General features: G+C 36.7%; 8 protein-coding genes and 3 non-coding genes across 14 annotated transcripts in view; 3 read left to right on the plus strand and 8 right to left on the minus strand.

Annotated features, from left to right (window-relative positions):
• Positions 1–9,025: 9,025 nt before the first annotated feature.
• LOC104215458 (translationally-controlled tumor protein homolog) lies at positions 9,026–11,481 on the minus strand. Its single transcript, XM_009765272.2, has 5 exons — positions 11,345–11,481; positions 9,970–10,043; positions 9,746–9,874; positions 9,504–9,661; positions 9,026–9,382 (listed from the first exon to the last, which is right to left on the minus strand). Exons 1-5 carry the CDS (start codon positions 11,370–11,372, stop codon positions 9,265–9,267), a joined length of 507 nt encoding a protein of 168 aa, XP_009763574.1. The 5' UTR covers positions 11,373–11,481; the 3' UTR covers positions 9,026–9,264.
• An 899-nt stretch (positions 11,482–12,380) lies between these two features.
• LOC138874913 (uncharacterized) lies at positions 12,381–14,219 on the plus strand. Its single transcript, XM_070153709.1, has 3 exons — positions 12,381–12,447; positions 13,668–13,758; positions 13,895–14,219. The coding sequence occupies exons 1-3, from the start codon at positions 12,381–12,383 to the stop codon at positions 14,217–14,219; spliced, it is 483 nt and encodes a 160-aa protein (XP_070009810.1).
• Positions 14,220–21,541: 7,322 nt separating this feature from the next.
• LOC104231214 (26S proteasome regulatory subunit 6A homolog) lies at positions 21,542–27,716 on the minus strand. Its single transcript, XM_009784169.2, has 9 exons — positions 27,517–27,716; positions 27,301–27,417; positions 26,507–26,614; positions 25,478–25,861; positions 24,466–24,584; positions 24,236–24,323; positions 23,899–24,018; positions 23,637–23,777; positions 21,542–22,083 (listed from the first exon to the last, which is right to left on the minus strand). The coding sequence occupies exons 1-9, from the start codon at positions 27,631–27,633 to the stop codon at positions 22,006–22,008; spliced, it is 1,272 nt and encodes a 423-aa protein (XP_009782471.1). The 5' UTR covers positions 27,634–27,716; the 3' UTR covers positions 21,542–22,005.
• Positions 27,717–28,782: 1,066 nt separating this feature from the next.
• On the minus strand, positions 28,783–33,164 carry LOC104231213 (uncharacterized). 2 transcript variants are annotated; one of them, XM_009784166.2, is made up of 13 exons: positions 32,930–33,164; positions 31,883–32,020; positions 31,723–31,804; positions 31,222–31,298; positions 31,026–31,141; positions 30,824–30,941; positions 30,626–30,742; positions 30,411–30,502; positions 30,177–30,243; positions 30,013–30,094; positions 29,822–29,913; positions 29,344–29,487; positions 28,783–29,129 (listed from the first exon to the last, which is right to left on the minus strand). In XM_009784166.2, exons 1-13 carry the CDS (start codon positions 33,074–33,076, stop codon positions 28,983–28,985), a joined length of 1,419 nt encoding a protein of 472 aa, XP_009782468.1. In that variant the 5' UTR covers positions 33,077–33,164; the 3' UTR covers positions 28,783–28,982. The 2 variants fall into 2 exon arrangements, with proteins under 2 accessions (XP_009782468.1, XP_009782469.1); XM_009784167.2 differs by having other exon boundaries at positions 31,723–31,794; positions 32,930–33,142.
• Positions 33,165–33,731: 567 nt separating this feature from the next.
• On the minus strand, positions 33,732–39,530 carry LOC104231212 (probable U6 snRNA-associated Sm-like protein LSm4). Of its 2 annotated transcripts, none has more exons than XM_009784165.2 (8): positions 39,383–39,530; positions 39,097–39,133; positions 38,951–38,992; positions 38,336–38,434; positions 38,170–38,247; positions 35,513–35,552; positions 34,344–34,499; positions 33,732–34,053 (listed from the first exon to the last, which is right to left on the minus strand). In XM_009784165.2, the coding sequence occupies exons 2-8, from the start codon at positions 39,097–39,099 to the stop codon at positions 34,031–34,033; spliced, it is 441 nt and encodes a 146-aa protein (XP_009782467.1). In that variant the 5' UTR covers positions 39,100–39,133; positions 39,383–39,530; the 3' UTR covers positions 33,732–34,030. The 2 variants fall into 2 exon arrangements, with proteins under 2 accessions (XP_009782467.1, XP_009782466.1); XM_009784164.2 differs by having other exon boundaries at positions 39,351–39,488.
• LOC138882034 (small nucleolar RNA snoR127) lies at positions 37,194–37,319 on the minus strand. Its single transcript, XR_011403495.1, has one exon. It is a non-coding gene; the product is annotated as a small nucleolar RNA snoR127 (small nucleolar RNA).
• A 2,073-nt stretch (positions 39,531–41,603) lies between the features above and the next one.
• On the plus strand, positions 41,604–41,675 carry TRNAE-UUC (transfer RNA glutamic acid (anticodon UUC)). The gene has a single exon. It is a non-coding gene; the product is annotated as a tRNA-Glu (tRNA).
• A 511-nt stretch (positions 41,676–42,186) lies between these two features.
• Positions 42,187–49,566, minus strand: LOC104231210 (F-actin-capping protein subunit alpha). Of its 2 annotated transcripts, XM_009784162.2 has the most exons (10): positions 49,312–49,566; positions 49,054–49,169; positions 48,321–48,410; positions 46,611–46,675; positions 45,549–45,710; positions 44,542–44,620; positions 43,975–44,052; positions 42,992–43,066; positions 42,811–42,846; positions 42,187–42,627 (listed from the first exon to the last, which is right to left on the minus strand). In XM_009784162.2, exons 1-10 carry the CDS (start codon positions 49,433–49,435, stop codon positions 42,520–42,522), a joined length of 933 nt encoding a protein of 310 aa, XP_009782464.1. In that variant the 5' UTR covers positions 49,436–49,566; the 3' UTR covers positions 42,187–42,519. The 2 variants fall into 2 exon arrangements, with proteins under 2 accessions (XP_009782464.1, XP_009782465.1); XM_009784163.2 differs by lacking the exons at positions 42,811–42,846; positions 42,992–43,066 and having other exon boundaries at positions 42,332–42,627; positions 49,312–49,556.
• A 782-nt stretch (positions 49,567–50,348) lies between these two features.
• On the minus strand, positions 50,349–53,418 carry LOC104231209 (uncharacterized). The gene is made up of 7 exons (XM_009784161.2): positions 53,045–53,418; positions 52,219–52,337; positions 52,079–52,144; positions 51,786–51,983; positions 51,497–51,615; positions 51,152–51,257; positions 50,349–50,956 (listed from the first exon to the last, which is right to left on the minus strand). Exons 1-7 carry the CDS (start codon positions 53,271–53,273, stop codon positions 50,378–50,380), a joined length of 1,416 nt encoding a protein of 471 aa, XP_009782463.1. The 5' UTR covers positions 53,274–53,418; the 3' UTR covers positions 50,349–50,377.
• Positions 53,419–67,487: 14,069 nt separating this feature from the next.
• Positions 67,488–67,594, minus strand: LOC138882054 (small nucleolar RNA R71). Its single transcript, XR_011403522.1, has one exon. It is a non-coding gene; the product is annotated as a small nucleolar RNA R71 (small nucleolar RNA).
• Positions 67,595–68,228: 634 nt separating this feature from the next.
• The window catches only part of LOC138874918 (uncharacterized), a 1,499-nt gene continuing 1,119 nt past the window's right edge, over positions 68,229–68,608 (plus strand). The window contains exon 1 of the mRNA XM_070153716.1: positions 68,229–68,608. This exon is cut by the window's right edge and continues 128 nt beyond it. Within this exon, the coding sequence (XP_070009817.1) occupies positions 68,229–68,608 (380 nt within the window).

Below are 68,608 nucleotides of genomic sequence, written 5' to 3' on the forward strand. Positions count from 1 at the left end.
GTTGGTTTGCATGTAATTAGATTAAAGGAACCGGAGGTGCATCTCATGTGACCCGGCTCCAATTTGGAACATAGTTAAGTAGAACTTGTCGTGAACCACTAGTGCGTTACGTATAGCATGGCTTGCAATATATTTTAATAACTTTGAATTAACTCTTTAAATAGATAAAGTAAAAATGTAGTAACTTTAAGTTTACCCTTTTTTAAAAAAAAAATATAAAAAAAAATAATAAAAATAAAAATGAGACGAGCCTCGTCAAATGAAAACGCACAGATTGCGGGGCCCTCACAAAATATATGTATTAAACACTTAGATTCCGGGACGGGCCGTTTAGCAAATTTCACGGCCTTACCCAATATAATAATGCGCTAGTTGCTTTAGGCGCGCAGTTAATAATAGTATCTCCCCATACTCGGGTGCACATTTATGTGACCCAAATCCAAATCTCAACGGAGTCGAAATATGTCTCTAGTCACAGGCGCATTGATTGTAGCGTGGCCCGAGATGCATTTCCATGACGTTGCAAATTCTTTAAAAAATAATGAATGAGACGAGCCTCGACAAACAAAAATGCACAAGCTGCGGGGCCCTCTAGATGTATATATTAAAATACTTAGAATTCAGGAGGGCCGCTTAGCGAACTTCGTGGCCTTCCCAAAATAATAACGCAATAGTCTCTTTGGGCGCGTATTTAATAATCTACTTTCTTAAACTCGGGTGCACATTTATGTGACCCAAATCCAAATCTCAAAACATCAAATAAAATGCGTTCCGGATTGTGGGTGCATTTCATGTGACGCAGTCCAAAGACGTGTTTTAAGCGATGTTCACATTCTTGTAAAAACAATAATAATAAAGCGGTTAAAAGTTAAAATTTGCACATAAGTTCATACTTGTATAAAATCAGATAATCAAGCCGAATATAACAATTGAGCGACCGTGCTAGAACCACGGAACTCGGGAATGCCTAACACCTTCTCCCGGGTTAACAGAATTCCTTATCCGGATTTCTGGTACGCAGACCATAATATAGAGTCATTCTTTTCCTCGATTCGGGATTAAAATTGGTGACTTGGGACACCCTAAATCTCCCAAGTGGCGACTCTGAAATAAATAAGCAAACCCCGTTTCGATTGTCCTTTAATTGGAAAAAACTCCCCTGCGCCCCTCGGGTACGGAAAAAGGAGGTGTGACAATGCTTTCCTCGGGGCTCGAGATATGAATCACAACCTCATCTCCCCAGCCACACTCCCTCTTCACATCCTTGAGGTGTTTCTTCGATATCAAGCTAAGATATCGAGATGCATGCTCGCATCGGCCTGGACGTCGGGGGGATTTTCAATACTAAAGTCCTTCTTAATTATACAAGGGCCGAGGGTGATTTCCTCAAGAGTTAGCGGCGCCACAGGTTTGGCCGTCCGGGAGGTAGAATAAGACGATGCTTTATCCTTTTTAGGGACCATTTTTGATGTTTTAGCCATGATTTTAAGCTAAAGAATATGGGTTGCACGTGGATGTGGTGTTTCTTACAAGAGCTTGGCATTTTTCGGCGCTTAAAGAGGTGGTGGAAACGGGTGATTAGAGAAAGAGATGAAGAAGGGAAAGATGTAAAGAAAGAGTAAAGTTCTTTACTCAAAGGAATTGCCTCATATTTATAGAAGGGCAACAACGGTTCAGTGGAACTAGTGACCGACCAATACTGGTGTGCATTCGATGTTTTGGGAAGTGGACCGACGGGACGTTTCGGTCACTTCGAACGCCTGCATCACGGAAATGACGTCATCACTAAAAACTTCGGGAAAATGAGGATCAAGTCGTTTCTTTTCATCTTACTCTAAGAAACACGAGGACTATCTGTATACGTTCAAAATCGTATGCCTCCGACTTATAGGCTCGAAGGCCCGTCCTAAGTCCGAGTTCGGGCAAGATCAAGTTCAAGCTCAAGGGACCAGGCCCGAGTTCGAAGGCGAAGCACGATGCATACCGAGGTCGAGTGTGCTCGACCCCGAAATAGTACCGTTATGGATTTGTACCAGAAGGAGTTAGATTCCTTCCACGTCCCCAAAGTCATGGCGTAAATCCTGGAATATGTTTATACTATTTCCTACTAGGCGGTTAGACTGTTGTACCAAGAATATTCCTTACTGTAAATAGAAATATTCTTTATTTAGGGTTCCCCTATTATATAAAGGGAGCCCCAATCATTTGTAAGATCATCTTATTATTGAGCAAAGAATATACTCTCTACTTTTTGCCTACTGTTCATCAGAATTATCCTTTAGCTTTATTGTTCTTACTTTGCTTTTCCTACTTAATTGTTCTTACTGCCCTAAGTCACCTCGAGGTCACTGCTGCTAAGTAACTTTGGTTTGATTCACTTCTATCGTTCAATTCACTTCATATTTCTTGATTATTAATTGGCATTGAACTAAATCACATATCTTTAAAATTACTAATCAAATTTAATTGCTACTCGTATTTTCGAGGTAAACAATACATGCATATAATTTTTTGGTAAATTTATTAGTTGGATTCCATGTCTTTTATTAACAACAGAGCAAGGAAAAACAAGAACCCATGTCTGAGATTTTTGGCCATTCAAATGAATCCAAAATTAGGGGTTTGAATGAACTAAGATTCGAGTTGATATCTCAAAATCCAAGGTTTGTCATGTTGAGCCAAATATGTGTGAAGCATGTAAATATATATGAATTTGAAACCCAATCTCTCTGTTCAAATGTGCCTTGAGTTGTATAGCTCTAAAATTGTCAAACTAATTAGTAGCAAGATAGTATACTAGAGCAACTTTAGGATTCAAGTCTATGGATGGACCAATATTCTAACTCTTCGGGGTGTCGAAACTCTAATGGTAGAACAAAATTCTAAGGAGCTCAATTCTGAAGTTTGGGGGTGGGGGGTGTGTTCTTTAAAAAGACTCTATTTGTGACATTTTATGTACTCTGCTGTTTCGGAAAACCAAAAAGAAAGATAAAGAATAAAAGAGTAACGTGTCATTTCATGTTGTAAAGTCAATACGATTTATTCGTTTTTTCTTTATCGTAAATTTGAATTGTATTTCAAAGAAAAAAATGCCAAATATAGTAGTTACACTAGTAAATTCATCTGCGCTTCGCGCGTTTAGAAAGAAAATAAAAATATGTCTAATATTATAATTTATTCAAAAAAAATCAATCTTTGCTGATTCATTAAGTGTACTTTTATGCGAAGTGGAGAACAATTTCTTTTACATAAATAATTAAAGAAAGAGAATACAACTTATAGAGTCATAGTCCAGAGATAGTCCATGCAACAAAATATTTTGAAGAAATTTCAATCTAAACTTGCTATACAAACAGCATTTCTCAAGACAAAGGATAGCTTTGTACCATTAAAATCTACAAATAATAAAGTTATTTTTCTTGTAAGTTCATTGAAGTTACATCTATATTTGAACCTCCACCTTTCCTAAAATAATAAAGCACATTACACAGCAGACACCATGTACTCCCCCTCTGCAATTGAAAATGCAATGAATATACACAGAAGCTCAAGCCCTTACAATGAAAGAATAAACAATAAAATGGAAGCTATTTTAGATGCATTTTGTCTCACTTGAACTACAAAATATATATAAGCTTTATCAAAGAATAAGAGGTGTAGATGCCTGTAGTTCACAAGGAATATGGCAACTTTATGTTCGGGCACCTCAGACCCCATTCCCCTCCAAAAATGAAGCTTCAACAGAAATGTTGTTAAGGTAGTAATACTTGTTTCTTGGCTTGGTCTTCAACATCAAGCATAATTTGTAGCAAGTAACTGGAGTTGTTTTCACCATTTTGTCGACCTTGATCCTTCATCGGGTGATCATGCACCAATATTAGTTAACTACCAAATTGATCCCCATTCCAAACATTTGCCTCCTTTCACATGCTCCTGAAGATAAAATATATGCTAAGTCCTGTAAAACTTTTGCAGAAAAAAACAGGAAATCATTTTACTGCTATGATGGAGGCTAATAATATACAATGACAATAGATCAATAAGATACATATTAGTAGGGCTTAGACTATAGATTCATATGGATATTAAAGGTCTAACAACTGCTGGTTTCCCATGCATCTCACAAGCAATTGAATATAAGGAAATGACATCAGCTAGTTTCTCATCAGAATTTCCTTCTTGAACACATATTTACACATAATTATTTAGCAAATAAAAAACCACCAGGATACGCAACAAAAATAAGACAGTTCTTGCGATTTGGCTACTTAAAAGAGCTTGTTGAATAATTCTTATTATCCATTGTGGTTGTAAACATCATTGTCTGAAACTTCGGAACATATTCTAGATTTCAACATCCTGTGCAAAGCCCACATAAATCATATGAATAGCTTCACCCCGAAAAACTAGAAGACCGCCTATTTAGCAGTTCAATGATTGACCAACAACAATGTTTGCTTCCCTATCAAACATTAACGCATCAAATATAGTTCTTTATCCACATGACGATCAAGTTCGACATTGGGAGCCAAGATCAGTTTGAAAGACCTTCTTTCCTATCTATATAGTTTAAAATAACCAAAAAAATAAAAATAAATATTGTAACGAATTTAACATTCTCAACAAATAAAAGGATTAACAAACAATAATCAATAATTCTCTGACAAACTTAATACATGATAATACAATATATTTAGCTATTACTAAAATAAATCCAACAAAGAAAAAATAGAGTAAACAACTCATTATTGTTGTTGATCAAGTGAACAATCTTATCCATAATTGGAATGCCAAAAGCCAGTCTTTGCAATTCTAACTTACGTGAGAGGGGGAATGGAAGCAATAGAAGTCTTTGAGAGTCAAGGGGCCAGAATTCTCATATTCTTCTCAATGAAAAAACTGCTAAGTTTTAATTTGTGAATCGGTAAGTAAAGGGGTTTAATGGATTAAGATAGTTATACGTTACATTTTGAGGCAGTAAAATTTAAATGCTCGAAAGTAAATGAAAAGTAAATGCTCAAAAGTTATGGGCAATAAAATACACAAATAAAAGAAAAAAAATACAGTTTTACTTCTTTCAATGTGGCTTTGGTGGAAAAAAAAAAGGGGAAAAATGTCAAAAAAAGGAGATAAAAGATAAATAGATTTGGTGGCTTTTTTAAATGCCACATCATCTCTTCCATTCCCTCCTTTATATTAATATATAGATGGTAATTGATTTATCTTTAACACTCAGGGGCAGTCATGACATGTTTTGATTGGACTTTACGTGTGGCCAAAATACTGTTTAAATCGCAATCATAACCCCAATTGGAACAAATTTTTACCGAGCCAAATTAAAATAAAGAAAAGATCAATTGAACAAGATTGTCTAACTGACCATAAGATAAAAGTTATCCAAGTACTTTCTAGTAGGGCTGCTTATCGGGCGGATTGAGCAGTTATTTACTCTTAATAATTTGGCTTATCAATTATCGATTTTTAAATATACTAGATTTAGTGTACGTGCGTTGCACGTGTATTATGCGTTATGCATAAAAGAGCGTATTTTAATTAGGTAGAATAAGAATGAATTACATATAAAGGTAACTGATGATGCAATAAATATTTAAATGATAAACTGTCTAAAATAGTGCATATTTAATTGAATAAGAATGAATTAAGTATAATATCAATTGACGATGCAAAAAAATTATTACATTAAAGAAATAGTTGTATTCAGCGTGTAGAGACTAAATTGAGTGGTACAACGAATCTTGGATGTGGTAATGTATATTATCGAAAAATTAATAAGGCGAACAGAAAGTAAAATATTATTTATATATTTAGTGAAAGATTATTGGATGAAATCTAAATAACTTACCAAAATTTGTTTGATTGGTGCACTTTGATGCCTCATCGAATGAAATAAAATTATTTGAAAAATCAATGGTCGAAAAGTGAGTATTGCTTTCTTCAACTAAAGTATTCTCCTTAAATCCAATCTCGGGTTCCTTGTGCGATGATTGGAAATTAGGATTGACACTATTGATGCGTCCGTTTATGATGTAACAAATCTTATTTTGTTGTAAATAATTTTCCCACTTCTCAATATAACCATTGAAAAGCATAGCGTGAATTTTTGTTCCCGGTAAAAAGTTTCACTTTAAGCTAATCTGATGGTTAAAACTATAATATGAAAAGACATGAAATAAAATATTGATACAAAATAAAAATTACCTATTCATTAACTAATGTCACAATTTTTCGGGTGCCTTGATTTGTTTTATTGTTGAACTCTTTTACTATTCCACTCCCAAACACTAACACTCGTATTACCCAACATGAATCAGATACTCTTAGACTATTAATTGGGACATACTGGTCTGACAATTCCTTTTCACTGGCCATTCAGGTGTACCTAAAATAAAATATGCATAAGCCTTTTATAAGTTATCAAAGTGACTAATTCAATAATTGATTATTTTTATGATATAAGGAAAATTGTTTACCTGAACAGATGTAATTGTTGAAATCTAAGTGATTCAAGCATGTCAATTGCAAATAACGCAAATCATGTAGTATTAATATTACATAGAATTAAAGGAGATAGTCTAGTTTTAATTTTTTTTAAAACAAGCAACTTGAGCTGGCATGACAATAAGTATTATTTATCATACAACAAAGAAAAAAAATACTAATTTAAGTAATAAGACTTAGATCGAATGTCTAATCGATTTTTGTGATGAATTGCAATTGTTTGATAATATGTATTAAATTTGTAAATTACGTGAGATGTGAGATTAGCCACGTCCAAAACATGAAACAAAAATTATATAATAACAATTTGTTGATGCAACAATAAAGATAAATTGTTGATGCAACAATAAAATCTGGTGCATGCAAACGTGCTTGCAAAATACGAAGTAATAAAAGATGTTGATATTTGTAAAAGAAACAAAACCTGAAATTATGGTGTTGGAATAGGGCGAAGTTTGACAATTAAATTGTGACATTGTAGTTTTTTTTATAGAAATATTTTGGTACACAAATTGATACATAAAAGGAATTATATGCTCGTGGAGAATCTAACTACAAAATTTCTTAGTTTAGATAATTTAATGACAAATAAAGTCATGTATTGAAAGTTGAACAAAGTAGTAAAAGTTTAGGAAAAAACGTTATTAACTATTCTAGTGTATGAAAAAATTACCAAATATTTACTACTCCAAAGAATAAAGGGAATTTAACCAAAGTCCAATAGACATACGGTCATTTAATGAGAGTGAACCAAGTAGCGAAAGTGCAGGAAGTTTTTTTTATTTACTTTCCTTGTGTAAGAAACATGAAGACAAGTTTTACCAAATAATTAAGGCAAACAAACGAAGTCATAGGGAAGCGAAAGATTAGGGAATTTTTTTTATTAACTTTCCTATGTAAGGAGCGTGAAGAAACATTATACTAAATAATTAAAGCAAAATTAATAACAAATAATTGTGGCAAAAATTTACCAAATAATCTCGTTAACATTCCAAGATTGTTAAATTTTTATTAAATATTAATGAAATACTTAAATTACTACATTGTCCAATGTGGACCCTATGTTTTAAATGGTAAAAAAGGTGAACGAAATTTCGCTAAGGGCTTTCGTGCTTTTAATATAATATAGATTAATCCGCTAGCCACCCGATAAGATATTGGGCGGATTGGTATCGGTTTAGCTCTTATCGGGTGGTTTATTGGCCTAATTCAATCTATATTGCGTGCATTAATTATTTGCTGACCGCCTAACATACAAATTCATAATAAGAAATTACAGATGAGTCCAGACATACATATGTCTGTTAACGCCTACATTACATCCAATATGTTAAATCAACAATATTGAGCAGACTCCACCGATTCCAGGGAACCCCTTTGTTACTCAGGAAGAAAAGTTCACTACCTTAAATCAACAATATGTTATATAACTTCAACGTCACTGCTCATAAGCGTTAACATATGAGTCCAGACATACATATATGGATAGAGTACTGGAAGAGTGGAAGATTGAAGTGGAAGGGTTTTTGATATTTAATATATATATGGATAAACATAAATTATATATATATATATATATATATATATATATATATATATTCTTAACGGGTTAACGGATTATCCGTTAAGAAAATTGAATACTTCGCCCCCAAACCGATAAGCCGTTAATAAAAAAAATTCAATCCGTTCCCCGTCCGTTAAACCGTTAACCCTATACCAATAAGCTATTAAGCTTCGATTTCGGTTCGATTTTCAGTTCCGGTTTGGTTTTGAACACCCCTACTTTCCAGGGAGTCCTGAACAGTCTTTTCCTTTTATTTTAAAACCACACAAGTAGAAAAGAACGAAAAAAGAAAAGGAGACAGCTCTTGACAAGATTTAAACGTTAACATAAGCTAATATCACCCATGAACAAGATCGATAGTAATAGCAAATATAGCAAAGTTATTACCAGCAATTTCTTCTAATGCAAAATCCCACAACTGCAACTTTATAGCTTTTCCATTTTAATAATTTAAGGAGCAGATGACAGTAAGGTGTAGGAAATACTGAATCAACAACGAGTACTGCACACTTCCAGTTGTTGCAGCTTGCATCCTGGATAAACAAATAGGGGAACAAAAAAAGGAACCAAGACAGAATATTCGACAAAGTTGACATATTCAGTATTACAGAAATATCACACACACACACCAAACGACATAAAATTATCACAAGTAAATATAAATTGAAGGAATATGTATATTAATAAACTATAATAATAAAGTGAAAATAAAATACTCCATATAAATACACGTCATATATTCATTAAATTAATGTAAATGCCGCATTAAATAAATTTTTTCCACTAGCAGAGCCATACCTCTGCAATGAAAAATCTTCTCCATCACACAATTTGTTCATTATATTCGCGTCCACTATCACTAGTCAAAGAGAATCCTTTTTCCCACTGTTCACTAATAGGATAGCTGGACTAAAGTAAAATATCTGCCAACAATGAGACTGATTGAATAGGCAAAACTGCTAAAAGAGGATTTAATAAGAGAACTTTCAACTCAACCAGGATCATTAGCTGTCCCACATAATGAGATTATAACATTAAGAAACAGTTCAGGAAGTACTGGTTTAAACAAGTAAACCAGTTCATAAGACACTACCATAAATGAGCAAAAAAGGATAAAAACTTAAAACTACATGGAATGTCTCAAATTTGAAACTTTGTAGCTCAAAATCTCCACCAGACATCTAGCACTTGACCTCCTTCAAGCCAGGTGCAAGGTACAAAAAGGTAGGATCAGTTGCACCATCCTTGTAGTACGCAAACACCAGGGCACCATCGTCATGCATGCTCTCGCCAACAAAGCTGTCAGCAAAAACATTTAGTATAAGGTTCAATATATAGGCACAAAGTATATTTAAGGAAAAAAGGAGTCAAAATTAGCTACAACAATGTTATGAAGTGATAAAGAGTGAAAAAAACATACAACTGAAGGTCCTTGAGCTTTGACATGAGGAACTTAGTTGCTGATTCAATGTTCTTTTTAAATGCTTCTTGGGCTTCTCCTTCTAGCTTGGGAGTCAGGTTCTTGATGTATCTCTTCATGAATGTAACAAATTGTTTCTTGTCAAAAGAAGGTTGCTCCTGCAAACAGAAAATAAAGTCGTATTCACATAAAATAACAGGTATATTAGCGACGACTGAAGTTCCATAAAAGTGCATACAAACCTGAAGTCTGAAAGTGTCAACAATATCGACAACCTTGACAGCTTGATCATCCACACCTTCATCTTCATCAGCACCCTCAGCAGAAGGATTCGCCCCAATGTCTACATCAACAGCACCTTGAACAACCCACTGTAATGTGACCAACACACCACATTATTCCTTTTTCCTTATATTAGATATCAGTCCACAAAAAATATGGTTTCTAACAGATGGAAATACATTACCTTCCCTTGAACCTCCCAAAGACATCCATTCTCGAGTTCTTTGTAGGGGAATGAATCTGAGAGGAGCTCATCACCTGCAATGATTTTAATGTGTTAAATTTGAATAACAACAACGTACCATCATGAAGGGGCAAAAACGAAAATAAGAAATTTCTACAGGCAAAACGTCCTTGCGATCAGCACCATAAAATATAAGGATATTTTTCAATACTTCAACAAATAGGTAAGAGATAGTGAGCAGTCCAGAGCTAAGTAGCTACTTTTTTTTCCTTTTGATTTTAATCTATAAGTCCAGCTAAAAAGCTCATTCCCCCATTACACTCCTTTATTTTGTGACCAAATCCCCAAAATACTGAATACAGTTTAGGAACCAACCTCAGTTGTAGCTTATCTAGACTCTATTATAGATAAGAAACCTCATTGAGTGCACAAAACCAAGTAGAATCTAAACAGTTAGTCCAAAGCCACTGTTATAACACTCTAAACAGTGAACTTGAGCATATGAAGCAACTTAGGTCTTAGAGCAACTCGGAGGTGCATATAACAACAAAAGCTTGATGGAATAACTAACCAGAAGAAACGTGGAACAATCAAGATTAAACATTAAAAAGAGCCTCTGTAGCATCTTTTTATTTAGACATTGCACCATATACACTTTAAGATGCTTAATTGATCTCGAAATCACTAGAATCCACAAAGCAAATCCAGATCTACTGAAATCAAACCTGGTTTTTGTTGCACAAACATGTCCTTTTATGTTTGTTGCATAAACTTACAACTAGGATTTCCAAAATTAAATGTGTGAATGTGTCACAAGTCTAGCCAAACTAAAAACTAGAAAGATCAAGATTGGATCCAAATCGCTCCTATATTACTCCAAAATTCAAGAAGAGATCATAAAAGTATAGATAAATAAACTTTAATGATCAAATCCTCCAAAATGATGTTGAAATATAAGATCAGATTAGATCTAGCAATTCAATTCCCAAACAAAAAAGGAAAAAAAACTATGCGCTAATAGCTTAGGCAAATCACATAGACAGTAAGAGCAGTCAAATCAACCAGATCTTATTGAAAACTATGGTCCCAAACACCAGAAAAACTGAAATTCATACAATAAATCATGTCATAAAACAAAAGCCAGAAGATACAAGCGAATCATTCAACAAGAGTCACCACAGATAGCTAAAACAGCATTATTCCGGTTCCAAAATTACAACTTTCTAGCAAGGAGTTAAACACAAAACATAACTGAGCGGCAGAAAATTGGAACCAGGAAAAAAAAAACATAGAACACGACTCGACCTTCAAAACAACAAAAGATTAGCAGAAAAAGAGAAATAGATATAAGCGAAAGAAGGGGAAAGATGAGTACCGGAGATAAGATCCTGATAAACCAACATGATGTAAGCGTATTCTTTTGCTTTCTCTCTCTAAAAAGTAGGAGGATGACAAGAAGAGAGACGAGGAAAAAAACAGACCAGCGAAGGCTCGCGAGTGGGAGGGTTTGAGGTGGTGCACGCACGGGTATTTATAGCTGCACAATTCCACGGGATTGCGGTATACGAGTGGAACATGAGAAAAGACCAAAATAAACCGACTTGAATCCAGAAATTACCGTATTTGCCTTTACCCATTTTGGGTACCGCCGCACCATGTCCCAAAAGTACTCTAATTAACTTTGACGCAATGCCAATTTACATTATAGTCTCCAGTCTATAACAAAGACAACAACACTCCAATCCAATAATAATAATAATAATAATTAAAAAAAAAATATTCAGTTACGAAATTACGAGACCCAAAATAATGTTTACCGTTTGAATTAAGATGCTTTTCCCCACTAATAATGTTGTCCGTTTTAAAAAGATTGTCTTAGTTTGACTTAACATAAACTTTAATAAAGAAGATAAACCTTTCGAGATATGTGGTCTTAAATAATCCATAATATTTGTGTGACTATAAAACTTTTGAAACTTGTGGTCTGAAACCTGTCATATCACTTGTGTGGCTGTAAATGCTTCTTATTAAAGAAATATTGAAAAGTGTCAATCTCTTTTGAAACTAACTAATAAAAAATAATGCTGATATATATCTATATCTGTACTATATTAAAAGCACGAAAATCCTTAGTGAAATATCGTTCGCATTTTTTGTCCTTTAAAAATAGATTTTATAATGGAGAAAATCGTAATTAAGTTATTTTTCAAATATTTAGACTTTTAAATCAACTAAAAAATTTCTTATTAAATCTTTCCTTATTTGAACAGATATGTAGGACTTTAAATAAACTTTACCATATACTAATCCTTTTCTTATTTGAAAAAATATCTAAATTCAACAATAAATATAATACGTATATATTTGATGGCCCGTAAGACGACAATGGAGAAGGAAGCACGCATGTAGCAATGGATGACATGGTCCGCGTGAATATTGTTACTCTTCTTTTTGGGACTCCAAAAGAGGTGAACAAGAGTATACTACATAGAGATCACTATGTAAACTCTAATAAAATTTACTTTACATTATTAATTCATTGCCCAATCTGTATGATATGTAAAAGACTTAAAAGATCTCTTCTCATGTTCTATCGTATTTTTCTCCCTTTATAATATATTTTTTTCTTATTAGGTGTGTAATTATATATTTATAACCATAAATTGGTCGTTATTTATTTAATGTCAATATTATCACCTTTTATGTATTTTTTAGATTTGTTTATACACGGTTTGTTTTAGAACTAATCTTGAAAATACTTTGCAAGGACATGAAAAGGAGTTCAAGCTCTTTATGCCTTAGAGATGTAAGTATTAAAGTATGCGTCAAGAGAAAAGGAACGAGCAAGAAGAATCAAGGATTCTGTTTCTAATGCATATGTGCAACTAGGAGTACTCTACAAGACTAAACAACGTCAACGGTTGTCCTTTCATTTCGCTGTTAATGCAACCAAAGTATTATTCTTTATTTATTTGTCAATTTTAGAGATTTGATTGAATAGATATATTAGTTATTATGGTAGTTGGGACCTTTCTTTTAATTGTTTTTTATGGTAAATTTATACTTTGAAGGTCACTACAATTCTTTAGTTCTCTGTAAATAAGCATTGTCACAAACTTTTTTTTAGCTTTAATTTAGGATTTTGTATGAAGGAAATAACTAAACTAAATTCTTCATCTTTACAAGTTCAAAGATATTTTTTTGCCATTTTTGTATTCAACTACAACATCAATGTAATAACCAGTTGTGGCATACACAAATTTTTTTTTTTGTAAGTGGTGTCAATATTTGAAAAAGCAAACAAATAAATAAATTACTATAATAATAAGCGGTGTCATATTTATACCAAATATTTTCATTTTTTATGATCTATACATATATATTTACGTTTTGTTTTACAAAGCGGTATCATGTGATATTGTTTGAGATAAGGTGCCTACGCCCGTGGTAATAACACTCTATTTTAAGGTTTTAGATAAATACGATCGATATTAATTTATTATTTTCAGAAACTCAATTTTTTTAGTTTTATTTAAAATTCAGACACTGTTAAGAATTTATTTATCATTTGAAGACAACGATTTTTCTTGAAAAGCTACTTTTTTATCTACGTTATAATGTATTTTTATTGCTGGCCAAGACTCAAATTGATTATCTACTCCTCCAGAAGTGATAAGGGTCTGTGAATGAATTGCAAGGTTATATCAAGCGAGAATCTCATGACTCATCATGGGCTATTAGTGATGGACTTAGAGATCGTGAGGAAGAGGAAGAAGAAGGTTGTGTAAGGTCAACCTAGGATCAGGTGGGGTGACTTGATGTATGACATAGCGCATGAGTTGGGAGGAAAGTTGTTGGCTATGGGAGCCCAGAGGAGCAGTGGGGACGCGAGCTGTATGTGGACCACGACATCGTAGTGTATTAGAGTAGCTGTGAGAGAGGTGTTAGGGGTTTCGAAGGGTTTCTCTGGCGGCCACAAAGGTGACTGGTGGTGGAGTGAAGAGGTACAAGAGAAAGTGGAAGCCAAGAAAGCGGCATACTTGAAGTTTATAGAGAGCATGGACGAGGAGGCAAAGAGGATGAACAAGGAGGCGTATATAAGGGCTAAGAAGGAGGCGAAGTTAGCGGTTACTGTAGCTAAGACTGCGACATTTGGGCTTCTATATGAAGAGCTTGGGGCCAAAAGCAGGGGCAAGAAGTTATACAGGCTAGCCAAGGTGAGAGAAAGGAAGGCTCGTGATCTCGATTAAGTTAAGTGCATCAAGGATGAGGAAGGTACATTTTTTATGGAAGAGGCTCAGATTAGACGAAGATGACAAACATACTTCCATAAACTCCTGAATGATAAGGGTGATAGGAACATTGTGCTAAGAGATTTGGAGCACTCCGAGATTCGTTGATTTTGGATATTGTAGGCGTATAAGAGTAGAGGAGGTCGAGAGGTCTATGCACAAGATGCACAGGGGTAGAGCAACCAGGCCAGACGAAATCCCTGTGGAATATTGGAAGAATACAGGTAGGACGGGTTTGGAGTGGCTAACTAGGTTGTTCAACATTATTTTTAGGATGCCCGAATAATGGAGGTGGAGTACGATGATTCCATTGTATAAGAACAAGGGTGATATCCAAAGTTGCAATAACTATAAGGGGATTAAGCTGCTTAGCCATACGATGAAAGTTCGGGAGAGGGTGGTTGAAGTGAAGGTGATGAGCAATGTATCCATTTCTGAGAACTAGTTCGATTTTATGTCGGGGCGTTCAACTATGAAAACCATTCACCTTGTGAGGAGATTGGTGAAGCGGTATAGGGAGATGAAGAAGGACTTGCATATGGTGTTTATTGATCTAGAAAAAGTTTATGACAAAGTCCCGAGAGAGGTGCTCTGTAGATGTTTGGAGGCTAAAGGGGTCCCAGTAGCCTATATTAGGATGATTACAAACATGTATGATGGAGCTAAGACTCGGGTTAGGACAGCGGGAGGAGACTAGGAACACTTTCCGGTTGTGATGGGGTTGCACCAAGGACCAACTCTTAGCCCATTTTTATTTTCCTTGGTGATGGATGCATTGATGCGACACATTCAAGGAGAGGTGCCACGGTGTATGTTATTTGTTGATGACATAGTTCTAATTGACGAGACGCGGGGTAATGTTAACGAGAGGCTAGAGGTTTGAAGGTAGACCCTAGAGTCTAAGGGTTTCAAATTAAGCAGGACCAAGACAGAATACTTGGAGTGCAAGTTCAACAATATTGTAAGCACGTGATTTTTGCCCTATATGAGAATTACTCCCAAAAAATTCAAAAAATAAAATAATTTTTCTTGGTGTGCCATTTTTGTGATATTTTGTGACATTTTGAATAATTATTTGTATTTGTTTGTGCATGTTTATTTGCTAAATTAATAAAAAATACAAAAATATGTCGCCTTTCGCATGTAGGATTTAATTCTACAATTGTTAGTAATTAAATTTGTTTTACAAAAAAATAAAAATTACAAAATAGGCATCGTTTGCATTTTTAGCATTTAATGTCCAAATATACAATTTTATGCTTAATTAATACTTAATTGTGCGTTAATTGTTATTGGGAGTTAATTTGCGCCTTTATAACTTAATTTAGTTCTTAATAATAGTTTAAGTATTTTTATAATTTAGTTTTAGAAAAATAAAAGAAGAAAAGAGAGCGAAAATATAAAGAAAGTCGGAATTGGGCCTCTTCTTCAATTTCAAGCTATAGGCCCAAAAAATGGCCCAATCTTCCCTACGACCCAGTCCATAACCCAACTCCCCCTCTTCATTTTCATTTTTTCATTTTTACAAAACAAAAACAAAACAAAACAAAAGACAAAAACCAAAAACCCTAAAAAAACCCTAAAAAACACATCCGCCACCCCACCCTTTTCTTCTTCTTCTCCAAGCTTTCCTCACAATCCATCCATGGCTGCCTCCCATAGCTTCACCTGTCGTTCACCACCCATCACGAGACCACCGCGAAACCACCAGTCCGATTCCCTCCTGGACACTCCCTCCATGGCTGCCCCTCTCCCAAACCTTCATCCCAAGCCTTGGCCAACCATGGATGCCTCTCCATACACAACACGCACACACGCAGCAGCCCATCCATGGCTGCTGCTTCTTCGTCCTCCTCGTCGCACAACTCGTCATGGCCAGTCGACGCTCGTCGAGGCTCGTCGACGTTGCTCCTCCTCCTAGCTCCATAAACTCAGTCACGACCTCCAGCAGCCCCACGCGGACACCACCCAAACTCAGTCGACAACCCTGTCGCCATCTTCTCCATGCTGCTGCGTCAATTGCTCGCACTGCTACGTCGACTGTTGCTGCTGTGTGGAGTCGCCGCTGCTGCTGCCTGTCGCTGCCGCTGCTTCTTCTTCCTCCGTCGTGCTGCTGCCAGGGCGTCTGCTTCATGCTGCTTCTCGACGGACTGCGTGTTGCTGCTCGTTGCAACAGTTGCTATTGTTTCGTTGTTGCTTCGTCTTCTTCGTTTTGTCAAAAGTCGAGGGTTTTTCGTTGAGTCGAAGCCCGGACGGATTTGTTTACAATCGTTGTTCGTCGTTTCATTTCCGGTTAGTTGTTTTTTTTTTGAATCTCATTTATCATCCATATTTTTGTTTGGTATTTTCCGGATCCAAAATCGTTAAAGAATTCAATTCTTGTTTTGTTCGTTGTTCATTGTTGAAATCATTTTTCTAGTTTGTTCATGTTCATGTGCTTTGTTAAAATTAATTTTCAGATTTCAAAATAGAAGTTTAATTAATTGTTTTCATATTCATTTCATGTTTGTATTATTGTTTAAGTAAGTATTTGTTAGTTTGATGTTTGTTAGATTCAAATTGAAATTTAATCAACTATTTCTTCAATTTGTTTCATGTGTTTATGTATTGTTAGAAATTGTTAATATTGTTAAGTTCAAGTTTAAGTTCATAATTGTTTCTTCGTCGATCTTGTTATTTGTTTAAAGAATTTAGTTGTATTAAAGGAATATATTGTTTTAATCGTTTAATCCGTCATGTTTGTTGTCTTAAAATAGATTCATTCATGTTCATACTTTGTTTGGATGATCTTGAATCCGAATTTTGTATAGTTTGATTTCTTGTTTACCATTTATGATTATTGCTTGAATTGTTCTCATAATCTTGTTTAAAGTTTAATATAAGAATTGTTTGTTGTAATGTTGTTAGAGTTGATTTTAAGTTCAATATGATTGAATTTAGAAATCTTCATACTTTGTTTGTTGTTGTTGTTGAATCCGAAAATAGGATTGTTTGTTGCTAAAATATTGTTCAATCAAATTTTAGTTGTTCTTGGTTGTTCAATTTGTGTTCATGTGATTTGTTGTTGAAATGTTGTTAAAATCATGTTCATGTGATATTGTTGTTATGATGTTCATCCGTGTTCATATTGTTGTTTGAACATTGTTAGAAATTGATCATATTGTCTATATTTTGGTTAAGTTTGATTAATTGATGTGTTATAGCTGATGGGTAGTTTGGTAAATTTGTAATACGTTCAGGGGTAGTTTGGTAATTTCAGTAAGGTCGGAAGGGGTAGTTTAGGAATTGTACATTTTGTAATTGTTTATTTGAAGCATGGGGGACAAAATGAAATGGGGTGGGTTGTGATATGATTATTTAATATAAAGGGGGGACAAGATTTAATTTAAAGGGGAATCTTGCATTATTTTAAATAAAGCATGGGGGACAAAATGAAATGGGGTGGTGTGATATGTTATTTAATGTAATGGGAATGAGTGGGAAGATAATGGGTTTGGTAGAGAAAATGGGTTGATTTTAATTAATGGAAAGATTTTATGAGATGGGTTATAAGAAGTCTTGAAATGAGAAACACAAAGAGAGAAGAGAAATACACAGACAGAAAAAAAAACGGGAGAGAGAAACAAATCTGAAAATAAGAGAGAGAAAAGGGCTGAACATTTAAGAGATAGAAAATTCCGAAAAATATTTAAGCTTTCAAATATAAAAAAAAACTAAAAAAAAATATATTCTGTTTTCTTTTGTTGTTTGAAATCAGAATTAATTGTTGTTTCATAAAAGCTGGAAGCTTTTGTTTTTTTTTGGATTACTACTCCACCGGTCTGTTACTGGGTTGTTACTGTTGCTGGGCTATTGTTGCTGTGTTGTACTGATTTTACTGCTGTTGCTGATTCTCATATTCATTTTCTTTTGCTTCCAATATCAGGTACACAACTGAAAAGCTGTTTATTGTAATCCGAAATATGAAGCGTGAATACATATGAAGAATGAAAATTTGAAGTTTTAATTTCGTTTTTATTTCTTTGTTCCTTTTGTTGATTGTATTTAAGCTATTTCATGAATTACTAAATAATAACTGGAATAAGAAAATAATATCATAAGTTAGTCTGTAATAAATCAGTTCGGCAAAATAGGTTAATTCACTAGTTATGAAGGCTTCAAGATTATAGGTTGATCATGAACAAGTAGCTAAATTTAGCTAAGACACGAATTTAAATTAAACATCGTAAATTAGGCATTAAGGCATGACTTGAGCTTAAGCAAGATTAAGAGAACGTTTAAGTCTAATAAACTTTCTAATAAGCTTTAGTAATTATGGTTAAATCTAGTTTCAAATGATTGTGAATAATTAATCTCAATAATTTTTTTTTAAAAAAAAATAACAATGCTGAGTTTTAATCTAGCTATATTTGTTTATTTTGAATATTAGTTGTTGAATTTTTATTTTATTTATAATTTCGAAATTAAGAGTGAAATTCCTTTTTCATCAATATTTGTATTAATCAAGCAATTAGCATGTCATGTCTTCTTAAAATAATAAAAGCTAGTAATAAATTAGGATTTTCTTTCTTTATTTTAGAGACTCATTTTTATAGAAAAATGTAGTCGTTTTAAGATTTGTCCAAATAAATGAGATGAGCCTCGCTTAATGAAATGTATAGATTGCGGGGCCCTCAATAAATGTACATTTAATCGCTTAGAATTAGGGAGGAGCCGTTTTAGCAAATTTCACGGCCCTACCCAAAATAATGATACGCTAGACTCTTTAGGCGCGATTTAATTAATTTTACCTTCTTAAACTCGGATGCGCATTTCATGCGACCCAAATCTAAATCCTAAAACATTGAATAAAAATGTGTTCCGGATTGCGGGTGCATTTCATGTGACGTAATCCAAAGACATGTTTTAAACGATGTTCACAATTTTTTTAAAAAAATAATAATAATAATAAAGTGGTAAAGAGTTAAAATTGGCACATCGGTTCATAATTGTATTAAAATCAGATAAATAAGCCAAATATGACAATTGAGCGACCGTGCTAGAACCACGGAACTCGGGAATGCCTAACACCTTCTCCCGGGTTAACAGAATTCCTTATCCGGATTTCTGGTTCGCGGACTGTAATATGGAGTCATTCTTTTCCTCGATTCGGGATTAAACTGGTGACTTGGGACACCCTAAATCTCCCAAGTGGCGACTCTGAAATAAATAAACAAATTCCGTTTCGACTGTCCTTTAATTGGAAAAAACTCCCTTGTACTCTCGCGGGGGCGGAAAAAGGAGGTGTGACAAATATTACCTAGGAAGTTGACATGGAAGTGAAGCTTGAATACAGGTCATCCCCAAGAGAGGTAGTTTCAAGTACCTTGGATCTATAATACAAGGTAACTGGGAGATTGATGAGGATGTCATGCACCGTATCGGAGTAGGATGGATGAGCTGGAGGCTCGCTTCCAGTGTCTTGTGTGATAAGAATGTGCCGTTGAGACTTAAAGGTAAGTTCTACAAGGTTGTAGATAGACCGACTATGTTGTATGGAGCAGAGTGTTGGCCTGTCAAGAACCCTCATGTCCAGAAGATAAAAGTATCTAAGATGAGGATGTTAAGGTGGATATGTGGACATACCAGACTGGATAAAATTAGGAATGAAGTTATTCGAGATGAGGTGGGAGTGGCCCTTATGGAGGAAAAGATGCGGGAGGGGAGATTGAGATGGTTCGGGCATGTTAAGAGGAGAAGTATAGAAGCCACAGTCAGAAGGTGCGAGAGGTTAGTCTCAGTGAGTATCAGGAGGGGTAGAGGTAGGCCTAAGAAGTCTTAGGGAGAGGTTATTAGGCGGGACATGGCGCAGCTGGAGCTGACTGAGGACCTGGCCCTAGATAGTAGGGTTGTTCAAATCCAACCGTAACCATTAACTGAACCGAAAAAATGGCTTATTGGCTTATTGGAATCGGGTTATCGGGGTAACTGTTGGTGAACGAATTGAGATTTTATAATTATCGGCTTAACAGTTTAGGGACGAATTACTCAATTTTCTTATCGGATAAATCATTAATCCGTTAAGAATTTCTATATTTATACTTTTACCTCTATGTATATAAAGTAATTTTTGAACCCTAAGGTACTCTTGAGAACTTCAAGGCACTCTTTTGAATTCCCAACTATTGTTTCCCCTTTTTTTTGCAGTCAAAACATGTTATGTTTATAGCATATTGAAAAACATGTTCTCAGAATGATGTATTTTAAGAAGTTACGTGCATTTCTTCTTTCTTCTTCTGTTGTTGGTATACATATTCTTTGATTGTATGATTGTCCTAAAAAGTAAGGGATAAAAGGCACTTTCTTTTAGTGCTTTTTAGTATACCGATAGTAATTAAATCTGACAACTTGCAAAAAAATATTCTTAGCTATGCAACCAAAAGAACTAGCGTTCAAAAAAATTCTATTTGATTTAGCGATAAATCGCTCGATAACCGTCAGATAATCATAAATCTGATACCAATCCGCCAATTGTCTTATTGGATGGCTAGCGAATTATTACATTTATAATCCGATAACCGATAGCCGAACCGTTAAGCATAATAATCCGTCCAATCCACCCAATAAGCATCCCTACTAGATAGGAGGGTGTGGATGTCGAGGATTAGGATAGAATGTTAGTAGGTAGTCGAGCGTTTATCTTTGTCTTACCCAGTCCGATAACATTAGTGTTAGTATGATATTCTTTTATTCATAAATTACTATTAATACATAGAGTTAACTACTTTTTTGGATTCGATCTTTTTTATCTTGTTGTTATTCCTACTTGTTGACATTATTTTTTTCATTCGTTCTCCAGTCGAGGGTCTATAGGAAACAATCTCTCTGTTCTTATAGGGTAGGGGTAAGGCTGCGTACATCTTACCCTCCCCACATTCCGCTTGTGAGAAATTGGTGGGCTTGTTGTTGTTGCTGTAATGTATTTTAGGAACAAAGACGATTAGATTCTTTCTTGAAAAAAGTATATTGTTTCTTTTATTTACAATAAGAACTTTTGAAAATTGAAATAAATTTGATTCCTTCTTGAAAAAGTTACTTTCCTCTATTATTTAGTTAGAAATTTTACGAATGCACCTTTTAAATATTTTCATTTTGTTAGGAATTTTAGATTTTTATTTATTTGTTCGAACACATTTTAATCCTTCTTGAAAGCGTCAAGAAGATCAGAATTAAAATGCATTCTGGTGAAATATCTTCTATCACATGTGGCAACGAATGCTGGTAATCTACAAGGTTGGAGCTGCAACAAAATCATCCCCAATCATAATTCATAAGCACGTAGAAGATCCTACAACAGATCTTAAGTTTTTGGGTAGCTCTCGTCCAAAGCTAAGGATAAATTCTAATTAACACATTGCCAATATAGCTCAAAAGATTGCCAATATAGCTCTAGGCTACTCAGAGAGTCTGGGTCATTAAGTTATACAATAGGAAAATATAAAAAGAACAAATTCAGGAAGAGATTCACACACTAGAAGAACCTTTCTGATATCAACAATCATCAAGAAAGTCTTCCATTCATTCCCCCTAACCGCTCTCCAGAAAGAAAGAACAGTGAAAGCAAAGTGATTGGGAGGGGGCAGTGAAGGGCATGGCAGTTGCAACGTCAAGAGGGAAAGAGAAGAGGAAGGTGGTGTAGGGCATTTCAGCAGCCATATCAACTTTGAAAAGCTAAATGCAGCTCTCTTTGGCGCCTATGATCAGTTTAGGCATAGTAGTTTAAGCTGGCTTTCTTCTTGGCTTGAACTTGAATGATACCTTCGTTGAAGTCTTCATGCGTAACCTGCAAGAGAGCGGACACAGAATTAGATGGCTTGCAAACCTAAAAAGAATGGGGATTCTGTTTTGCCACAGTTGATTAGCCTCCCCAAGACGAACTTCAGACATGTACAAGTATAGAGAGAGCATCACATATCTTTTTTAATTATGAAATATAGATCATCATATGTATTAGTCACCAGTGAACTGCAAGAAGGGCAGACGTAATGGACCAGTTCAATTCAATTACTGTTATTATGAATATAATATATCAGACCAGGTAGAGCGGATTCAGGATTTTAATACTATGAGTGCACTATTATCTTTAAGATAGATATTTGGTTCCATTACATAAAATTTTATGATGGCCGCAAGTTGACAAGCAAACTATATTAATACTATATTCGCAAAAAATATCATTCACTATACAATTGTCCTCGACGAGTTTTTATTGAAAATGGTCAATAATAACATCATTACTTACAGTTTTAAATATCTTACACCCTATACAACAAACTAAACAATCATTTAAAAAAGATTTTAAAAGCGGCGCTTAATATTGAGGCGAGGTTTTCCTGCTTTGAATCCACTGAGAGCCTCCGAGCCGAGAGAGACGAGTCATGAGTACTTTGTTTTTAGGGATTTCAAAGTTTTGTACTCAAAAGAATAATTACAACAACAACAACAACAACATCCCAGTGTAATCCCACAAGTGGGGTCTGGGGAGGGTAATATGTACGCAGACCTTACCCCTACCCCGAGGGGCAGAGAGGTTGTTTCCAGGAGACCCTCGGCTCAAGAGAATGATTAAAAGAAGAAAATAAAAAAGCCATAGGCAAAAAGGAATTTTCTTTTTAAAGAAGTAAAAAAAAAAATGTATTTGTTTGTTAATTGAAAAGAAAGAAAGGGCATACGATTATGTTGTTAATTGAAAAGGGTGTGGGAAAATGGAAATTTATTTACTGTAATTAATAATAAAAGAAATTAATCAAAAAGAATTGTATGGGGATCGAACCCCTCACCTTGGGGTCAAAAAGAAGATAAGAGGGGCACTTAGCCACCAATGCACCAAACCAATCACTTGAGCATGGGTGGCCACAAACATATTTAACCACATAAATAAAAAAATTAGTATTTTATACATAGCTTAGGGAAGGGAGCATGGGTGCATGTACCCCACCCCTCTCCACGTAAATTCGTCTCTGAGACCAGGGTAGAAGCCTAAACTTTATCATGTGCTTAAAAAAGAATATGTGCTTTATGTAACTATATAACTGTTGGGAAGGATAATATTTTTTGGAAAAGCAATTGGATTTCATTTTTACCTTATAGCCAAAGCACTTGAAATTTCTTAAAACACGTGTCAATTCTTAAAACTTATTCATCTTTAAAATCATTTAAATTTCTCAAGCTTCTGGTATCATCAAAAACTTGAACTGCTTGAGCTTTTTAACCCCCTAACATGATGAGATGCAGAACTTAAGTCAAACATCATAAAGATAATAGCCAGACCATCACCCCAACTATGCACATATTTGGGGGGGGGGGGGCACACAATGTAGGAGAGAGAATAGAGACCTCGGTGGCATCGCGACGAAGTGCTAGCATGCCTGCCTCAACACATACAGCTTTCAATTGTGCCCCATTAAAATCATCTGTTGATCGAGCCAATTCTTCAAAATTAACGTCTGGGTTAACATTCATCTTTCTGGAGTGGATCTGCAGTTGGAAAATAACCAAAAGATGTTAAAAGCAAAATACTCAAGAACTCATTTCATAGTAGCTAACCAAGGCAAGCAAAAGAGAAATGAGCTGAGACATGTTTAGCAGAGTACCCCACCTGCAAGATCCTAGCCCTGGCTTCCTCTGTTGGGTGGGGGAACTCAATCTTACGATCCAATCGACCAGATCTCATCAAAGCAGGATCCAAAATATCAGCTCTGTTTGTTGCAGCTATTACCTGAAGTGAACAAAGAGACCAAAACAGTTTAATAAAAATGTATAGAAGCAGAAAACTGAAGATCTCTTTTTTTAGCCTTTGCAGTTATTCTCAGCTAAAATCTTGAAACCACTTGCAAGGTAATTTTTTGGACAGGAAAATCATGCTCAAGATCTGAACCACAAAGTTGGACTTAAAAAAAAGGTGTATGCATAAATAGTTATAAGTCGACAAGAACCTTAATCCGATCATCACTGCTAAAACCATCGAGCTGATTAAGTAACTCCAACATAGTTCGTTGGACCTCTCGATCCCCACTAACTTCGCTGCAAAATAACAACATTACGTAGTTAGATTAAGTAACTCCAACATAGTTCCTTAGCTAATATGTTTACTGAGACGGGGGATATTATGGCATGCAAGGTTAAGTACATATTTGTGCAAAGCAAATCAAAGTATATAGTGTACCTATCAAAACGCTTTGTGCCTATAGCATCAATCTCATCAATGAAAATAATGCAAGGTGATTTCTCCTTTGCCAGCTCGAAAGCATCACGAACAAGTTTTGCGCCATCTCCAATGAACATCTAAAGTTAGCACAAGCATTAATCAGCAGCCCAATTGTGTAAAAACTTCAAATTGTGTACGCAAAATTGTAAATTTTCGATGTAGCAGTTGAGAGTAAACTTCAGAAAGCCAATCAATAATATAATAAATGCCAAATAATTACGTGATCATAAGTTCACAACATGAATTCAAATTTTGTCATTTTGGACAGTTAACAATAGGAAATCATTTGATGAGCTTAAACTAACGTGTCATCACTTACCAATCAGAAAAACAAAAACAAATGCTGACATGTTCAGTATTTAGAACTAGAGATACCAAATCGTAAAGATGAGTGATATAGATACAACCTGTTCCTGATAAGAATACTAGCAAAAAGGGAGATGGTATACCCTAACCACCATGGATAATGGATAATTAGTAGATGGTTATGGTTACTTAATATCCTGACTGTACACTAACCTTTATACCTAGGATCACTTATATATCTGTAATAACTGCATGTAAATCCAACCTAAAGTTTTTACAAAGTCATAAGCTTTTTCTTTTCCTTCAAATAATCACGAGTAAGTTTAAATGAGAACGCATGCCATGACCAAACTTTTAAGCATAATATCAATAATAAAAATGCTTTCTGGAAGTAGATCTTTTTATTTTTGACAAGTGAGGAGCTTTGTGGAAGTAGATCTAATCCTCACGTTTCAGACAAAATCAAATCCAGAGCTCTAGGATCTGAATAGGTGTAATTTCAAAGAGACAAGTATACTTTACAGCAATTCTTAGTCAAAATTGCCAGGACCAATGAAAAGAGCAAAAAAACTAGGTTCTCGCCTATCCGGCACAAGAGAGTTAAAATTCAAATAAATCTAATGCAATTAAACACAGTAGGCTTAAAAAGCCGAAAAAGATCTACCTGCACGAGCTGGGGTCCAGCTAGCTTAAGAAAAGTAGCATTTGTCTGTGCAGCACAGGCTCGAGCCATGAGTGTTTTCCCAGTCCCTGGAGGCCCATACAAAAGGACTCCCTTTGGAGGACGAACGCCTAATTTCTGGAATCGTTCCTTGTGTGTCATAGGCAAAACAATTGCCTCGACAAGTTCTTGAATCTGTTTCTCCAAGCCTCCAATGTCATTGTAGTCTTCAGTTGGCTTTTCATCAACTTCCATTGCCTTAACCCGAGAGTCATATTCAGATGGCAAAGTATCCAATATCAAATAACTGTCTTTGTTTACTCCAACCAGATCACCAGGTTTCAAATTGTCAGGATCAACAAGGCCAACGACAGGCAAGAAAATTGTCTGTAATTGGCAATAGGGAACAGTTCAATTTAGCATCTAAAGAGAATATAACTTAAAGAACCTGTCGAAGAAGGATTAAGCAGAACAGCAGGAAAGTTGGGGAGAAATTCAAAAATAGTCAGATTTACAAGTAGTCATTCAAAAATAGCGCCACAGTTTCAAAAGTAATCAAAATTTAGCCATTTTTCATGTAAAGATAAATCTGAACGAAAACACTATTCAAAATCCGGAAAAATACTCCAGTATATTATACTGGAGTTCCAGTATAATATACCGGTAACAACAACAACAAACCCAGTTTGGTCCCAACAAGTGGGTATAATATACCGGTCCAGTATATTATACTGGAAGTTTCTGCGTGTTGAAATTCCAGCATAATATACTGGAAGTTCATACACAGGTGCACCGATCTCCAGTATATTATGCTGGAACTTTTCGTGTTGCAGCAAAATAGTGGCTATTTTTTAATAACTTTGCAAATGATGGCTATTTTTGAATGACTAGTCCGAAAACTGGCTAGCCCATGCTATTTTTACGGAAAGTTGGGCTCCATCCAGGAGAAGTAGAAAAAGAGAGTTTGGATAGTAATAACGACAATATATACCTATAAAGCAAATGACATAATCCTATGATTCGACCCCTCACCTGACGTGTGGATGTTTTCAGTACAACACACTTTCCCTTCCTTTGTGAGTCGAGATCAATATTTGCACCATCCTCCTCAGCTTCTTCCTCTGGATTCATCTCCAAAATCTGTAAGATACCAGAATTAGATGTGCTTCAAAGTTAAATTTCTCTACTACTTCTTCCATGAACACATATTCTTAATAACCAAAAAAGGAAAAAGGAAAAGCATCAAAATTTGCAATCTCACAGTTCAACGTGTTAAAAAAAAAAAAAAAAAACTGAGATTACTGGGAAACAGATTCAAGCACTCAAGAAAAGGAAGCACAGCAGTCACTGTCCTCTGTCCTGCCCAATTTATGTTCCTCTAAACCATCTTCCTATTTCCCTATCTATCTGATCCCGAAAATGCAATTTCCGCACTTAAATTGACACTAGATAAATTTTCTTTTTTGAACTCTCCAATCAATTGAACAATATAATACTGCAAAGACAATCAAATACAAATATACAGTATATGCATACATAGCATGTCAGCATCTTAATTGGGTGAGTTTTAGTCCATAGTATCATAGTAACGGTACAGTGTTAGTTTTCGTGACAATAAATTAGTCCAGGCAAAAGAAATACATCAAAATCAGAATCCATAGCACATCCTACGAGTTGTAAAGCCTCTTAGTTGAAAAGGTAATGTAGCCAATCGCCATATCCGGTGCAAAACTCTCTACAATTCCTTTTTCTTTTTCCTATATGTAAATATAACTTGCTAAAGATAGGCGTCAAAGCAAGATATTGAGAAAAACATAATGACTGACCTCAACAATGTTGCCGACCAAGTAAGGAAGTTGTTTATTGAGCTTAATTTTCTCTTGATTCTCCTTTATCTTCTCCTTGAACGAATCCACCTCTAGATTCGTCCTCTGTAGCTCTTCCTATAAATTCACCATTCAAGTCAAATAGTCAAAAATCGAAGCCGTAAAAACAAAAGCATTCAACAAACAGAATATTAACTCCGAGAGATCGGTAGGTACCCTAATGATTCGAATTTCATTGTCCAGAAGGCGAGAAGCCCTAATAATATCATCCGTGGACATAGCATGGAGCTGATCGTCTTCGAAGTTGCTATCCTCAGCCATCGCCGTTGCCATCGTATCTTCTATAGAAAAAATAAAGCTTGTGTTTTTATGAGAAATCCGGGTAGAAAACGGAGTTAGATAGTCGATCTGTGTAACTTGTACAATCAGAAACCTTTATATTCTCTTCTTTTCATCGTCAGTCTTCTTCTCCAAGAAAAATTAGGGCCTAGCGGGCCGTCTCAACACAGTTCGAGTTGGTCTATTTTGGCCCAACCCACGAGTAGAGGCCCGTTAAAAGCAAACGGCAAGTGAAAATTGATCATTTGTTTTTTCAAAATTTCTTCTTCTTTTTTTTTTTCGAAAAACTTTCACATTTTTTTCGAAATCTGTATTTGGCCATAAAATTTTCAATTTTCACTTGAAGATGAATTTTAAATTTTTTTAAAAATATAAAAAAACTCCAAAAATTTATTTTTCAAAATTTTCACTCCGATCACTCACAAAACTTCAAAAACAATCCAAAATTATATTCACGTCCAAACACAACTCTAATTTTCAAATACCATTTTCACTAGAATTTTTTTTTTACCTTTTTTTTTGGAATTTTACAATTCTTATGTCCAAACGCCCACTTAGTTTATGCTCCATCCGTTTCTCTTTTATATGACTATATTTGATCAGAGTAGAGAAAAAGTTTAAAAAAAAATTGAAAACTTTTGATGCGCTAGTTAATTATAGTCAAACTTTTTTAGAATAGGTTAATTTTTTTCGAACATTTTTTTGTTGCAATATTCAGGGGCGTTCACACCCTTTCCCAAGCAGTGTCATGTGTCCAGAATTTTACTAAATATACATATAGAAAGATGAAATTATTGGGTATAAATATAGAAAATGACACTGCTTATCATTATAGTCATTTGTTCTTTTGTTCATTTTTTCAAACATTGACATCACTTATAAAAAAAATGTCTACGCCACTGGCTATATCGGAGTACTGTTAAAGTTGGTTCTCTCTCTAGAATTACTGATGGCAATACCTCTACTTCACATCATATCTAGTTACACGTTTGCAAGTGCAGAGACATTCAAACTAAGGAGGTTTTTCAATTTTAAGTGAAACTTTTTCTTTCTAACCATTTATCAGAAAGCTCAAGAAATACCAAGGATGAAAGCAATCCCTTTTCTGTCATTTTGTTAGATAATTCAACAAGAAAGTCCAAATAAACTTGAAGAATTGACATGAATTCCAATGGAAATATTGTTTTTCTTACAAGCAATAACCAATGAAATCTGTATTATACATTTGTACAGCAAGATGTATTGAACTTCTAGCCACTTGCTCTCCATAACTAGCTAGTACAAAACTACTTACTATATCTTATCTTAGATAAGCAAGCAGAAGATGCAGGATTTCATCAGAACTAAAGCTTCCAGTATATGCCTAATCGATGAAGTAGGCCAGCAACGATAGCCCAGAACAGAATCTCGCCAAAGATTACATAAAGAAGAGTTCCCACTCTTGTTGAATGCCATACTCCAATGAAAATGTGCTTCTTTATCCAATATATCTGCAATTGTTGAGAGTTCAATCAGTTTATTTAAACAGCAATGAACTGATACAGGATAAATATAGTACCAAGATCTCGTTTACTTTCAGTTTTATTTGTCAAATTAAGTTTGCTATCATGCCATTTGTGTATGGATAATTTAAGGTCTCACCAACTATCTGTAGACAAAGGAACTGCAGAATATCAAAAGGGAGAAGAGTAATGAAAGAAGCACCAGTGTGTTGTGAGGATCCTCGTAATACCAGCCGTTGATGAAGCCTGCAAATATTCCTCCAGCGGCCATTACATAAACAAGCATGGCATTCATTCCAATCCATTCCAGTGGCAGAAATACATACTTCAAGTTCAAAATATCAACCTGTATCGCAAAAGAAAAGACTAGGAATTAAAATTTGAGAATCTTGCAACAGTAATCATGCATCAGAATGTTGTCATTCGAAGCTTTCTTGTTAAAAATTACACAACTCTTCAAAATTCCAGCTACATTCTCATTATGAAAACCATAAGACTTGAAAACTTGGAATGTCAACTTGAACCTTGAGAATTTTTGTTCCTAATAATGCATTTCAGAGGCAAGTATGATTTAGCTGTAAAGGTCTATACATCCCAAATTCTAATGTCCCAAATCGATCAGTTCAATTTGTAGCACAGAATAATAATACAAGTGATCAGAGTTTACAAGACTAGTGTACCAGAATGTAGAAAGCAGAGAACACTAACGCGGCTGCTCCTGAGGTTACACAAACATAGCTGAAGGTGTATAGTTGCTTATTTAAAGGAATAGCTGTATTCAACACCACCACCAAAGAAAAAATGAGAAAGATAAGAGACAAGAGGTAAAAATAGCTAGCCCTGAGTCCACTTCATATAATCCAAATTTTACCATCTGTGAAATGGAGAATAATTCCTAAAACCAAAAGAGCTATGCCCATGACAACCCAATGCAAAAGTCTGGATGTGTGATCCTGAAATTTCATCAAGATCTGAATATCAGGAACTATGCTGTAATTTGGTGAGATGGTCATGTCTAGAAGATTTTGACTTAACCTTCATATGGATAAGGACATGTCCAAAATGAACTCCAATGACTGTAGAGAGAATAGCAGAAATCGAGCTGTAGTCATAAGTAGAAAAATTTACCAGACAGGAAAACTTGGAACATTAGTAAACAGCATGAAGGTATCCAGCATTACAAGTTTTTATTCATCAAGTAGAAAACTAGGAAAGAGAGAAGTTATTTCCAGTCTAACGAGCCTTGAAGAATTGGTATAAGCGTCCTACCTCAGAATTCCTTCAGGTTCAAATGGCGCAAAACACCATAATGGAGCATCGTCCCTGAAAGGTCCCACATATGGGGAATCTTTAGTGCAAGCCTGCAGAATAAAGATCAACAATATATTAATTACCAGGTGAACTTAACTGAGTGAAAAATAGATAGATTGATAAAGAAGCATAAGAATTAAGCGAACAGATAAACTTTGTACAGAACTAATCACCTTGGATCTCTTCCAAGCAGGACGTGGATACAAGTGATTGATTCCAAGTACTTGTCTGTCAATATAACCCACTGCATTGCAAGGAGGATCCAGATTTCCTCTCACGTTGCAAGTAACCTAACACCAAAATGGAATATCTTGACTTCTGATGACAGAAATACTAGAGTTGAATTTGGAACACGGATGAGTAAATCTCACAGTCAAAATCTTCCCAAAATCAACACTATCCGGGTTCTGGACAACAAAATGCCAGTCAGGAACATATGTTCCGTATAATGTGGCCAAGTAAATTATTAAGACACATGCTCCAATAACCCTGAAATTATGAAAGAAATGTTAAGTTCTAACTTAGTTATCCTTAATGCTATCACCACTTTAGCAACACCGAAAAAATACTCACCATTGCCAATAGTATATCTTGAATATGGAGAACCATCGAGTTGGTAGTTCCTTGGGTTGGGTTTGTCTGGTTGTTATTTCTATTATTGCCACTACCAAGTAAGCGAGAGCAATTCTCTAGAAAGATAAAAAGCAGAAAAATTATCACCAATACAAGATATTAGCATTCAAAAAAAGGGGTTGGGATCAAATACTACCTGGAGAATGCCACACCACCTTATCCTATTCATGTCGACACCATATTTTAGCTTGTCAAGATCCTGGAAATAACCTCCTTCACAATTCAAAGATGAAGTTAGGCTCGTAATGACTTTGGGAAGAAGAAAGATGAGATGCAAGACCAGTGAATTCCCACTGCCTATTTCCCTAAGACAGTTACCACATGGTCGAGACTTTCTATTCGTAGCCAAACACAATTCTGTTTCCTAAAGGGAAGCTAACAACTAAAAGTCATTACTGATCCTTCGTTCTGAATGAATGGCCAAATTCCAAACATGGCCATTTTAAAGGATAAAGGATTTGTAAATTCATCCGAGCTAATACATTGTTGCAATAGCAAAAGTTGGCAGAAACAGAAGCTTGCTAACACTTGGCCTAGATTTTATATGCTATATTGGATATCAATAGAATGCATCTCTCCTTAATTTTTGCAAATTGAAAAGCGAGAATAAAAGAAAGAAGAAAGAAAGAGAAGTAACCTTGTAAAAGGAGGCCCCAGAATAGAAGTTTGAGAGCCCTTAGTATCACCTTTCTGATGGCCACTAGCTTTTCTGGTATTTTCTACACAATCAGCACCAATGAGTATGAACTACTTCCTGAGTTTATATTCTTATAAATGGGCAAAAATGCGGAGAGAACCTTGAGAGCAAGTGCTATGGCCATTCCCACAATAAACAGAAAGAATGGCATCACAAAATCTGCAAGATTGCAACCGTTCCATGGTGCATGCCCAATCATAGGCCATTCTCCTCCAGCATCATCAACCAACACCATCAGCTACAAATTCGACAAACCTCAGCAAGTTTTCAAGGCAACAATGATAATATGTGATTTACTTCCACATCCACTGAGCAGATTACGATAATTTAGTCCAAGCAAATCATGGGACTAAGAAAATTAATGAAAAAATAGATAACTATTGAAATTCCTACACTCTAAAATTTTCCAGGTCACTATAGGGCACAGGACAAATAGGATACAGAATATTTTTATTTATTTTTTGAACCCTGTCGCGGACATAGTCTGGTATGTAAGTTGGGAGGAGGGTAGATTATTATTAAAACATGTTTACGGATCCTCTGGAAATTGCAAGAAACCTCAATCAAGAAACAAACTTCTGGTAAACACAATAAGCCAGTATAAATTAGTTTTAAAATATGCTTGTAGTCGCATCACTAAGCACAAGATAGCTCAATACAGTCACACCAACAAAAAAGTTTAACTTGTTAATATAAATCAGAGGTGTACATTTTTAATTATTCTACGGCCATTATCTGAGCATAAAATGAGATAAGCTTGGTCAAGCTGAGAGAGTCCAATTCAGTCTGTTATCCCAACAAAGTAAAGTAAAATTTCTATCTGTCTACCCCCCAACAGAAATGCTAGGGTGTAGAGAGAAATATGAAGTTGACTGCCCTCTTTATGTTTACGCAGATAAAGCTTGCAATCCTTAATCCCTTGGACTCGAGTTTTATGTGTAAACTGTAATCAACATTTCTTTTTAAAAAATATATAGATATATACTAAATTCGCCGCCATTGTTAAAAAAACCATGAGTGCAGGAGTCCTCTACACCAAAACTTAATTGTTATCACAACTATTGTATGAGTCTATTTTAGAGAACATTGATGGTTTCAAGAGTCCAGGCCAAGAAAGCCATTAGAAGAAATAGATGGCCAAACTTACTGCAACAGTGAGGCCTCTGAAAATATCAAGGGAAGCCACTCGCTTTGTCTTTTGAGGCTTAACTTGTTTCTCCATTTCTGGAGCTTCAACTATGACATGCTGCTGCTGGTCATGTTGAGCCATATCTACTTTGATATCAGCCATCATCAACTACACTAACGGCTTATGACAATTGACACAAGGGAATAGGGAATAGTAACTCAGCAGCTCAATAGAAATGAGGATAGGAATCTTTTGAAGACAAAAAAGATATTGCAACTAGAATCGATTTGTTAATTTTGTCTGTATTCGACAATCAGTTTGTCTTTATACGATTGCGTGACCGTCCTCGACTAGATTCAATTATAGGATAAGTTTTCTTGGACCCATTGTACTATTAATTGAAGTCTTTCGTGAAACCTCAAACAAAAAAAACTAACCCGTCGCACCCCACTACGTTAATCCAGAAAGATGCTTCATGGCAAATGAATGAAGAAACAAAAATACAAGTAAAAATATCACATTTTCAACGAGCTCGTCCAAATTTTGCATGCTTAAAAACTATATAAAGATTCATTAATCACAACTTTTTATAATAAAAAGCCTACATTTTTTGAAAAATAACAGTAAAATAAAGTTTACTTTCATCAAAAAGGAGAAAAAGTTTGCCCCCCAAATAATTATAATAACAATAATAATACCATTAAACTAGAGGAAAAACGAAAGAAAATCACAACATTAAAGATCTGAATGGTTTCGTCTAGTCCTAGCATTCCAGTATTAAAGTGAAAAGCATCTTTAACTAGATCCTCAATACCTCGAATTCGGCAAAGAAAACTAGCTCAGTTTTCATTTAAGATTACACACATACTGATGGGCAAATATTTTCAAGACACGAGCTCGCTAACATTTTTCTTCACTCAAAAGAGAAAAACACTGATCAATCTGAGAGTGAGCATTTCAAGCCTAAATACACTCCCATCTCAAATTAACTGGAAGCAGCCTTTCCTCCTAGAACCACCTTCATAATTTGGCAGTATAAACAAAATTAGATACAACATATCTAATATGCCTTTAAAGTGACACTTGTCATCTGGTTTCATTGCCTCTAAATGAAGATGACTAGCCACGTCCACGGCCTCCACCTGTAAAAGAAATCCGATCCAGAATCATCTGATTAGCAAATGGCTATAAATGGTGAGTTCTCAATTACTTGATGACTGTTAGAAACTTCTTCTAAGGAGACTGTTTCAAGCATTGACATGGCAATCAGTCTCCTCATTCTGCTTAGGTGTATTGCTAGATATAAATGCATTGCATGAATAAAATATCTCACATGAAAATGCCAGGCCTCGAATTGAAACTTAGGGATAACATAAACTTTTAAGAGAATAAGCACAAAATTAGGTATAAACTTTCATTGAACACTTCATACCTTTTCCACCAGACTTGGCACTAGGTCCTCCTTTGCCCCGGCCTTTGGCACCTGCATCTTCCATTCCACGCCCAATGCCTTTCGCCTGTCTTCCAGAAGCACTTTCATCCCTACCTCTTCCCCTTCCTCGTCCTCCTACACCAGGTGGTTTTCTATCTGCAAAAGTTTAAGGAGTAAATCAAAAAGAATTAACAAGATACTATATTATGGAATTAACCAACATGGAGCAAGAGCACGTTCATGCATAGTAGAAGGTTCTCTAAAAAGAGGCAAAATAAAAGATGCATGTTATTATTAAACCACATACACTGTTTACTTAATATTTGTCAAATAACCCCAGTCTAACAACTTCGCAGAGTTAATGACTTGCAAGTACAAGATGAACCAATAAGTAATCCCGCCAAACAGACTAATGATCCCCAATATCTACATTCCATCAAAGATCATGTTAATGTGATCCAAAATTCTATTTATCCACCAGTATGACAGGTCAATAATATGGCTTAAAAGATCAATACAGTTCACAAGTACTATTTTAATGAAACTTAGATTGGACAAAAGGAACTTCTTGACCCTTCCCCACCACAGAGTAGCATTGGTGTCGTGTCGTGTTGTGTCAACACCAATCGACGTAAGTAAATGGAGGATCCATGTAACACAGCATGTGACCATGCCATGCCAAGATTACCATGTGGGAAGCTCTATATTATCGAGATGAGAACGATCCAAAAGCCTAATAATCTATATATTTTATAAAGCCTAAACATCCCTTATTAACTATCTTCGTTTCTTTTACCAGCAATGCTCTTACAACTTAAATAATTATGAGGTTAAATTAATAATTTTCCACACCTTTCTCAGCGTATATCTCATATTTTTTACCTTTTACCATTTTCTTGAAAAACATCTAAAATATTACTATTTCAATTTGATTCCCAACAAATTATACTTGAATTGAAAATTAAATATTCTTTTCATTATACACATGCATTGGGTCTACAACTTCTGGTTGGAGGAAACAATTAATATACCTAAAATTAAGCTGAATGTTGAAAAACTAGTCCTACGCGAGCAGGAAAAATTGTATGATGAACAAACCCCATACTGATCCAAAAGCTAAAATAGAAGTGGTTATAAACTTTCTGAAAATTACTAGTCCAAAGTAGTACCTGCACGGCTTTTTGCTTCTTCCTGAACTTTATCAATCACCTGGAAAAGAATGCAAATAGTATAGTTAACCAAACAGCACTAAGAGGGATTATTAACTCGGTCAAACAAAGAGCCAAGGGCAGACCAAGCTTCCAGAATTTATAATTTACTGTGAACTCAGTCTCCAACCCCAGTGATAAAAATGAACTATTCCAACCAGTAAACACATGTATATATGTCCATACGTAGGAATACATATAAACACACAAAAACAATATCTACAAAGCCTAAGCTCTCAGAAACTAAAGTTGCAATACTGCAGTTATTTCATGAATAAAAGTAAAGGCAAACTGCAATCTTTTCCATTTTTTGTGAAAGTAAAGCTTCGATTCACGGCTTAAGGGATATAGGAGGTTTTCAATTAACATTTACTACAGCACAATAATGATGTATGCCATGTTTGGCAAACATCAAATCTCATAAGCTACCTAACTATGGTTTTGACAGCACTTCGTATCTGTTAATTTGTTGTGAACATTATACATCAATAAGGAAAGTCTCACAAGCTAAGAACACATGATGCTACCCGGTACTGCCATAAGTCTCAACAGCCAAAGCATTATGTGTAACAAGTGATCCAACATGAATTACATTTGCATACTCTTAACATCAATTGAACTGAATTCCCCAAAGACTTCCCCTTTTGACAAGGAGAACCACTTAACTTAATGACTTTTTTCAAGAAAATGATAGCTGCTCACGAACACTCCTCTCCCCTACCTCTCCTTTTCAAACGCGCCTTCCCCTGTGTCCAAACAAAGGAAGAGCTACAACAAACTAGGATAATGGCTGCTTTCAAACATCCTTTCCGTTTCACTTGTCTAGCTAGTAAACAAAAAGGAAAGCATCTAACAGAGGAAACAAACAAATAAACGCTAGGAAAAGATGGTTCTTGATACTCCTAAAAGATCAACAAAAGGATACACAATTAAGCTCCAAAAATCAAGGTAATTCCTAAATCAATTATGAATGTGTGTGGAAGGACGCATAGAGAGAAGCTAGTATCATGACTTCAATTTACAATAGCACAAACTGCATCCCTAAAAGCACACTGGGAAAGGTTTATAACAAGTTCATCTCTCTTTTTACATGCTTTGGTTTCGATTAAATGATTAATCCGACAAATAGCTCCATGAGTACGGTCACACCAAGATTATCTAGTAGCTTGACTCCCCCTCCTAACAAACTAAGGGAACTGGACAGACATGGTTAACAGCTTTTGACAAACATCATCGTCCATCCATCTCTCTTCCTAGCATAAAAGTGAAGGCCGAGACGAATGACAAAAGATGATAGCAAAAAAAAAAAAGGAAAAAAACTAACAAACAAAAGGAAAAGATGGTTTCTTGGTACTCCTATAAAAGATCAAGAAAAAAGGAAGTGCAACTAAGCTCCAGAATCTCAGGCTATTCCTAAATCCACTATACATGTGTGTGTGTGGAAGATAGACGCACGCGCACGTGTGGAGAGAGAGAGAGTTATACATCACAAGGTTAGGATAACTTCCCATATGTGCCTGTCATGAATTATGAAATATCAGAGCCGAACAGTGCATACCCCGCTCTAAAAGAAGCAAGTAAAAGCAGAAAGCAGGCACTGCTGTTTTATTTAGCACAAAATTGCAAGGGGGTGGATTCACAAGCGGGTCAGCACTAAACAAACTCGCATTGTCATCTTCATAGAATTGCACTTCTACCTAAGGTGTCAGATTCGATGGCCCTTAGGAAGCACAACTCCGTCTGATTTGGCTAAACTGCATCACAACCAAAGTATTCACACCTCCTCTAACAGAAATGTAACTCACAGGAAAACGAATATACGGTGAACTACAGCCATGCAAGCAAGAACAATATCAATAATGGTTCGACCGTATTATTTCTAACACTTTATATCTTTTTCTATTATATGATATCTGATATAAAATAAGCCTGTAATAGTGGAAAATAAATAAAAACAAGGAATGATCTAAGTTCCAAATCTTATTTGAAAACCATTTGGTTACACATCTTATCTGAAAAAAACACTCAGGTTCCACATCTAAAACACTAATGTTCCATCCACATCAATAATTTCATTTAAGAAGTCTATGTTATCAATAGTAAAGAGGCAACATGATTATGGGGACATTCATATTTAGCCTTAGTAACATTAGAGTTGTGCTAGAAGTTTCAACCTTTAGTTAAAAAAACAACATACCCAGTCTTATCCCACACCGTGGGGTCTGGGAGTTTCAACCTTTAGTTCCCACCCGTTATTATTGCTTACACTTCTTTAGAGTTGGCAAATCATTAGTTTAAATTATCAGTTAGTGAACTTTGGAAGACAAGTTTTACTGCTGATCCTTCCTTGAACTTTTTCTCCCCAGTTCTCTATGGCTTTTGTGCTCTCTTTCCTAATAAGCAGACAATGCAAGGCAAGCTTACCTCATAGTATAACGATTTTACAATCACCCAAGCAAAGCAACCATTTAATGACACATATAACTACAAGATATGTGCACAGGCCTTTGACCCCTTGGTTCAAGGTTCAAGAATGCCATACACACTATTGGCAGTGAAAAACAAATAATACTACACAAAGGCATTACTAATCATAACAATGAAAAAAATAAACTAACCTCGTCAGGAACTCTAAGATACTTTATGGTATTGCCACGAATATAACATTCTGGCATTCTCCAAAATCTATCTCCATCCTGCATTAATTTTTAAGAAATCAGGTGCCATTACACCACCAATACATGGGAAAACCTACAATAACATTAAAACGGAAAGACGACTTACCTTTGATGTACAGATGACTTCACGAAGATGGATGTTCATCCAAGTATCACAATTCACCAAATGTCCGTTATAAGTCTCTCCATTTTTTAGCTCCACCAACTGTATTAGAAAAAAAAAAGAGTTTCCAGATTGTTATAATTCAATGAATACAAGCAAGTAATCAAAAGCTAATAAACCCATCGGGTGTTACGAGTTTCGACTACTTCATGTGGAATCCAGAGACTTGAGGCTTATTTTTAAGGTACTATACCAATATGCAGAAACTGATAAATTATACTGAAACAAAATCTATTGCCTTTGATAATGTTAGTTGAAAAGCGTCAGCTAACAAAAGGACAAAATAAGGGCTGATTGTTGTTATTCTCTCGCTCTTTAGTTTCGCGATCAACTAGAGTTATACATCTGAATTCGTATAACTATTTTATTCATTAAGTTCAGGTTCATTCAAAATATGCAGAACTCGAGAAACCTAATTGAGCTAACTGCATTAAATCTCACAAAAGACTTGAATTGGACTAAACAATAAAACTAGAAAAAAAAAAAAAAAAAAGACAAAGACATGCCACCTCCCCTACATTTGGGGTGGAAGGGGGGGGGGGGGGTTCAAAAGCTTACCATGGGATGCCCCTGTGCAGTCTTGAGCAAAGAGAGCGGAAGCTGAGACAGAAAAAGAAAAATAGAAATTAGAGCTTCATAACACAACATATTAGAACTCAAAACCCTAACCCTACACCTCAGAAAGTGATTAATGCTAAACGTACCATATTTAGATGCGTGAAAATCCGAATTCAAAATTGCCTGCAAAAGTCAAAACACACGGATTACCAATCAAACAAACTGATCCCTTTTTTGGCCGAGACAATGTACAGAAAGAAAAAAGCACTTAAATCATTAAAATTCTCTCTTTTTTACGATCAAAGCCTTGACACTACATGAATTTTGCGCAAAAATACGTGATAATACAGATAATGAATCCATTATAGAGATTTGAAAATGGATATTCAGAGCCTTTTACCTCGTTAATCTTCGTCTTTCTCTTCAACTTACCTGAAAATAACGAAAACGTAGGGTTCCTTCAAAAGTGGCTATTAAGTAGTGTCGAGCTTGTTGTAAATTGAAAATTTTCCATTATACCGCCGTTGCCAAAATGAAGTATGACTTGGGTGACACGCTGTCACGCTCCATGGACTGTAAATTGATCCTAAGTGCTATTGTCACTTTCACCATATTTTAATTTCAAAATCCCCCTCAGGTTTCGACTTTCTACTTCAATTATATGAGGTATTTTGGTCATTACAGACACCTCACTTTCCACTATGCCTCTATTTTCTTTTTCTTTTTTGGTGTTTCCCATTTTTAATTTGCTTTAAACTATTTTATAATCCCACAAATTTTAACGTGTACGCTAACCTTATCCCTACCATGGGCGATAGATATTTTTCTTTGCCTTTCAAGATATTGCATATAAAGAGAAAGATAGCCGGTCCTTTGGGCGGCCGAGAGTGTTTTGTAAAAAGGACCAAGGAGAATCTATCCTAAAAGAGGAGGAGGAGGACTAGGAGCTAGCTTTAGGGGCGGAATCGAATGATTACGAGATAAACAATGAGACAAATGAGAGCACTTAGATAATTCATTTTGAGTACAGGAAAGTTTGCTGGTAGGAATTCCTCATGGCGTATTACGGTATTTCTATTTCTCATGGACCTTCGGCTCAAGAAAATGAAAAGAGATAATAGAACAAAAACAACAACAGAGGCAAAAAAAATAATACCAACAACCAAAAAATCAGAAAAATAACTGAAAGCAATATCAATAGCCAGTAACAATGGCAAGGTACTAGGAAACTCGAACGAAAAAAGTTGTATGAGCATAACATGTACCACCATCATTCAAGGACAGGACACTATTAGACTAATTTTACACCTAGTACGGAGTATAAAAACGCTCAACTACCTAATAACCTACAACCTAATGTTCGACCTCTACACATTCCTATCAAGGGCCATGCCCTGTGTAAGCTGGAGCCGCGCCAAATCTTACATGACCACCTCTCCCCAATACTTCTTAGGCTGCCATCTATTTTTCTCATACTCGCCAAATCTAACAGCTCACACCTCTTTACCGAGCATCTAGGCTTCTCCTCTGCACGTGTTCGAATCATCTAAGTCTCGCTTCCCGCATTTTGTCTTCTATAGGAGCCACACCCACCTTCACCTGAATATCTCCATTCCTAATCTTATCCAACCTAATGTGCCCACACATCTTCTGCTATTTTTTTTTGCTAATTTCATCTTCTAGATATGGAAATTCTTTACTGGCCAACACTCTGCCCATACAACATGGCCGGCTAACCACTACTCTATAAATTTACCTATAAGTTTCGGTGGCACATTTTTATCATACAATACGTTGGATGCTAACCTCTATTTCATCCATCCCGCTACAATACGGTGTGTGACATCCTCGTCAAATCTTTGTTAATTACTAGCTTAAATTTTTAAGAAGTTTGGAATTTTTTTTCTTTTAAAGTATGTGCTCTTCTTCAAGTGCATCATTCAATATTTTTTCTTACTAATGGTTGCCCTTTATGAATATTTTTTAAAATATAATATGTCATTAATTTTTTAAAATTTTAATAGTGAATAATATCATGGTGCTTGTCTCATGTCATATTGGACTCATGTTAAATATTGTAACCTCACAGTACAAACTTACAAGAATGTGTTGTGCTGAACCACTTATTAATTTTGTTGAACGCTTGTATTTTTTATATAGTTTACTGTATTAGTTGTGCGCTATGGTGATTCATCATATAGATCAAAATATGAAAAACACATTAATAAATATTGAAAGAAAATGACTACAATAATTTTGTGAATGAACATAATGTAAAAAGGTTATTTTATCTATCTATATTCCAAGAGAAAAGAAAAGAAGATAGTTTACTGATAAACAAGTAATGTATGAATTTCATATATTCAACCTATTTTCTCCAATCAATTAAAGTCATAAAGCAAAGAAATAATGGAAGTGGAAGAATTTAGGATAATAAAAATTTAAGCTCTCGCATTAGAAATTACGAGGGAATGTGTTATTAACAATTTATCACTGTTTAATTATTACTGTATGAATAAGCCTACAAAATATCTGTGTCATATCAGTAAGTTAAAATCCATAATATTGTTGAAGAGACAAATTTAAATTAAAATCCATAATTTTGTTGAAAAGTCATATTTATAGTTTTGTAAGTACGCCTCAGCATAACAAATCCGTTATCGTCCAGCGGTTAGGATATCTGGCTTTCACCCAGGAGACCCGGGTTCGATTCCCGGTAACGGAATTTTTTAATATAACCTTTCAACATTCTCGCTTTTTAAAGTTTCAACCGGCCATCAACGAAAAGAGAAGTGAAAGCCAACCATCACGAATGAAAAGGAAAGTGTTTTATTATGCAATCTCTAATCACTAGTGAACAATTTCGCGAATTAAGGTTTCATTTGGTGTAAATTGATACAAGTTGTTACTGTCGGTCACACTATGCACCCAATGTTTGATCATACAATTGCAACGGATCATGCTATAATTAATGCTCAGGTACTTTTTAACCGGTCAAAGATTCAAATGTTCAGGGAAGTCGCATAATTAGGTTAGTCTTACCAAGGAAACACAAATCTGTATACAACAACAGCAAACAAAGTTGGGGTTGACATGTGAACCCCCACTTCTTTCTTTACGCCCAACTCATATCATCAAGCCAAGCACAAACCTGTATGATCCAAAATCTTAAAGGGGCAGCTTAAATGAAATCAAAACAAAGTTCGAACAATTTGATGGTTGGACTCGCCTCGACCTTTCAGACGCTTTAAAAAGTACATTAAACAAGAGTCATTCTTTACCAGCATGTTCACAGTCATTCCAAGGGAAGAAACCATGAAGAAAGACTTCCAATTCATTACTTTACAGCTCTTCACAGCATACACAACTCTCTCGGGCCAATTGGCAAATAAGGAACAATTCCCACATTAACAACCATGGTAAAAAGGCAAAAAATGAAGATCCCTCTCAAAGAAATACAATAGGGAGAAGACGACAAAGAGCCGAAGATGGCAATCTCAAGTAAACTCGCTTGTCATATCAGTAATGGTGTATACATGTTCAGCTTGTATAGAAGGCATGAAACATTTCTATTTTCCAATTCCAAGTTCTTTTTCAATGTCCCTTGTAAGGCTAAATTGCGCAGTGTTGTGCCATGGGAACAACGTACGAGTAACAGGAAGCTTCCTCCGCAAGTCCTGCAAAAGATAAAGATTTATTTATTTGCTTCCTTTTCATGGTGCAAGGTGGTGAGGGATGTTTCTCCCAGCTAAGACATAGTGAGAATACGTGACTGCTGTGAGATTGTAGCGATAAGCCCTCATGCGTCTTTTCATGTAAAATATTTGAACATGTTAGAGGTTTTGAAGTTGAAGGAGTACCTTGAAAGTGGTATCAGGCAATTTCAAGTAAGATGTCTGCCAGTAAAAGGGCTATCAGTAACTTGGGACAAAATAACAGCAATGGAGACTTAATAGAAAAGTGGTAGAGGAGTGGGAACAGGGGGAGTCTTAGATGATGTGACAGAAAGGGTGGAGGATGATGTAAGAACAAAGTAACAACCTGAAGAGATGCCAGATACTCAGTCTCATGGTGGCGAATAATGTTAACCAAGGAAATTGCAGAATCATCTGGGGACTAAGAAAGACACCACAAAATCAGAATAATTCAAACTTAAATTGTTGTAAAATGTAAACCGAAATCACAAGATAGTAATCAAAATTTTATTTCTTCGCCATACATATGATGTCTAATGAGATTGTTCAAGGAAGAAACTTTTGGTTTAGCTTGACCTTCAACTTGTTACACTAGTTACACAAACGAACAGGAATTCCAGAAACAGTTCTCACTTTTTATTCTTTCTGGCTGTTTGACCATGCTACTTTTTTTCTTTCCCTGTATGATTCCCAATAAGATTATTCAACGAAAAAGGTTTTCGTTTTAGCTTAACCTTTTCCAACAATAGACCAGCAAAAGATAGGATTTCCAGAAACTGTTATGTCTCATCCTTTATTCTTTTGCCTGTCTTAACTCTTAACATGCTAATCATGGTAAATGAAAGAAAAATTATGAAAAGAAATCATATCCGGAGTCTGTTATACTGCTAAGTTGGATAGTAATGCTTATAATTTTGCTCTAGAAATGGTAATTTGAAAACAATAGATGCCAAATATTAACCAAATTCCTTGTTAGAAACTATTATCAACATCCGTGGTCTCACATTGCAGAAGGGAGGTGATAGCTGATCCAGAGACCGCTCCCTTACAATTCTTTGAGAAAATTTATCATGATTTATTGCCAAAAGATTTAAACTCACTGCATTCTCCGAGTACCTCACAAGGGATCAATCTAAAGTCTCTACACGTTGTTCAGCTGTGTTAACACTTAACACTGGCTCAGAAACAAACAAAAGAAAGATAGAAACAAAAGAAGTGGCGCAACCTACAGTAGAGAACAGCTTCTGTATCCTTATGAGTTATGACCAGGAAAAGGATACTGACGACAATAAAGAAAGAGAAGTTCATTGACAAGCAATAGTCACTTACCTGAATTAATGTTGTGTCCTTACATTCATGTTGTGCATCTAACTGCACATTTCCCTCTTCAAAGTAGTGCGCGCCAACCTGAATTGAGAGCAGGGAAAGGATATACAAGTTTGAATACTGAAGCTTTTGATACAACAAAAAAGCAACAACTACCCTCACCCCTAAACTGGCAACAGTAGGGGTCGGCTCAATCCAACAATAACTAAACATCAATATTTAAGATTTTAACTATTTTATGACAGTGGTCGGATGGTGTCCAGCCCAGCTTGCACGCACCTCGACTATTCCACCAGGTACCTGCTACCTCCCACCAGCACAGGTACCGGATAACTCTGCCCACCAAGACTTAGGATGATGGGAAGAAATCACCTAGTGTTTTTCTACCTCCACTGGGATTTGATCATGAGATCTCAGGATCTTCTCCGACATCATCAACCAGTAGGCCGCATAGAAAAATAAATTAGTACTGATGTCTAACTTCATGCGTAAAAATCGGTGAAGCCAAAAACAAAGATGAGGAAACCAAAAGGCAAACACTATATTCTCAAACTATTAATGAAAGCATACCTGCATCTTCCCTCTCACTTCTACAGATTGAATTTCATCCTTGAATTCAATATTCCATATTGATCGCCAGCTTCCATTGCTACAGAAGATGCAGATAGCATTAGGTTCTTTAGACATGCTATAAGAAGATGTATGCTGACTCAATGAGTTAGACGTGCTATAACAAGATACCATCGACTCAAGTGACAAGTGTGCTATAGAGACGAGATGAAGAATAGGCAACAGTCAACAGACATCCCTCATTCTTTGTTTATCCCAACTTTTGTAAACCAACCTAGAGCATACTGACACTTTTGTAATTGAGAAGTGAATGAAGCTTATATCTTAAAAGCACCCATAGATTTAACATGTAAATGGCATGTGTTCTAGCAAATTCAACACATTGAGACATAGTAATTACTGGGAGTTAACAAGAAATGAAAACTCTGCTTCTATCCAGACAGACTACAACCAAAGGAGGACAAGATGTCTTAGAAGAAAAACCTATGGTCATTGCAACTTCATAATAAGAAGGATTGGGAACTCTATTTTACAAATTTTAACTGAAAGGGAAAGCTTTACTGACGACAGATCTTTAGCGAAGACACATAATGGAGGCAATTTGGTGGGTTAAGACAAAGTTGGCTATCAATGACGAAAGCTGGCCTTAATGTATTTCTCACCTTGGAATCAGAGACATCACCTTATAGGTTTTCCTGGTAAAATCTATTTAAAATTGCCCGATCATTACTAACATGCATCACACATTTTATATGACTGCCATTTAACAAATACCCGTGTTGCAAAGGACTCACACCTTCAGACCACATAACAGCATATCCTTTGGTCCATCTTTGAGGATTGGATATATACAGAAACATGAATACATGATCTCAGACGGTTACAAATTACTCTCGAAAATGCACCACGTTGTGATGTGTGTCACAAATTTATCGTAGAAATGATCAAAATCAAAGAGAGGGTTGCACATATAAGTCAGAGTTAGAGTTTTGATAAATCCAACACACCAGAAATTCTGAGGACTATGCCTAGCAGCTGAAATCACCACAACGAGTTCAAAGTCCGATCCTGGATCTTCCACATCCTTTCCTTTGGTACAGTAAACTGAACAGATTCCTTTTGGATACGCTTCACTCACATACTTCATAATTTCTGCATCCATGGCAGACCTACACAAGAAATATCATGACTAGGAGAATTTGGCAAGCAATAGTAATAACAAAGTCATTGCTCAGAAACAAAGCCCCTAATGAAGAAGAATAACATACCATGTAAAGAAGGGAACTATTCACATAAAACAAAGACATGATCAACATAATCTGCATGTTCAGCGTTAGGACTTAGGAATTATTGAAGAATTTATTGCTCCCTCAGAATCTCATCTTTTTAGACTCTTAAAGTCTCCTAACAATACCAAATTTAGGTGTTATGCTTCCATCTTAGTATCTGACGTTGATGCCATTATTCATTACTTTGGAAACATTTGTTCCTCACAGATAAAGTTGAGCGGAAAGGTAAACCAATGTATTATGAGTCAGATTCTTACTGGAATAAACATGCACGTGAATCATGATGTAGGATGAATTATTAACACGTGAACTGCAGATTACTAAGAATATTTTCAAAGAAAAGACACAGAAAGTAATGTTGAAGCTGAGAGAAGAAATGGTACTGATTGAGAGGAGACTAAGGAGATATACCTAAATTATTTATTTTCAGACTGCTTTCTGTAAGCACTGACCAAATCACGCAGTTTTTCTTCCAATTAAGCAGGAAAAGAACACTTCCACAAGAAATGCAAATGTCATAGCATATAAATTTGCTCTAGGTTAAACTACATTCACAACAATGTATTTGAGCGTCATCAAGAAACTGAGGTTGCATTTGCAAGTCTTGTTGAGCATGGTACAAAGATAAGCTCAATTAGGTGAAGTAATTGCATTGTCATAACAACATAGAATTTTTTTAACTCAATGGTTATAAACAGAATGTAGAGTGTAACTAAAAAGGGAAGCAAAACCACAGATGTTAAAACCGAGAAATGTATGTCATACAAAACAGAAGCTTACCTATACTCTTCCACGAAAGCAGATGGAAGTTCTTCATCTCTTGCTGGCCTAACTTCTTTACAGGCCTAGCACACATACATAACATGAACTTACAAGGTCACACATAGTATTACTCGACACCAATAAACTAGGAAAAAAGAAAAGAAAAGGAAATACAACTGAACTTCATAACCTTTGAATTATGAGTAAACTCATGCACTTGTTATATCAACAGAGACTTAATTAACCTTACCAATCTATTTGCATTACTCCATCACATTAACAAGCATAGAAAAGAAATGCATGTTATGTGAAGTTCATAACTCTTGAGTAATGAGGATTAATATAAAACCGTGGACAAGTTATATAGAGGAGCCTTCTTTCACTTAAAATTGGCATCACTCCATCATATTAACAAGAATAGAACAGAAATGCATGTTATGTGAAGTTCATAACTATTGAGTAACGACGATAATCATGGACTTGCTATATCAAGCACATTTTTCAAGTTTACAATATCTTCATTCATCATAGCCACTTCCATCATATAAACCAATTTAACAGTTAACACAACTCACTCTGGTTCTTTTGTTCTTTGTCTCAATGCCTGAATGTGTTTAATAATTCAAGTTCCAACCAGCCAGAAGATGTTAAAAGAACTAAACTATAGATAAATAAATATGAGCATAAAACCAGATTATGTGGAGATATTTAATGCACAGCATAAAAACGAGTATACCAAAGCACTATATGAAGCATCTCTTTCTTCTTTTCTCTCTTTGTCTTGTTCTTTTTACTTTTCTTTTTCCTTTCTTTTAGAATAAGCACATTTTTGGATATCATCCTACCATTCTAACAGTATCTAACTTCTACAAGGTTGTTTATGTCTGTCCATATTATTTTGCTTTTGTGAATTACTTTCTAAACTAAATACTTATCCTTTACAAACCTAGCATCCATACCTTCCTCTTCTACAGACCCCACCCCCCACCCCCACCCCACCCCCTAAAATCAAACAAAACAAAAAACCTTTTCTTTGTCACTTAAGCTGATCATTTATTAAGTCATATCTTCTCAGCTGATAGGAGATATGAGGGTGGACCTTGTACAATTAGAAAAAAGAAAAGATAATAGAAGTCATAAAAGGATTCCCTTCATTAGAAACTTTAAACTTATATATCATGTAGCTATTGAGGACATTAAAAGACTCAATGGAAAAGGTAAATGTCGTCTTCCTTTACAGTGACTTCTTCCTTTCCTCTTCATTTGAGGCTAAATTGCAGCATCACTCTTGGTGCTTTTGTGTTTTAGGCAAAAAAGTGACACGAAAGCTTCTATCTTGGTTAGGGGAGTTAGCTTCTTTAAACCCGCATGCGAATTAGCCTGCATAAATCAACTAGAAAAGTGAAATTGGAAGTCTTGTCCCCCACCCCAAAACCCTGTGTGGCTTTATTTCTACTTCTGCAATAAGAAGAAAGTCAAACACTAGAATGTCAATGTAGATCTTAGTAAATAGTTTCGATTGTTTTGCACTTCCAAGGTAGCTTGTGGGTGGCACATGGGAGTTGTTGTATATCTGTTATTGTATAGGCAATTGGCACCTCTTCGGTGGCTCATCCAATGAAAACTTATAATCTTATCAACAAGATGAATGTCAATACACCAGAGAGTAAAAAATCCAACTAAATCCAAAAGTTACGTTTAGCATTATATACTAACTAAACAACGTACTTGCTTGACATGGTCGACTATGGCAACCTGGGCGGTGCGAGGATCAAGATACTCATCCTTATCAACCTCACCAAAAGACGTAACCAATACCTGCAAATGCAGTGAGCAGCAACTTTACATAGTAAGATAATAAAAATATCTGCCAACCGGTCATTACTACATCCATGAAGCATTTTACTGTCTTTTTAGAAGAGCGGAACAAAATCTTAGACTTCATAAAGAACAGTTCGTTGGAAAATGTTTTTTCTTCTTTTGATTATTGGAAAGTGGTGGAAATTCCCTCTATACAAGTGGTGTACAAATGTAGAGAACCTATACATAAACATGCTGCTCAACAAACAACACAATTCTTTCGTATATAGCATTGCCGAGTACCATGGAATATATCTCTATCCTAAAAGCCTTATTTGGAGCATTACTAGAGTAATCTTATTTCTTTAATGGACAATAAGACAAATGATTTTCTCATGCATAACTTTTATCGTTCCCTTCAGTCTTTCAACTTTCTAACCTTCAACTAAGGAAAACTACAACACAGCACAATAAGTATTGCTTACAAAATATTTCATTTTTAAACCTTCAACAACTTAGCTAAACTTCATTCACAAATCTTCAACCACTGAAAACCATCAAAAGCTAAAATTATCAAGTTGAAGGACACGATTAGCCTAAATTACATTCTCAAAGATCTAACAAACTGCAAACCAAAAGAAAGCAAGAGAGAGACACTTACATCGCCACTTCTGTTGGGCAATTCGAGACAAATCAAGTGAGATTTGTTGTAAGAAGGGAATGCCTCCTCAGCCGCTTTCCTATATACATTCTCGTCTTTCAAAATCGCTCTAACATCTGTAAATCAAACCGAATAAAACTCAAAAAAAAAATAAACCGCCGATCGCAAACGAAGACCAATGCGGTTACAATTTCAATCACGAAAAAACCTTCAAAGCTAAAAATCCGCAAACGAAAGAGAAGAAAAGAAGAAAATGACCTTTGGCGACGTACTGAATTTCGCCGGCGGGGGAGTTAAGAAGGAACCATTTGGCAATCTCAATTTTCTGTTCATCGGTGAGTTCAGTTTCTGATTCCAGAGAATCTTCCTCTTCTTCTAACATTTTAGCAATCTTATTACTAACAGATATTCTTCCCCATTGAATTCAATGAAGATACCATTAACCCCACCAGAGTCGCTCTCTTTTCTTTTTAAATGTAAATTCAAGTGGAGTTACCAGTTTTCTTATTTTCCATTTTTATCCCTGCTGCTCCCCGGATATAAATCTGTAAAGGCAAAGCTGAGGTGACTGTGGGGTCTCATTCGAGTTTGATTGTTCAGAGCACCGTCGGATGCATGTTTTGTTGCTCTTTCAGGTAATTTTAACCGTTGGATTACTCCTCTTTTCTTTCAGAAATATATTCCGTTGCAACTTATGGCCAATTTGATCTTCATGAGATAACATCCACAATAAATGATACTATTCACCATATTCAAATTGATTGATTAACTCTTTTTCTAATGCATTGTAAGATAATTTCAGATTTTTTTTACAAAATTTCTCAAATAAATAATAGTCCTAGTAGAGTTAGCCTAATTTTTCAATTTAATATAACATTTTGATCCGTTGAATTACATTATTTTGACCCAGAAGTTTCAAGAGTCAATTTTGGCTTCAACCAGTAGGAAGCATTACGGTACTAAATAGTGACAGATGACCACACTCCGTAGGACCCCAAAGTGGCAGAAACTCGAAACGATAACGTCCAAACTTGAACAAGAAGGCCAAATGAGAAGAATAATCAAGGCCTACCTTGACACAACAGATCATGCAAACCTTCATCGGAAAGGGATGGATTTGCAGAGGGACCATAAACCATATCACATCACCCCATGCTGATCAAAATATCATTTTTAGCAAAATCATGCGACAAGACGTTTAACTTACAGTATTAATAAGTTTATTACTTGAGTTAGTAATAGTGTATAAAAAACTATATGCGGCACAGACCAATATACAAAAATTAAACTCTCTATTTAGACCAAAACCAGTTAAACTCTTCATTTAATGTAAAATCTCCCGGTTACAAACCTGACTCTCATACATCGGCATCCAAAAGTTGTTCCAAGCCTCCAGTGGGCCAATTTCTTCTGTATTCCCAAAATTTTCTTTTACCCTACTATTAACTAAACATCTAGCAGAAAATAGCATTAATTCGGTTGAGTCCATGTAACCTCTCATTCTCGACACAATTCCATTTTCCCTAGAGAAGCCAAACCTAAAGTACCTATCCTGACTATTCTCCTCCACCTTCTTATCAACTAATGTCTGCTCACTAATAGGTTCTTGCCTTGGAGGAGAGACGTGATCCTCCCTGTTGCTCAAGTAATTGTCCATGCCGAGAGCTTCCCAGTCAATCTGCTGCACAATCCCAGCAGCTCGTTCACCAACACGGTCATGGTAGTATTGTGATTGTAGTGCTTCCTGGACAGCAAGTTTATCGACTTGGGCCTTAAGCATCTGTAGTCGATCACCAATTCTTGTTGACACAGTATCATATAATTTTCCTCTCGGCATATTATCCTTTTCTTCCGCAGCAAGCAAGTCATCAAACTCGATGGGATCACCAACAAGAACAGTCACCTGCAGTTTTTACAGCTCATGAAGAGTATACTAGGAAATTATAAATCATAATTACCAGGAAATGAAAATGTTTCAAAGTAGAGAGTAATTTGTAATAGGTTTAACCTCTTTACTTGCCCTACTCTCTACTATAAATATTGGCACACCATATATGTAGCTGCACTATTCACCACCCTCAAAATAAAAAATGCATACCGTCTTTCCAATCCTGGGAAGCTTGGCACCTACAGGCATGATGTCTTGCATTCCAGTATGCACAAATGGGACGACTATTGGTACATTATCGGCATCCAGAACCAATCTATTAAGGACAAAGAAAAACATAAGCCGGAAAACGAGGGGCTAATCAACAGAGAAAAAAAAACTATCTAATTCTGGTCCTGGTTTCTGTATAGTTCTATCAATACATTGTCTCTTGGTCTTTTTCTTCTCCAAATACAAAATTATTAAACCACTGAACTGGTATCCTTATTGATATCAACTTACCTACTTAACGATAACAATACAATTCACAACTTATTAATTAAAAAGAATGAGTACCTGCCGATGCCTCTCTTAATAGAACCCATAGTTTTGCCACCATCTCGAGAGCGACTACCTTCTGGGAATATGTGTACCCATCCACCACGGTTCAATTTTGAAATAGCCATGTCCATCCCCTGTGGTACATGCAGGAATAGACTGAACAATTAGCTGTAACCTCCACAGTCTCTTTTACCATTTCAAAGAAAACATCTCAGACTGGAGAAGCAAGAAATATATACTGATGTATAAACAATTAGAATATTAGATCAACTTTATCTCAACAGCATCTCAGCAAAGAAAATACCTTCTGATATATACCGTCACCACGGGAAACTGGAAGAACTTTGACATGTTTGAAGAAGGCAGACGTTGCTGGATTACGGAAACACCGATCAGTTGCACAAAGCGTCCATCTCAAATTTTGTGCATCCAACATAACACTGGGGGGAAGCAGTGCAGCAATAACCAGGGGGTCATCCATAGCAGCAACATGATTGCTCACCTGAGTTCATTTAAACAGTAATATATCAAAAGGCATAATCATGGGGTGTGAGGCTTAAAGCAAGGAACTAGAAGTAGCTCAGGAACATCGCTTACTGTAATAAGAGGTTTATTCTCCGCTCGGTTGACCAGCACCTGATGTAATTTTTCTGCACCGTATATCTGCAAAAGTCATCGAGTTATTTCTCCCAATTAGGCAACAGCTGAAATAGTAACTCACCAAATCTTTAGCTTACCTGAACACGATTGAGACCATGCATAAACACATGACAAACATTTCCAAGCACAGGTACAGCCACAGCTTGAAGCATGCGAGTCAGAACTGAATCTGCTTCTGGATCAATATCCTTGCTAACTGCAGTCATAGGGATTCAGAATTATAACTACTTCGTGAGCTCAAATCCCCAAAGGTTAGCAAATACAAGTGACTGGAGAGTTTAGTGGAAAGAACCTTCCAACTCATGAAGGACACAAAGGCAAGGTTTAACATATCGAAAGAATCCCAGAAAGTTGGATAAACTGCCCTAAATTCATCAAAGGTAGATAAATATTGGTACCAGGAGTAATTATAGCAACTAATTTCAGTCGAGATAATTAACTTTCAAATCACATCTTTTAACATATGAAGAAACCTGTTCGCTGTATCAAGGAGGTAACTCTAGCTCAGAGATTGGAAGTCTAAGGGCAGAAAGCAGCTAAGGTAGCTGCTATTTAGGTTAGTAGATTTTCCCAATTTCTCCTTGCAAATACCATGAGCTCATTAGATGTTAATTGATAGCATTGGTTACGTAAAGCATAGATTATTGCTTTAACAGGTTTTATACAGTTGAAGTGCAGTCACATTCCCTAATTTTTCAATTATAAAACTAAAAACATTCCTTAATTCTTTGTCAAAGTCCTTTTTTATTTAGTCTAACTATTTCGCAAATCCTAGATATGAAAAATCGGTATAAAGATTTTCCGTGTAGCATAACTGATGATGTTAGCGAACAGGAAGATAGATCAAATTAGATGCGGTTGTGTCACATTATGTTTTACAAATTCGTATAATGTTGAACTGACCTGTTTTACGATAGAAAGTGGAAGAAGAAGGGAGAGCATCTCTACGGAAATCGCTGAAGCGCTGGACCCATCGTTCGACGGTAGATGAGAAGTAGCCGTCAGAGATCAAAGGACGGCGACGGTGATGATCGACGGCGACCCTAAGGCGGTCTCTTAGACGAAGCTGCAGGGACCATGCCCTATCTTTCCACAGATCCGCTCCTGTTTCAATCCACCTCCCTGATACCATTCTCAATATTCACCTCTTATTATTATATGTATGTGTTATTATACGAGTATTTTGGGTGGGTGGAGCAGTGAGGTTGATCCAAGCTTTATGCAGAGGGAGTAGAGAAGCGTGAGAGTAGCCTGATCGAAAAGAAAGGGTTTCGACTAGTAGGTTTGTTTTTCTTTTACCTTAAGATGCGCAGGGTAGGTAGTGCGCACATCTTGCCCAAACGGATAATATTAGGAGTTCCTTAAATATCTTTTGTGGGTCCGCAAAGTCTACGTGGCAGATACCTTCGAGCTCGACAGGGCTTGACTTGTCGAGAGCGCCACTCGTTTTTATTCTAGAACAATCGCCTAAATTTCTTACGTATTAGGGAAGTTTCTCTTTAGTCTTTTCTTTGTTAACATTATTCTATTAGTATTCCCTCCGTCTCAAATTATTGATTTCTAAAGGCAAAATACATACTTTACGCATAGATTTTGTGCTCAAATTCTTCTTACACACATGTTAAATACGGAAATAGTATTACACACCAAAATTTTTAAAAGTGTATCAATTACACACCTCTTTTGCCATGTGTCACACGCGTGTATTACACATAAAAGGGGTACGTGAAAACTACAAAATTCATCTGAATTAAGTTTTTTATTTATTTTACCCTTTTTAACTATTTTTTTTTACAAATTAAAGAAAAAAATATAACACATGTCTTCTTCCCCAACCCACAGCCCAGTGATTCCCCCTTGTTCCGTCTTCTTCCCCAACCTCCATCCTAGTTTTGTCTACCCCCTCATATTTCACCTCTTCAACGCCCATGATTAAGAAGAAAAAGAAAAAAAAAAAAGAAAAAAAAAGAGGAGCTATTGGGTCTTGTAAAAATTACCATTATTGACCATTTGAAAAAGCTTGAAAATTTAATCGAGTCTTGTTAATTTTGGTATTCTGTGACCTAGAAAATTAGTTTGAATTCGTGGTTATTGTTGAATAAAAATTTATTTAGGTGATTAATTTTGATAAAATTCAAAAAACACCGTTAACAAGTTTGAAGCTTTGGGTTTGAGCTTGATTTTGAAATTTCTATAAGGATTTGTGATGGATGTTGTTAAAACTTGTTAAAAATCGGGCAAAGAATTGAATCTATAGTTGAGGAAGAATGTGCTTGTAGTGGAAGGGTTGGTGGTAGTATGGGGTGGTGGAGAAGATGATGGGGTTGGGGAGATGAGGAGGGGGTGGGGTTTTTTCTGTATTTTTTTCCTTTGGGAAAATGAGGAGTGGGGGTGGGGGGCAGAGGTTTTTTTTTTCAATTTTTTTTTTTCTATTTATGACACGTGTGAGACGCTGATTGGCGCGTGTAATAGCAATTTTTAAGCAGATGTGGTCAAACACCAAAGTGGTGTGTAATTGACACACCTTTAAAAGTTTTGGTGTGTAATATTATTCACATCTTTAATAGGTGCGCAAGAGGGATTTGGGGACAAGGTCAATGAGTAAAGTATGGACGATTTTGTTAAACTAATTAAACAAGAGACTAATGGATAAATCCTAGTTAAACGTAATAAACTCTAGATCTGAACATATTTATATGAGTGACATGAAAGTGCCTTTAACCCAATTTCATCCAATGGGTATTAAATGATGCAGTTAAGAGTGAGTGAAAGAGAAATGATAAATAATGACTACATTAAATGACAATAAATGTAAATAGAGGGGAATATTCACCCAATATTGAAGATGGTAAATGAGTCTTTTCCCTGACAATGTTGAATGACACGAGCGTTAGAGAATATTGTACATTTTCTTGGATTTGATGGAAATGACAATAGAATCATTCACAAAAAGATCGAATCTCTACTAAAAGTGGTTTCTTGTATTTTTCTTGAGTGCTTATCTTACAATTGTGTTCTTATCTCCCAAAAATGAATCCTCTCTCTCTCTCTCTCTCTCTCTCTCTCTCTCTCTCTCTCTCTCTTACTCTATATATCCTTGGGGAATATTCCCAAAGAACCCTAAAAGTACAACAGAGAGAATATTCAGGAATATTCCCTTTGAAAGTTCCAAGACTATACCGACCGTTGCTTCCGTTCCTGTTACTCGACTTCGGTCCAGGTGTGCCACGTGATAATTCGTTCTCGTTAATCACTGCTCGACCTCGGCCAAGCCCCCTACACCGAGTTGTAATCGTCATGATAATCGCCTCTTCATACCAGATTTCCTCAGTCAAATTTTAGCCCATGCAGTTAGTCCCTTCGCTTATCGAAGTCGTCTTTTGGTCGGCCTTGATGAACGGACTTCATCAACTACGGTATTAAGAAATTTGGATGGGGAGGTCTAGTAGTGGTAGTCATGGCCGAGATGGTGATGTGGCGCTTTGAGGGCTACGCTTAATGATGATGGTTCAGAATGACGTCATAACCTCACGTGTCATAATTCTGCATCTTCCCGATGCGCTGCATCATTTCTTATGAACATGTCGCTTCGATCTCAGCGCGTGTGGCAGTTGATTTTCTCGATTAGTGTGCCGGTATTCTCTACAAATAAGGGGGGAATCCTTTTCGATCAAAGCCTTACACTTTAGAGTTCCCTAAGCCTGCCTATCTGCCTCTCTTGTTCTTTCTGAGTTCCCATTTTCTACAGCTTTCTCTGTCGCCACTGTTATCTCTTCTTCACTTCCAATTCTTTTGCTCTTATATAGTTATACAAATGGCTAGTGCATCTTCGATCTCTGAGGAGGTTCTCAGCCCGCCTCCAATATTAGTGGTCGTGCCCTTTCGTGATGAAGGGAAGGCCATTATTGCAAAAGATGATAACTTTCCCACAGTAGAGGAGATTGTTCCTCGTAGTGACAAGGCCAGGTTGGACTTCTTGAAGCCTCATGATGACGATCTCGTGCCTGTGAAATTTGAGATGGGGGTGGCCCATCTTTCCGAGCTTATGGCCAAGTACAACATCCCTACTCTCATTGGCCTGGTCCCCGCCGGAACAATATGGTCCATATTCATTGTCCTGGGTACTGCGCATTTTACGCGTACCTATTTTGAGTGGGATATTCTCTTTTTCTTTCCCTGTTAGCGGAGGAATTCTGCTGCTGCTACAACATCTGTCCAACCCAGCTCTCTCCATATATTTACAAACTTTTCATTATGTTGATAAAGTACGCAGAGCTAGCCGACCGTGGAATCTTTATCAGCCATTTGCTACATCTTTTTGCTCTAAGATTTCACCGTGTCACGATAATATACCTTCGCCACCGAGGGGCCAAGGGACTAGTGGTGAAAATGGATGATAAGACCAATTGTAGGTTTTGGGTCGACTTTTTCTTCGTCAAAACCGAGCACGTGGTGGCGAACCCTACTGGGTTCCCCTAGGAGCGAAACTTTGCTCGTAAGTATTTTTGTTGACTGGTCGTTTGTTGTCTTCCTTTTGTTACCTAATCGTTCTTTAATGGTGCAGTCGAGAAGGAGACTCCTACGCTGGTCACCGATAATCACGACTGGGTGGCTCAGATTTTGCCCCACACGGTGGGGATCCGTGAGTGTTCATCATTCAACAAGAAATTTGGGCCCCAACCTTCTTCGGCCGGTGAGTCCAGTTCTGATCTTTGGTCACTCGACCTCAATATCGTTTTTCTTTTTCACTCACATGGTTTTCCTTGCTTTTAGGTCGAAGGGCTCCGAAGAAGGTAAAGTATCCCACCCCCGCTTTCCGTTAGTCGGGTACTGCGATTGTGATGACCCGACCAGTCATCTCAGGAGTCACCACTTCGTTTTCCCCATTTCTACTTCTTTATGCTTCGTTATCCGTATTTTATGGTATCAGGTTGGTCTGATTGAGTCCGAAATGAGTTTGGCGAAGTTTGAGACACTTAGTCTCTTTTAAGGGAGTTTAAGTTGGAAAAGTCAACCGAATGTTAACTTATGTGTTAGAGGGTTTAGATGTGAGTTCCGATGGTTCGGTTAGCTTTGGAGGGTGATTTATGACTTAGGAGTGCGATCGAAATGGGTTTTGGAGGTCCGGAGTAGATTTAGGCTTGAATTGGCCAAGTTGATATTTTGGTGATTTCCGGTTTGTAGGCGAGATTTTGATATAGGGGTCGGAATGGAATTCCGAGAGTTGCAGTAGTTCCGTTGTGTCATTTGGGATGTGTGTGCAAAATTCATATCATTCATATGTGATTTGGTTGGGTTTTTGATCAAAAGTGGAATTTGAAAGATTTTAGAAACTTAGGCTTGAATCCAAGGTGTTTTGGTTATTTTGGTGTTGTTTGAAGTGTTTTGATGATTAAAACAAGTTTGAATAAGGTATAGGGTTATGTTTGTACTTTTGGTTGAGGTCCCGGGGGTCTCGGAGTGATTTCGGATGGTTGACGGAGAAGTTGAGATGTCATTGCAGCTGCTGAAGTTTTGCTGCTTCTGGTGTTTTCGCACCTGCGGTTTGGGGACCGCAGGTGTGGTGCCGCACGTGCGGAAGGAGAGTCGCAGAAGCGAATTCAAGAGGAAAGTCTGTAACCGCAGATGCAGTAGTTGGACCGCACCTACGTAGTCGCAGATGCGGCGAGTGGACCGCAGATGCGGAATTGGCCTTTAAGTGATTTCCGCAGAAGCAGTGGATAGACCGCATATGCGGTATCGCAGAAGCGACAAAAGTTGCCGCAAGTGTGGGACAACTGGGCAGATGAATTAAAAAAGTCCTTCGCGAATTTTTGGGTATTTCACCATTTTTTGACTTCGGCTTGAGAGTTTTTGGACAATTTGGAAGAGGGATTTCAAGGGAACTTCGTTAAGGTAAGGATTTTGGACCTAAAAAATATTTATATGGTAGTATTTCATGGATTAAGGTTGTAATTAAAGGAATTTAAGGGCTAAAAATGGGGATTAGGGCTTGAGTTTAAGAGGCCTTAAAATGAGGATTTGAGGGGACATTTGAACTCTGATATTGGTGTTTTTGATATGCATAGACTCATGGGGAGATAAGGAATCTATTGAGGTAAAAATTATTGAATTCCGAGACATGGGCCCGGAGGTCGGGTTTTGGTAATTTCGGTATTTGTGTCGTATTTTGATTATTTTCGCTTGGACTTCGTTCCCTTAGCATATTTTGACATGAGTGGAGGCCGATTCGAGGGGCAAGGGCGTCGCGAGTTAGATATTTGACCGGTTCGAGGTGAGTAATGATTGTAAATGATGTTATGAGGGTTTGAAACCCCGGATTGCACATCGTAGTGCTATATTGAGGTGAGACACACGCTTGATGACGAACATGGGGTCGTGCACTATTGGGGATTGTGACTTGGTCTATCCCGATTGATGATTTTACCGCGTGTTTGAGTGAAAACTATTTGCTATCATCATTATTTGGGCTGAATGTCATATTTGGGCCTAGTGCAAACTATTTGAACCCTTCGGGGATTTTTATTGATATTTCCTCACTGTTTTGACTTTATACTTGAACTCAGTCATGTTATTTTCCACTGTTTTACTACTCAGCCATGTTTACTCAGTTTTAATACTTAAATGACATTTTAAATGATGTTTGGGCTGAGAAACATCGTTTTACTATTACCCGAGGGCCTTGTGAGGATTTTTGACTGAGTAAGGCCGAGGGCCTATGTTGTGAGGAAACACTAATACTGATTTGAGGCCAAGGGCTTGAGATATGTACGCCACAAGGTGGCTTAATTGATATGAGGCCGATGACCTAGTTTGATGTCACGAGATGGCTTGTTATTGCGTTTGGGCCGTAAGGGGCCCCTCTAGGAGTCTACACACCCCCATTGAGCGCGGGTACCCATTGTGATTTGAGATTGAGCCCAAGGGGATGTTATTGTTCTGAGATGTCGCCCGAGGGGCGGAAGTGGTGATATTGTGCCCGAGGGGCGAACTTCTATTTTACTTTACCTTAATTACCTGTCAGTTACTTGTTTACTTGCTGAAAGAGGATTTTACCTGACTTTCCATTGTTTTACTATGGTTTTACTGCTTCATTATAGAATGTCTTGTGCTTTACGTGTATTCTTACTTTTAGTCATTATTTACATTTGTTACTCACTGAGTTGGAGTACTCATTTTACTCCATGCATCCGTGTGTGCAGATTCAGGCGCAACTAGTTCCGCTCCCGAGTGCTGATTCATCCCAGCTTCAGGCAGATCTTCGAGGAGTATTTAGGTAGCTGTTGGCGTTCGCAGCCTGGAGCTCCTCCCTATCTATTTCCTTTATGTTCTTAGTTCAGTATTTTAAAACTCTGTAGTCACATTTGAGGATTCCGTATTGTTAGATGCTCATGACTTGTGACACCCCGGTTTAGGCTGTGTTGGGTTGTACTTCCGCATTTTTATCAATATTATCTGCTACTTCATATTATTAATCATGTCTTAGACTGTTTTACTGCTGTTTTAACTGTTGGCACTCAGCCCATTTCTATTCCGCCGTATCGTATGGCACCAGCGGAGTTGAAGGAATTGAAAGAACAACTTCAGGAACTCCTTGATAAAGGGTTCATTCGGCCTAGTGTGTCACCTTGATGTGCGCCAGTTCTGTTTGTGAAGAAGAAGGATGAAACAATAAGGATGTGTATTGATTATAGGCAATTGAACAAGGTAACAATTAAGAACAAATATCCTTTGCCTCGTATTGATGATTTATTTTACCAGCTTCAGGGAGTGAGGGTGTTCTCCAAGATTGATCTCTGTTCGGGTTATCACCAGTTAAAGATCAGGGATTCAGATATTCTTAAGACGACTTTCAGTACCCGATATAGTCATTATAAGTTCTTGGTGATGTCTTTTGGGCTGACCAATACCCTAGCAGCATTCATGCATTTGATGAACATCGTGTTCCGGCCTTATCTCGATTCGTTTGTCATAGTTTTCATTGATGATATTCTGGTGTACTCACGTAGTCAGGAGGAGCACGCGGAGCATTTGAGAGTTGTGTTGCAGAGATTGAGGGAGGAGAAGCTTTATGCAAAATTCTCCAAGTCTAATTTTTGGCTCAGTTAAGTGGCTTTCTTGGGGCACGTGGTGTCTAGAGAGGGTATTCAAGTTGATCCGAAGAAGATAGAGGCGGTTCAGAGTTTGACCCAGACCGTCCTCAGCCACGGAGATTCACAGCTTCTTGGTTTGACAGGCTATTATTGCCATTTTGTTCAGGGATTCTCATCTATCGCATCGCCCTTGACCAAGTTGACTCAGAAGGGTGTTTCATTTGTATGGTCGCACGAGTGTGGGGAGAGCTTTCAGAAGCTCAAGACAACTTTGACCATAGCTCCAGTGTTGGATTTGTCATCCGCTTCAGGTTCATATACCGTGTATTGTGATGCTTCGAGAGTTGGGATGGTTGTGTGTTGATGTAGGAGGGTAGAGTTATTGTTTATGCTTCTCTTCAGTTGAAGCCCCATGAGAAGAACTACCCCGTTCATGATTTGGAGTTGGCTGCCATAGTTCATGTGTTGAAGATTTGGAGGCATTACTTGTATGGCGTATCTTGTGAGGTATTCACTGATCATCGCAGTCTTCATCATTTGTTTAAGCAAAAGGATCTTAATTTGAGACAGCGTAGATGGTTGGAGTTACTTAAGTATTATGATATCACTATATTGTACCATTCGGGAAAGGCCAACGTGGTGGCCAATGCTTTGAGTCAAAAGACAGTGAGTATTGGGAGTTTGTCATATATTCCAGTTGGGAGAGATCTCTTGCGGTTGATGTTCAGGCCTTGGCCAATCGGTTTGTGAGGTTGGATATTTCGGAGCCCAGTCGGGTATTGGCGTGTGTGGTCTCTCGGTCTTCTTTATATGATCGCATCAGAGAGCGCCAATATGATGATCCACATTTGCTTGTCCTTAAGGACAAAGTTCAGCATGATAATGCTAGAGATATGACCATTGGTGATGATGGGGTGTTGAGGATGCAAGCCCGGATTTGTGTGCCCAATGTGGATGGATTCGGGATTTGATTCTGGAGGAGGCCCATAGCTCGTGGTATTCCATTCATCCAGGTGTCGTGAATATGTAATGAGGCAGCATTATTAGTGGAGAAGAATGAAGAAAGATATTGTGGGATTTGTAGCTTGGTGTCTCAATTGTCAGTAGGTGAAATATGAGCATCAGAGACCGGGTAGTTTACTTCAGCAGATGGATATTCCCGAGTGGAAGTGGGAGAGGATCACTATGGACTTTGTAGTTGGACTTCCACGGACTATGAAGAAGTTCGATGCTATTTGGGTGATTGTGGATCGGCTGACCAAGTCCGCACACTTCATTCCTGTGTGTACTACCTATTCTTTAAAGCGGTTGGCAGTGATATATATCCGAGAGATTGTTCGCTTGGATGGTGTTCCGGTTTCTATCATTTCGGATAGAGGTACTCAGTTTACATCGTAGTTTTGGAGGTCTGTGCAGCAAGAGTTGGGTACTCAGGTGCAGTTGAGCACAACTTTTCATCCTCAGACGGACGGGAAGTCCGAGTGTACTATTTAGATATTGACGGACATGTTGCGTGCTTGTGTCATTGATTTTGGAGGGTCATGGGATGAGTTTCTACCGCTTGCAGAGTTTTCTTATAACAACAACTACCAGTCGAGTATTCAGATGGCTCCATATGAGGCTTTGTATGGGAGGCGGTGTAGATCTCCAGTTGGTTGGTTCGAGCCCGGTGAGGCTAGGCTATTGGGAACTGATTTGGTACAAGATGCTTTGGAGAAGGTGAAGGTGATTCAGGAGAGGCTTCGTACAACGCATTCGAGGCAAAAGAGTTATGTCGATAGGAAAGTTCGAGATGTGTCCTATATGATTGGCGAGAAGGTTCTATTTAAGGTTTCACCCATGAAGGGTGTTATGAGATTTGGGAAGAAAGGGAAATTGAGTCCTCGGTTCATTGGGCCTTTTGAGGTGCTCCGGAGGACTGGGGAGGTGGCTTATGAGCTTGCTTTGCCACCCAGCTTGTCGAGTGTGCATCTAGTATTTCATGTTTCTATACTCCGAAAGTATATTGGGGATCCACCTCATGTTTTGGATTTCAGCACGGTTCAGTTGGATGATGATTTGACCTACGATGTGGAGCCAGTAGCTATTTTAGGTCGTCAGGTTCAAAAGTTGAGGTCAAAGGATATAGCTTCGATGAAGGTGCAGTGGAGAGGTTGGCCCGTGGAGGACGCTACCTAGGAGACCAAGCGGGAGATGCGGAGCAGATATCCTCACCTGTTTGAGGCTTCAGGTATGTTTCTTGACTAGTTCGAGGATGAACATTTGTTTAAGTTGGGGAGGATGTGACGACCCGGCCAGTCATCTAATGAGTTATGCTCCGTTTCCCCCATTTCTGCTTCTTTATACTTCGTTATCCATGTTTTGTGGTATCGGGTTGGTCGGATCGAGTCCGGAGTGGTTTTGTTAAGGTTTGAGACACTTAGTCTCTTTTAAGAAGGCTTAAGTTGGAAAAGTCAGCCGGATGTTGACTTATGTATTAGAGGGCTCGGATGTGAGTTCTGATGGTTCGGTTAGCTTCGGGAGGTAATTTATGACTTAGGAGTGTGATCAGAATGGGTTTTGGAGGTTCGGAGTAGAATTGGGCTTGAATTGGCGAAATTGATATTTTGGCGACTTCCGGTTGATAGGCGAGATTTTGATATAGGGGTTGGAATGGAATTCCGAGAGTTGCAATAGCTTTGTTGTGTCATTTGGGATATGTGTGTAAAATTTCAGGTCATTCGGACGTGGTTTGGTTTGGTTTTTGCTCAAAAGCGTATTTTTGGAAGATTATAGAAACTTAGGTTTGAATCCGATGTGATTTAGTAGATTTGATGTTGTTTGAGGCGTTTTGATGATTGGAACAAGTTTGAATAAGGTATTGGGTTATGTTTGTGCTTTTGGTTGAGGTCTCGGGGGCCTCAGGGTGAATTCGGATGGTTAACGGGAAGATTTGAGCCTTGAGAAATTGCAGAAAATTTGCCGCTTCTGGTATTTTCTCACATGCGGTTTGGGGACCGTAGGTGTGGCACCGCATATGCGTTGGAATGGCCGCAGAAGCAGACGAGGAGGAATTTGTCAGGGACCGCAGAAACGGTCAGGATAACCGCATCTACGGAGTAGCAGATGCGAAGAGTGAATCGTAGATGCGGAATCTGGTCCTTTAAGTGATTTCCACAGAAGCAGAGGGTAGACCGCAAATGCGGTACCGCAAATGCGGTTAATGTGCCGCAGATGCGATGCGGAGAGTGAATCGTAGATGCGGAATCTGGTCTCTTAAGTTATTTCCACAAAAGCAGAGGGTAGACCGCAAATGCGGTACCGCAGATACGGTTAATGTGCCGCAGATGCGGAAAGGTCTGGGCAGAACTATAAGTTATTTCATTTCGCGAGTTTGAGTTATTCCACCATTTTTAACTTCGGCTTGAGAGCTTTTGGACGATTTGGAAGAGGAATTTCAAGGGAATTTCATTAAGGTAAGGATTTTTGACCTAAAACACATTTCTATGGTAGAATTTCATGGATTAAGGCTGAAATTAAAGGAATTAAAAGACTTAAAAAATGGAGGATTAGGGCTTGAGTTTAAAAGGCCTTAAATTGAGGATTTGAGGGGTTATTTGAACTCCGATTTTGGTATTCTTGATATGCATTGACTCGTGGGGAGATGAGAAATCTATTGATGTGAAAATTACTGATTTTTGAGAAGTGGGCCCAGGGCTCGGATTTTGGTAATTTCGGGATTTGTGCCCTTTGTTGATTGTTTTCGCTTGGGCTTTTTTCCCTTAGCATATGTTGACGTCCTCGTTCTGATTTTGGATAGATTCGATGTGCGTGGAGGCCGATTCGAGGGGCAAAGGCATCGCGAGCTAGAGATTTAGCCGGTTCGAGGTGAGTAATGATTGTAAATGATGTTCTGAGGGTTTAAAACCCCGGATTGCACATCGTAATGCTATATTGAGGTGAGGCATACGCTTGATGACGAGTGTGGGGTCGTGCACTATTGGGGATTGTGACTTGGTCCGTCCCGATTGATGATTTTACCGCGTATTTGACTGAAACTTATTTACTATCCTTATGATTTGGGTTGATCGCCATATTTAGGCTTCGTGCCAACTATTTGAACCCTTCGGGGATTTTTATTGCTATTTCCTCACTGTTTTGACTTATTACTTGAACTCAGTCATGTTATCTTCCACTGTGTTACTACTTAGCCATTTTTACTTAGTTTTGAGACTTAAATTATATTTTAAATGATATTTTGGGCTGAGAAATACTGTTTTACTATTGCTCGTGGGGCTTGTGATGATTTTCGGACTGAGTAAGGCCGAGGGGCCTAGTTGTGAGGATACACTGATACTAATATGAGGTCACGGGCCTGAGATACATATATACGCCACCAGGTGGCTTGATTGATATGAGGCCGAGAGCCTAGATTTGATTCCACGAGATGGCTTGTTATTGCGCTTGGGCCGTAAGGGGCCCCTCCCGGAGTCTGTACACCTCCAGTGAGTGCGGGATGTGAGATTGAGCCCGAGGGGCTGGTATTGTTCTATGTGATTGCCCGAGGGGCTGGTACTGTTCTGAGATGTTGCTCGAGGGGCGGATTTATTGATACTGTGCCCAAGGGGCAAACTTCTATTTGTTTACTTTACCTTAATTACCTGTCAATTACTTGTTTACTAGTTGAAAGAGGATTTTACTTGACTTTTCATTGTCTTACTGCTTTTAAATGGTTTTACTGCTTCATTATAGAATGTCTTGTGCCTTACGTATTTTCTTACTCTCAGTCTTTATTTACATTTGTTACTCACTGAGTTGGAGTACTCACTTTACTCCCTGCACCCTGTATGCAGATTCAAGCGTAGTTGGTCCCGCTCCCGAGTGCTGATTCATTCCAGCTTCAAGCGGATCTTCGAGGAGTTTTTAGGTTGCTGTTGACAATCGCAGCCCGGAGCTCCTCCCTATCTATTTCCTTATGTTCTTAGTTTAGTATTTAAAACTCTGTAGTTACATTTGAGGATTTGGTATGGTTAGATGCTCGTGACTTGTGATACCCTGGTTAGGGCTGTGTTGGGTTGTACTTCCGCACTTTATTGGCATTATTCGCTACTTGGTATTGCTATATCATGTTTTAGACTGTTTTTATGTTATTTAACTGTTTAAAAAGATGAATTGGGTTTAAGTGGTTGGCCTTGTCTTCACGAGAGGCGTCATCACGACCGAGTTCGGATTTAGGGTCGTGACATATAATCTACGTACACAAAGGTCACTTTGCATACATGGATTTCACATTCGCAAAAGTAGAACAAGACAAAAGCTACTCATCTTTTCCTATAAATAGCAAGCTCTCTTTGTATAAGGATATCCAATCTTTGTAAGACAAGAACTAGTATTGATCTTCTTTCTTTGTAGTAAAAATATTTCCTTAGTCTTTTAAATATTTCTAGTATTCTAAATATCTTTTTTTAGCTTTTCTTACTCCATAATGGAGTAATTTCATTTTGTTGGGATAGTTGATGAAGCTTGATATATTTTATAATATTATCTTAGTTTTTATATATTCTTGGCTTGAAACTTTTTATTTACATTTCATACTGTGCTGAAATGATGGTTTTTAATTACTCTATCATCACATGTATATATTTTATCTCTAAGTTATTCATATATTAATTTTGTAATTCTCGTGGAGCAAAATTAATATATAATAACTGATGAATAAAATAGTAGTGTGAAAGTAATTTTTCAGTAAACTATTATTTCAAGTCAGTAATCTTGCTTGCCTTAGTTTTAATTTTCACGAAGGAATTGTTATAGGCCAGATTATTGATCCTTGGTAAAAATATTCTCACGAAGTTTTTAATTTCTTTTAGCACAATTCAAGCAAGAAAAATATTTCGGTTTAAACGTCACTAGTCTTAAATTGATTAATTAACATAATTCTCACGGAGTGTTATTAATTGATTATTTCTTAGTGAGCAAAATATAATTGTATTAGAAATAAGTAATTATTCTTTAGAGAAATAAATGTAGAAATTGAGATTTTATTATAGTAATATTATCAAGTGAATTCAATGATTCTCAACTCCTTTTTAAATTATAAATCTTCCAAAAATATTTTTTTTGTTTAAATATATAACAAGTTTTAAACCTCACTCACTTTTCATCAATTTGATTCTGTCAAATAGTAGTTAAAATATTACAAATTTGTAGCATAGATTATCCAGTCTCTGTGGGACGATATCTTAAACTATATTAGAATTTGACAGAGTACGAGCAGAAAATTCCAATACACATTGGACTCGTCAAATATTTTGCGCCGTTGCCGGGGATTGACATACATCTACTTCAGATTAAATATTTTGTTACTAATTTGAGAATTTTATTATTATTATTATTATTTTTACTACTATTATTATTTCTGTAAGTATTTTCACTATCTACAATTAAGTACTTCCTACTACTTCTATCGTTAGTTTTCCTTTAGAATACTTAGTATAATATTACTAGTACTTTTATCTACACATACTATTCTAACTTAATCTTTAATTACTATTATTTACTAGTACCAACTTTACTTATACTTAATATATATTATCGTACTTTTTTTCTATCTATTTTTGTTATCTTTAAAAATTTCTTTATTTACTTTATTAACTACTAGTACTGCTTCAGAAACTATTGTTATTGTTTTTTTTTCTTTAAAATTGTAAGTAGTTTATGACCCGCTCTTTTACAAAAATGTTGGCTAGTTACGATCCAGAAATTGAAAAATCTCTTCGATTGTGCAGGAAAATACAAACATCATTTTCTCAAAGCATAGCTCGTGAAAGAATGGAGAATCAAGGAGTAGAAGACATTCAACCACCAGTGATGTGGAGGATCAGTTTGATGAAGTAGCACCAAGGCCAGCAAACAAAATTCTAAGGGAATATGCTAGACCGGACCGCTTCAACTGTGAATCTAGTGTCAGAAAACCTCCAGTGGAAGCCAACAACTTTGAAATTAGGACTGGCATGATTCAAACAATTCAATAGTCTTGCATCTTCACTGGAGACACAAGTGAAGATCCGCACAGTCATTTAATTGACTTTATGGAACTTGTTGAAACAACTACGTATAATGGAGTACCTCCTGAAGCTATCAAGTTAAGGCTATTTCCTTTTTTCTTTAAAAGGAGATGCCAAGACTTGGTTGCAAAGTTTGCCACAAGGTTCCATTACCACATGGGACCAAATAACTCAGAAATTTTTAGACAAATATTTTTCCCTTGCTAAAAGTTAAGACAAGACATCTCTAATTTCTTGCAGACTGACACTGAGTCAGTTTATCAAGCTTGGGAAAGATTAAAAAAAATGTAAAGAAAATGTCCACACCATGACATTCCTGAACACACGCAACTGTATATTTTTTATCACGGATTAAAACCCTCTACTAGAAATGTGATTGATGCAGCTGCAGGAGGTTCTGTAATGGGAAAGACCACGGAGGAAACATTGCAATTGTTGAACGAGATTTTTGAGAATGCCATCCAATGGCCATCTGAACGTGTAATTATCAAGAAGGCTGCTACGGTAAATCAGGTTGATGCTTTAAATACACTAACACAATAAATTATTTCTTTGGCACAAAAGTTTGAATCTTTTCAGGTGAATACACAACAAAGCCAATCTGAGACTTGTGACATGTGTGGAGGAAACCATCTGAACCATAAATGTCAAGCAAACAATCATAATGATGAATAGATCCATTTTGTCGGTTATAAACCGTACTCTTTTGGGAGTCCAATGGCACAAAAGCATCCAGAATTTTAATGGAGCAATCCAAATGGTGCAGAGAACTCTCAAAGCTTCCAGAAGCAACAAGTACAAGGTCCGTCGGGATACCAGAATCAGAACCGTGGGAAACCAAACTATAGACATTATCAACAAGCAGGGCCATATCAGCAAAGGCCTCAACAAGCTCATTCAAGTCTTGAAGACCTTTTGTATAAGTACATTAAGGTAACTGATGAAAACATGGAAAGCCAGGGTTCAGCCCTAAAATTTTTGGAAATGCAATTAAGTCAACTGACAACTCTTGTGTCAGAAAAGATTCAACGTCCCTTGCCAAGCAATACAGAGAAAAATCCAAAGGAGCACCTTAAGGCCATCGCCTTACGATCAGGTAAGGAGCTTAATGAACCATATGCAGACCAGTCAGAACAACAGGTAAACAAGGGTAAGAATGTTGAAATACCCTCTAAATTATCTGAAGATAAAGAAGTCAAGAAAAAAGAAGAAAAGAATATTGAAAAATTGACTCCTTTCCCTGTGACAATCACTTTTCCACAAAAACTGAAAAGAGAAAATCTTGATAATCAATTTTCAAAGTTTTTAGAGATTTTAGAACAAATTCG

The sequence above is a fragment of the Nicotiana sylvestris genome, chromosome 1, assembly GCF_000393655.2.
Source record: "Nicotiana sylvestris chromosome 1, ASM39365v2, whole genome shotgun sequence".
NCBI lineage: Eukaryota > Viridiplantae > Streptophyta > Magnoliopsida > Solanales > Solanaceae > Nicotiana > Nicotiana sylvestris.

What these genes read in the sequence shown, in the direction of transcription:
- LOC104215458 (XM_009765272.2), bottom strand. Translation starts at nt 11,372, where the DNA reads ATGTTGGTTTATCAGGATCTTATCTCCG. An exon ending in TTGACACTTTCAGACTTCAG is followed by an intron (nt 9,662 to 9,745) that starts GTTTGTATGCAC and finishes TTCTGTTTGCAG; the next exon opens with GAGCAACCTTCTTTTGACAA. An exon ending in AAGCTCAAGGACCTTCAGTT is followed by an intron (nt 9,383 to 9,503) that starts GTATGTTTTTTT and finishes TTTTGCTGACAG; the next exon opens with CTTTGTTGGCGAGAGCATGC.
- LOC138874913 (XM_070153709.1), top strand. Translation starts at nt 12,381, where the DNA reads ATGGATGACATGGTCCGCGTGAATATTGTTACTCTTCTTTTTGGGACT. An exon ending in TCCAAAAGAGGTGAACAAGA is followed by an intron (nt 12,448 to 13,667) that starts GTATACTACATA and finishes ATGAATTGCAAG; the next exon opens with GTTATATCAAGCGAGAATCT. An exon ending in GAAGAAGAAGGTTGTGTAAG is followed by an intron (nt 13,759 to 13,894) that starts GTCAACCTAGGA and finishes GTAGTGTATTAG; the next exon opens with AGTAGCTGTGAGAGAGGTGT.
- LOC104231214 (XM_009784169.2), bottom strand. Translation starts at nt 27,633, where the DNA reads ATGGCAACGGCGATGGCTGAGGATAGCAACTTCGAAGACGATCAGCTC. An exon ending in GCAGTGATGATCGGATTAAG is followed by an intron (nt 24,019 to 24,235) that starts GTTCTTGTCGAC and finishes TGTTCACTTCAG; the next exon opens with GTAATAGCTGCAACAAACAG. An exon ending in TTCGTCGCGATGCCACCGAG is followed by an intron (nt 22,084 to 23,636) that starts GTCTCTATTCTC and finishes GCTCTCTTGCAG; the next exon opens with GTTACGCATGAAGACTTCAA.
- LOC104231213 (XM_009784166.2), bottom strand. Translation starts at nt 33,076, where the DNA reads ATGATGGCTGATATCAAAGTAGATATGGCTCAACATGACCAGCAGCAG. An exon ending in CCATAGCACTTGCTCTCAAG is followed by an intron (nt 31,805 to 31,882) that starts GTTCTCTCCGCA and finishes CTGATTGTGTAG; the next exon opens with AAAATACCAGAAAAGCTAGT. An exon ending in GAACCTGAAGGAATTCTGAG is followed by an intron (nt 30,244 to 30,410) that starts GTAGGACGCTTA and finishes TTATGACTACAG; the next exon opens with CTCGATTTCTGCTATTCTCT.
- LOC104231212 (XM_009784165.2), bottom strand. An exon ending in AAGTCATCTGTACATCAAAG is followed by an intron (nt 38,248 to 38,335) that starts GTAAGTCGTCTT and finishes AAATTAATGCAG; the next exon opens with GATGGAGATAGATTTTGGAG. An exon ending in ATCTTAGAGTTCCTGACGAG is followed by an intron (nt 35,553 to 38,169) that starts GTTAGTTTATTT and finishes ATTCTTTTCCAG; the next exon opens with GTGATTGATAAAGTTCAGGA.
- LOC104231210 (XM_009784162.2), bottom strand. Translation starts at nt 49,435, where the DNA reads ATGTTAGAAGAAGAGGAAGATTCTCTGGAATCAGAAACTGAACTCACC. An exon ending in AATTCAGTACGTCGCCAAAG is followed by an intron (nt 49,170 to 49,311) that starts GTCATTTTCTTC and finishes TTTGATTTACAG; the next exon opens with ATGTTAGAGCGATTTTGAAA. An exon ending in TGCCTGATACCACTTTCAAG is followed by an intron (nt 42,628 to 42,810) that starts GTACTCCTTCAA and finishes TATCTTTTGCAG; the next exon opens with GACTTGCGGAGGAAGCTTCC.
- LOC104231209 (XM_009784161.2), bottom strand. Translation starts at nt 53,273, where the DNA reads ATGGTATCAGGGAGGTGGATTGAAACAGGAGCGGATCTGTGGAAAGAT. An exon ending in ATGGTCTCAATCGTGTTCAG is followed by an intron (nt 52,145 to 52,218) that starts GTAAGCTAAAGA and finishes TGACTTTTGCAG; the next exon opens with ATATACGGTGCAGAAAAATT. An exon ending in AGAATAAACCTCTTATTACA is followed by an intron (nt 51,984 to 52,078) that starts GTAAGCGATGTT and finishes AAATGAACTCAG; the next exon opens with GTGAGCAATCATGTTGCTGC.